This window comes from Rattus norvegicus, chromosome 5 (assembly GCF_021556685.1).
Source record: "Rattus norvegicus strain SHRSP/BbbUtx chromosome 5, alternate assembly SHRSP_T2T, whole genome shotgun sequence".
Taxonomy (NCBI): Eukaryota; Metazoa; Chordata; class Mammalia; order Rodentia; family Muridae; genus Rattus; species Rattus norvegicus.
In genome coordinates this window covers 26,878,930-26,940,376 of record NC_141538.1, presented here as the reverse complement: position 1 = coordinate 26,940,376, position 61,447 = coordinate 26,878,930, and the positions used below count along the sequence as shown (strand labels likewise).

At 42.8% G+C, this 61,447-nt stretch overlaps 1 long non-coding RNA gene and 1 pseudogene across 2 annotated transcripts; one reads left to right on the top strand and one right to left on the bottom strand.

Moving 5' to 3' along the window:
• The first annotated feature begins 9,021 nt into the window (after positions 1-9,021).
• Positions 9,022-45,261, top strand: LOC102551006 (uncharacterized). 2 transcript variants are annotated; one of them, XR_015620641.1, is made up of 4 exons: positions 9,022-9,089; positions 11,036-11,258; positions 13,728-13,896; positions 44,255-45,261. It is a non-coding gene; the product is annotated as an uncharacterized LOC102551006 (long non-coding RNA). The 2 variants fall into 2 exon arrangements; XR_015620640.1 differs by lacking the exon at positions 9,022-9,089 and adding an exon at positions 9,161-9,362.
• LOC120103375 (U4 spliceosomal RNA) lies at positions 35,119-35,193 on the bottom strand (annotated as a pseudogene).
• Positions 45,262-61,447: the final 16,186 nt, after the last annotated feature.

Here is a 61,447-nt window from a genome sequence, read left to right as displayed (position 1 = left end):
ATTTTCTGAGGAACCTCCAGACTGATATCTAGAGTGGTTGTACAGTCTGCAATCCCACCAACAATGGAGGAGTGTTCCTCTTTCTCCACATCGTCGCCAGCATCTGCTGTCACCTGAGTTTTTGATCTTAGCCATTCTCACTGGTGTGAGGTGGAATCTCAGGGTTGTTTTGATTTGCATTTCCCTTATGACTAAAGATGTTGAACATTTCTTTAGGTGCTTACTAGCCATTCGATATTCCTCAGCTGTGAATTCTTTGTTTAGCTCTGTAACCCACTTTTTAAAAATAAGGTTATTTGGCTCTGTGGAGTCTAACTTCATTTTTTATATTAACCCTCTCAGATGTAGGATTGGTAAAGATCTTTTCCCAATCTGTTGGTTGCATTTTGTCCTAACAACAGTTTCCTTTGCCTTACAGAAGCTTTGTAGTTTTATGAGATCCTATTTGTTGATCCTTGATCCTAGAGCATAAACCATTGGTGTTTTGTTCAGGAAATTTTCCCCAGAGCCCATGTGTTCGAGACTCTGCCCCACTTTTTCTTCTACTAGTTTGAGTGTATCTGGTTTTATATGGAGGTGTAAGTTCAAGGACATAGCAAGACACCGTCTTAGAAAACCAAAATTAAGCAAACTTAAACCTAGACTGTTCATTTACTGGAGTTCTGTTTCCCACCCCTACCCTACCCCTTCCCCCTCTTCCTCTTCCCCTGTAGGACCATTGTACAACACTGTTCTGTACTAGTTAGCAGTATTCCATGCTGTTCTGTACTAGTTAGCAGTATACCATGCTGTTCTGTACTAGTTAGCAGTATTCCATGCTGTTCTGTACTAGTTAGCAGTAGCCCTGGCGCTTTCCAGACCGGTGACTTTTCCCCCTGTCATGTTTTGAATGTAAATTGTTTGGCTTGGGAAAAATAGGATCATCACCAATTTTTAAGACTCTTGAAATTACCAGAAATTCTAAAACGACCCATTGATTTCTTAGGAATCAGAGTTTTCTTGCAAAGTGTTTCTTGCCCCAAATCTCTTGAGGACTAAGTAGATGAAACGTCAAGCTTTAAGACCGACCTTATAGATTCTCTGGGATGGAGCTTCAGGAATTTGAATTTTAATGTACCTTGATGTTAATTGTTTCCCACAGACACGGTCTTTAGGGACTTGATTCTCACAGTGCTTTGTCCTACAAACGGAACAATCAGTGATTGGACCCTAAGTTAAATAAAAAATAAATTAAAATAAAAGGCTGAGGTAGAAGGATTGCTTTGTTTTGAGTTCAAGGACAGCCTCTGCTACATAAACCAGGACAGGAAAAAAAGAAGAGAAGCAGACGAGATGGCTGCAGCACTATTACATGCATCATGTGTGTTCACAGAGAAGTCATGAGCCTAATGAAGGCCTTAAAGTGTAGTATTTCTTATCAGCTTGTCAAGTTGGAGCAGTGGGAATCCCTGCCAGGAAGCCTGCTAGCCTGACTCTGAGCCCTGAGCCCTGAGCCCTGAGCCCCTCTGGTGGAATTGGTTAACTTAATTTAGTCCACTTGAACCTAAACTTTGTAAAGGGCAGTAAGCCTGGATCGATTTGTATTCTTCTATATGCTGACCTTGAATTGAACCATCACCATTTGTTGAAAGTGCTGTCCTTTTCCCCATTGGATGGTTTTAGCTCCTTTGTCAAAGATCAACTGACCATAGGTGTGTGGGTTCATTTCTGGGTCTTCAATTCTATTCCACTGGTCTACCTGCCTGTCTCTTACCAATACCACACAGTTTTTACCATGATTGCTCTGTAATACAGCCTGAGGTCAGGGATGGTGATTTCCCTCAGAAGTTCTTTTATTGTGGAGAATACTTTCACCTTTCCTGGGTTTTTTGTTATTCCAAATGAATTTGCAAATTGCTCTTCTACCTCTCTGAAAAATTGAGTTGGAATTTTGATGGGGATTGCATTGAATCTGTTGACTACTTTTGGCAAAATGGCCATTTTTACTATATTAATCTTGCCAATCAATGAGCATGGGAGTTCTTTCCATCTTCTGAGATCTTCTTCAGTTTCTTTCTTCAGAGAGTTGAAATTCTTGTCATACAGATCTTTCACTTTCTTGGTTAGAGTCACACCGAGGTATTTTATGCTATTTGGGACTATTGTGAAGGGTGTCATTTCCCTAATTTCTTTCTCAGTCTGTTTATCCTTTGAGTAGAGGAAGGCTATTGATTTGTTTGAGTTAATTTTATATCAAGTCACTTAGCTGAAGTTGTTTTTCAGGCTTAGTAGCTCTCTAGTGGAACTTTTGGGGTCACTTAATTATATTATCATATCATTTGCAAATAGTAATATTTTGTCTTCTTCCTTTCCAGTTTGTATCCATTTGACCTCTTTTTGTTGTCTGATTTCTCTGGCTAGAACTTCAAGTACCATATTGAATAGGTAGTAATAGTGTCGGCAGCCTTGTCTAGTCCCTGATTTTAGTGGGATTGCTTCAAGTTTCTCTCCATTTAGTTTGATGTTGACCACTAGTTTTGTGTATATTGCTTTTACCATGTTTAGGTATGGACCTTGAATTCCTGATCTTTCCAAGACTTTTAACTTGAAGGGGTGTTGAATTTTGTCAAATGCTTTCTCAGTATCTAATGAGATGATCAAGTGGGTTTTTTCTTTGAGTTTGTTATATAGTGGAGCCATCCTTGCATCCTTGGGATGAAGCCTTCTTGATCATGATAGATGATCATATTGATGTGCTCTTAGATTCAGTTTGCAAGAATTTTATTGAGTGATTTTTGCCTCAATATTCATAATGGAAATTGGTCTGAAGTTTTCTTTCTTTGTAAGGTCATTGTGTGGTTTAGGTATAAGCATAATTGTAGCTTCATAGAAGGAATTGTGTAGTGTTCCTTCTCTTTCTATTTTGTGGAATAGTTTGAAGAGTAATGGTATTAGATCTTCTATAAAGGTCTGATAGAATTCTGCACTAAACCAATCTGTTCCTGGACTTTTTTTGGTTGGGAGAATTTAATGACTGCTTCTATTACTTTAGGAGTTATGGGACTATTTAAATGGTCTGTCTGATCCTGATTTAAGTTTGGTATCTGGTATCTTTCTAGAAAATTGTTTATTTCATCCAGATTTTCCACTTTTGTTGAGTATAGGCTTTTGTAGTAGAGTCTGATGATTTTTTGAATTCTTTCAGTTTCTGTTGTTATGTCTTCCTTTTCATTTCTGATTTTGTTAATTTGCAAACTCTCTCTGTACTCCCTGGTTAGTCTGGCTAAGGGTTTATCTATCTTGTTGATTTTCTCAAAGAACCCAACTCCTGGTTTTGTTGATTCTTTGTGTAGTTCTTTTTGTTTCTACTTGATTGATTTCAGCCCCGAGTTTGATTATTTCCTGCCATATACTCCTTTTGGGTATATTTGTTTCTCTTTGTTCTAGAACTTTTAGGTGTGCTGTCAAGCTGCTAGTGTATGCTCTCTCCAGTTATTTTTTTGGAGGCACTCAAAGCTATGAGTTTTCCTCTTAGCACTGCTTTCATTGTGTCCCATAAGCTTGGATATGTTGTGCCTTCGTTTTCATTAAATTCTAAAAAATCTTTAATTTCTTTCTTTATTTCTTCCTTGACCAAGTTATCATTGAGTAGAGCGTTGTTCAGCTTCCGTGTGTGTGTGGGCTTTCTGTCCTTTTTGTTGTTATTGAAGACCAGCCTTAGTCCAAGGTGATTTGATAGTATGCATGGGGTTATTTCTATCTTCTTGTATCTGTTGAGGCCTCTTTTGTGACCATTCATATGGTCAGTTTTGGAGAAAGTTCCGTAAGGTGCTGAGGAGAAGGTACATTCTTTTGTTTTAGGTTGAAATGTTCTACAGTTATCTGTTGTATCCATTTGGTTCATAAATTCTGTTGGTTTCTATGTGTCTCTGTTTAGTTTCTGTTTCCATGATCTGTCCATTGATGAGAGTGGGGTATTGAAGTCACTCACTATTATTGTGTGAGGTGCAGTGTGTGCTTTGAGATTTAGTAAGTTTTCTTTTATAAATGTAGGTGCCCTTCCTTGCATTTGGAGCATAGATATTCAGAACTGAGAGTTTATCTTGGTGGATTTTTTTCTTTGATGAATATGAAGTGTCCTTTCTTATCTTTTCTGGTATCTTTTGATTGGAAGTTGATTTTATTCGATATTAGAATGGCGACTCCAGCTTTTTCTTGGGACCATTTGCTTGGAAAATTGTTTTCCAGCCTTTTACTCTGAGGTAGTGTCTATCTTTATCACTGAGATATTTTTCTTCTATGAAGGTAAATACTGGGTTCTGTTTACGTATCCAATCTGTTAGCCTATGCTTTTTTATTGGGTAATTGAGTTCATTGGTGTTGAGAGATATTAAGGACCAATGACAGTTGTTTCCTGTTATTTTTGTTTTTAGAGGAGGAAGGAGATTACTTTCTTGCTTTTTCTAGGGTGTAGTTTCCTTCCTTGTGTTGGGGTTTTCCCTCTGTTATCCTTTGTAGGGCTTGATTTGTGGAAAGATATTGCATAATTTTGGTTGTATCATGGAATATCCTGTTTTCTTCATCTATGTTAATTGAGACTTTTGCTGGATATAGTAACCTAGGGTGGCATTTGTGTTCTCTAGGGTCTATATAGCATCTGCCCAAGATTTTCTGGCTTTTAAAGTCTCTGTTGAGAAGTTTGGTGTGATTTTGATAGGTCTGCCTTTATATATTACTTGATCTTTTTCCCTTACTGCTTTTAATATTCTTTCTCTATTTTTGTGCATTTAGCCTTTTGACTATTATGTGATGGAAGTAATTTCTTTTCTGGTTCAATCTATTTGGAATTCTGTAGGCTTCTTGTATGTTTATGGGCATGTTTTTTATGTTAGGGAAGTTTTCTTCCATATTTTTCTTGAAGATATTGACTGGCCCTTTAAGTTGGGAATCTTTGCTCTCTTCTATACCTATTATCCTTAGGTTTGATCTTCTCATGTGTCTTGGATTTCCTGGATGTTTTTGGTTAGGAGCTTTTGTGTTTTGCATTTTCTTTGATGGTTGTGACAATGTTTTCTATGATATCTTCTGCCCCTGAGATTCTCTCTTCTATCTCTTGTAGTCTGTTGGTAATATTTGCGTCCATTAACTCTGATCTCTCTCCTAGGTTTTCTATCTCCAGGGTTCTCTCTCTTTGTGATTTCTTTATTGTTTTTCTTTCCATGTTTAAATCCTGGATGGTTTTGTGTAATTCCTTTACCTGTTTTGTTGAATTTTTTTTGTTTCCTTTTTAAGGGCTTCTATCTGTTTACCCATGTTGTCCTATATATTTTTTAAGGGAGTCTTTCTTAAAGTTCTCTAATCATGAGTTGTGATTTTAAATCAAAATCTTGCTTTTCTGGTGTGTTGTGGTATCCAGGGCTTGCTGCTTTTGGGGAACTGGGTTCTGATGATGACTATTGTCCTTGGTTTCTGTTGCTTAGGCTCTGGCCCTTGCCTCTTGCTCTCTGGTTATCTCTGGTCTTAGCTGGTCTTGCTGTCTCTGACAGTAGCTTAACCCTCCTGTAAGCCTGTGTGTCAGCACTACTGGGAGACCAGCTCTCTTTCCACTAGATCAGGCTACAGAGAGCTGTGGCACAGGGTCAGCTCTGGGTGCAGGCAGAACCTGGAAGAATCCTGCCCCAGAGTGCTCCTCGGTTCTTCTGTCCAGAGGGCTCCCTCAGGGTTCCGCTTGGGCCAGGAATGTGAGCAGAAATGGCGGTCTCGCCTGTGTTCTTGGGTGTGTCTACACTTCTGGGAGACCAGCTTTTTCCCTGTGGGATCTGGGTACAGAGAACTCTGGTACAGGTTCAGTTCCGGACACAGGCAGAAACTGGAAGTAACCAAGGCAACTTTTATAAAGACAAACATTTCATTGCGGCTGCCTTACTTCCTTCGACAAGGTCATAACTGCTAATAATGCCACTTCCCATGTGCCAAGCATATGCAAACCACCACAATGACCTAAGTCTAACCTTCTACTGACAGCCAGTATAAAGGCGATGAAGTAAGGAAGCTTGCTCTCTTTGCCTCATTGCTGTCTCTCTTGCTAGTATGTTCATTCCTTCACTGGTGTTAGTGCCTACTTTGGGATTCTGGCATATACTGAAGACCAGCTGAGACAGTCAACTCTCTTGGACTGAGCAACTACTTGATTCTTGGATTTTCTGTTGGTAGACAGCCATCATTTTACGTGCTGAACCACAGCCTGTAAGACATTCTAGCAAATCATATGTATGTATGTGTGTGTGTATATATATATATATATATATATATATATATATATATATATATATATATCACTGACCAATATCCCTTCTATCCCCTCCTCTCTCCTCCCTTCCCTTCCCATTCTTTCCCCTTCACCTTCCTTTTCCCCCCTTTCCTCTCAGTAAACCCAGCTGCTGGGAGTCTGGAGACAGGATGGTCCCCCAGGGCTTCTTAACAGTAACTGGTAAACTCAGTGAGAGTGGTAGAGTGTGACTGAAGAGGACACCCAACCTCTCACCTCTCACCTCCGTAAGCATATGTGCACACACATACTCACCTACCAGCAGCACACATGGTTCTTCACTCAAACATGTATGCTGTCACGCACAAAAGTGAAGAAAAATGTAGGACTCAGAAGGAGCGCACATTTGTAGCAGAACATGCACATAGCACAAAACAACTTTAGATTCAATCCCAGGCCTGAAATCCAACAGTCCTGGGCAATCAGTAAAGAAAACTTACTTAGTTTGAAAAAGCAATAGTATACTCTAGACATTGGTGGAGCTGTATATTCACAGGCCTATGAATCACATGTCACCTCTGATGTTCAGCCTATGCCCCAACAGTGTCCCATCCACAGATTAATGCCTAGATCATGGGTCTTTGGATTATTCAGTCTGGGTCTGCAGGGCTCATCACCAACCAAGCACAGCCCCAAATATATTCAGTTTGTGGTGCTGTCCTTTGCCCTGTCCTCCTACAGTTTATTTCCTTTAAGGTCCGCTTACTTTTGCTATTTTCTTATGCTCAGTGATCTTTCCTTGCAAGCCTGTGGAAATCATGAGTCATGACCAGCCTTGGAGGCGAGAGCGAACATTCTTAGTTTTATCCTGGTCTGTCTGTTCCAATACTGAGCTGGGGGAAGCACTGTCTCACCTTCACCCTGTCCTACCAAGGTGCCTGACTTTCCTATTAAAACCAGAAGGTGAGTTATGGGTACCAGGTCAGTGTGGAAAAGATTAAGCTCCTGCTCTGTCAAAGCATCCTATTAATCAGCAGAGACAAGCTGCCAGCATGACAAGGCTCTACCCATAATCCCTTAGGGTCTGCTATTACTTCAGCCTCAGCAACCATAAATACCTTCAGATTGTAGGCACTGTCAGCTCGTTTTTAATATCCTTGAAATTTGCCCTGGTTCCTGACAGATGCCATCTATGACTGACTCAGAATCCCCATGGGAGACAGCTGCAGAGCCTGCCTTCAGGTAGAGCCCCAGCCAGCAGTCTGGGCGCTAGCAGAAAGAAAAAGACCTTAATTATCACTGTAATTGTATCTGGGATTTGGTGGCTCATGCCCATCACCCCTACAGTGGAGGTGCTGAGGCAGGATAGTGAGTTCTAGGCCATCTCGGGCTATATAGTGCATTCCAGGCCAGCTGGGGATACAATGTGAGAAGGTGCCTCAAAACAAAATCATACCTCCCTCCTCCAAACTCTTGTAATTTCAATGAATCATTTCACTGTGAGGAAAATACTTCACATTTATTGTTTAAAAGATGTACCCTCTACATTTGGGAAACTTGGGAGAAAGGCTTGATTCTCCAACAATACCCGTGTGCAGTCCAAATCCTCAAAAGTAATGAGAGATGTCTATTCCAACCCCATTTTGGATACTGTCAGTCTCTTTAGATGGTTTCAGTGAAGGATGCTCATCTCTGCCAAGATCACACTTCTATCTCGGAGTGGTAGGTGTCAGCCCCCTGCATTCTCTAGTCTCATCCTGATTCCTTCTCACGGTGTGGTATGACACCCTTCTCATAGTGATAAGGACCCAGATGACCTAACCCACATCGGCCTCAGCACCAAGCTGTACACTTCATACACAAGGAAGCACCATCGAGTGGAGACAAGTAAATCCTTGATCTCCTAATATTTCTCAAGAAAGAGGCACCCACCGCATTTGTAAGCTTTCCACGGCTGTGACAACATTCTTGGGCAAATCAGCCTACAGAAGGAAAGATTGATCTTGGATCAATATTGCAATATTGCCATCCATAGTCACGGAGCTACGAGCTTTTTTTTTTTTTTTTTGAGCCCTGACCCAGAGGACTATAGGACAAAGATACAGAAGTGTAAAGTTGTGTACATCATGACAGCCAGGATGCAGAAGAGGGGAGGGCAGATAATGGAAGTGGGGGGGGGGCAAAGAACATTCTTCAGGGGCACATGCATAAGCACCAACTTCTTCAGACTCCGCATCCTAAAGTTTCCAACCACCTCCCATTAGGCCTATAAGTGATAAATCCAGGGTCAGAGCCCCAAGACCCTAATATTTTCCCCAAGCTCCACCTGTGAAGACTGTTAAACTTGAGACCAAGCCTTCAACAAGCTCTTGGGGGCCATTTAAGAACCAAGTTATGGGGCTGGAGAAAGGGCTCAACAGTCAAGAGCATGTTCTGAAGAGGACCTGAGTTTAGTTCCCAGCACTTAAATCAGCCTGTAACTCCAGCTCGAAGGTATTTAACACCTTTTTCTGGACTCCATAGACATTATTTGTATTCACATACACGTATCTCGCCCGTTGACACATAAACAAAATTTAAAATAAAATGTTTTAAAGAAAGAACCATGGCTGTAGGATTAACTGTGGGGTCCCACGTCTGCTCTGTCACAGGGCTCGGGCTGCTCGGAGAGGCAGCGGGAAGTTGACTGATCGCTTGTCTATGCCCCTGGTCTGGTGTCCGGCTGTGGGTAGTGGGAGATGGGTTCTCAGGTTCTTGGGCATCCAGGCGCCGTTGGAATGCCGAGGAAGAGCTGAAAATGGAGTGGGGGCTGTGGGGTTGGATCTAGTTCCGGGCTGAGGGGGTAAAGAGGGGGTGCTCCGGCTGGTCCCTCGGAGGCGGGGGTGGGGTGGGGGGGGTTGGCTAGTCCGCAGTGGGCCTGAGCTTGGCGGTAGCTGCTGGAAGCTCAGGGAGGCTTTCTTCGGGAGATTAGACTGCGGCCGGCTCTGTAGGCCAAGGCCTTCTCTGTGGCTGCCCAAGGCGGATCCTGATGAAAAGAGGCAGTCCATGGTTTCCAGGCGTTTATTGTCATGGCGGAAAATGGATGAGTAAAGCCGTACCCTACCTACTTCTCAGAGTGGGCCTGAGATTAAGTACTGTTTACAGGGAGGAGTGTCTGGGAAGGGAAATTCATTGGCTAAGCCTCCAGGCCTTTAGATACCTCAATATAATGGCGATCTGTCTTGAGTCTATGTGACTTGTGGTCAGGTCCTCTACCTGTTAAGGGGCTTGGGGCATTGCCCTTACGTGACTGGTGGTCACAAATCTATGGAGGGCTGCGGATAGTGACTAGCCTGGTTTCCTAGGAGTCAGGTTAAACGCCTACCATCCCTCGGGGTCTCCGGAATTTCAAACATCCTCAGCTGGGAACCAGGGTCTTTCACTGTCCCACACATGGCATCATAGTCAACGATAGATTAACATGTGTAGCTTTATCTAAAATCTATTCCCTTCTGGTGACAGAACTCATGCCTTCTTCACTGAAACTGCCCTTACTGCGCATGTATCTGGATGGAATATATCTATTCCAGGATTTTATGAGAGGCTTAGGGCTAGCTAACCTAAGCATTGGATTCATTTTCTCTGGCTATCTTAGCTACTGCCCTTTGGCTGCGAAGGGACAACACGATCAAGGCGACTCTTATAAAAGAAAGCATTTAATTGAGAGCTTGCTCACAGTTTAGTACAGCGGTTTCTCCACCTTCCTTTAATACAGTTCCTCATGTGGTGGTGACTTCCAAGCATACCATTATTCTCATTGCTACTTCAGAACTGTAATTTCCTGCTCTTATGAATAGGTCGTAATATAGCTATCTGTGTTTTCTAATAGTCTTAGGCAATCCCTGTGAAACGGTTGTTTGATGTCTGCCCCACTAAGGGTTGCAACCCACGGGCTGAAAACTGCTGGTTTGGAGGATTAGTCCATGATCTCTGTGGTGGTAAGCAGACAGGAATGATACTGGAGCCACAGCTGAGGGCTTTACATCCTGATTTGCACCAGCAGGCAGAGATGGAGGGAGACGACAGAGACTGAGCCTGGTGTGGGTTTCGAAACCTCAAAGCTCATCCTCGGTGACACATGTGCTCCATCAAGGCCACACCCACTCCAAAATGCCACACCTTCCAATCCTTTCCAAGCAGTTCCACTAACTAGGGAGCAAGCATTCAATGTATGAGCCTATGGGGGGTGGCCAGCCTCATTCACACCACCACACGGACCACACTGATGGACTTGGGGGATGCGCACGTAAGCCGAGGAGGCCTGATGTGTTTTCTAATAGTCTTAGGCAATCCCCGTGAAACGGTTGTTTGACGTCTGCCCCACTAAGGGTTGCAACCCACGGGCTGAAAACTGCTGGTTTGGAGGATTAGTCCATGATCTCTGTGGTGGTAAGCAGACAGGAATGATACTGTTCTAGGAATGATACCCGAGGTTTTGCTTTGAGCTGCAAGGAAGACAAACCGTGAATGCTCTCACTCAGCTATAGAAAGTGAGCTTGCAGGTGCCGAGACAATGGAGAAAAGCGTGCCCAAGACTGAGGACTTAAGCTAAGGCGAAGGGAGACACCCAGTGCCACAGGCATGGTTATAGCCCCTGAAGCTAGTTGAGTTGCCAGTTCCTCACATGGATGGAATTGTTATCATTTCCTTAAGCCAACGTGGAGTTTGCTAACGCTTGTTTTTAAATGAATATTTGTTTACTTATTTAAAGGTTTAGTCATTTTACGTGTTCATGTGCTCCATCTTCAGGATCACCATAGCAGGGCATCGGATTCCATTATCAGATTCTGAACTACCATGTGCTTGCTGGGAATTGAACTTGGGACGTCTGGAAGGGCGGGGTTTCTAACCATTGAGCCATCTCTCCGTATCCATGAAATTTTATTTTTGACACAGACTGTGGTCATATCTCTCAAGCTTGTCTAGAATACCTAATCCTCCCATCTCAGCCTCGTGAGTGCTGCGATTGTAGGTATGTACTGCTACCCTCAGGTTAATCAATGGATGTTAAGTTATCATTTGTTGATCAGTTACTATGTGCTGAACGTTGTTCTTTGTGCTCTGGGTACACTCATTCATTTAATGCTGTGAAAGAGGAACCGTAGTAACCTTTACTTTTCAATCATAAAATCTTTGTTTTGCTTAAAAGGTTTATTTATTTAATGTGTGTGGGGGTTTTGGCTACATATCCATGTGCGTAGAGAAGACGGCACCCAGTCCTGTTATATTGTGAGCTGCCATGTGTGTGTTGGGGATTAAACTCTCAGAAGAATACCTAGTACTCTTAACCACTGACTGAGCCTTGTTCCACCTCATCAGTCACGGAATCCTAAGGCTGTGCAACTTTCATGAGGGCGTGGGATTAGTTAGTACTAATTCTGAAATCCAAATCCAAGCCACTGTACTTTAGGAACAAACACTTAAACAATAAACCTATGAGACCTTTTTAAAAATAACCTGGTAAAAATTCTAAAGTGTTCAATTCTATTTCTTAGGCTGTTAGAGCCTGAGGGAGTCAGCAAAGTGACACTCACTATAGTCCTAGCTCATGGGAGGTGAAGGCAGGAGGCTCAGAGACATTCAGAGTCAGCCTGGGGCCCCTGAGACTCTGTCTCAAATAAATAAGCAAAACCAGAGGAGAGGGGGAAAAAAAACCAGAAAGCAAAGACTTGTGAACAGATAATAAAACAAAACAACCACAAGACACAAATCACAGTTCGTAGGCTTCTCAGGATGTTAGTTGGAAATTGTGTCACACACTGAAACTCTATGCAGCAGTCATTCCCCCTCCTCCCTGTGATATCAGGAATCAAAACAGAGCCTTGCACGTGCATTCGTGCTGCCTTCCCCATACCCTTAGTTAACCCTTCTACTTACAGTTGATGGTTGCCAAGTCCTGCATGGCCCAGCAAGGAACAGAGTGACATGGTTCCCACCCCTGGAATAGAGCCAGCAGGGAGTGGGCTTCCACAAGTGTTGACAGTTGCTGTGGATGTAAGGCTTGCTTGTATAATAATGCATGCATTTACGTGTTCCTCCTTTCAAGGAATGTTCTCTCTGCCAAGGTTAACGACTCCACGATATTCAGAGTCCAGGAGATCTCTGGGGAGTAAAAACAACTCTTTTAGAATATTTTCTAACAGGATTTCTGATTTGGGTTGGAAGAACCATAGGGAGTGAACAGAACTCTTTTAGAAAAAAATTTTTTTCTAGAAAATTCAAGAATTTTTTTTCTAGCAGCGTTTCTGTCTTTGGATGGAAAGCTCATGAGTTTGGGATGTTTATTTAGCGTGAAGAACTGTCTTGAGCAGAAAGCTATCTCTAGCAAGGAGCTATCTCGAGCAGAATGAAGAGCCAAGAGCTATCTACAGACATCAGTCTAGGGAGCAATCTCGAGCAGACTGCAGACTGCCAGCTTGTACCCACGATTAACTTTGAGTCACTCTTCTTGCTGCTCCCAAACACCCCTTCCTCAGAATCCCTCTCCAAGCGGAGGCTGGTCCTCCACAGATGGTGACTTAGTCTCCTCTTCTCTGAGATGTGCACTGTGTCATTTGTCCTAGGTTCTCACTCCTAACCCATTGTCTGTGGTGAGTCTTCTCCCTGAAGACTACTGCTAGAGTTTGGATGATATAAATTAATTATAACTGGGTTCCATTCTGCTTTGTAATGCTGTAATTAAACACCGATAAAGATCAACTGGAGGAGGAAAAGGTTAATTTGGCCGGTCACAACATACCATCAAGTGAAGTCAGGGTAGGAACTCAAGGCAGGAACCTAGAGGCAGGAAGCACAGCATGAACTATGGAAGAATGTGGCTTTTTGGCTTTCTCCCCAGAGGCTTGCTCTGCCTGCTTATTTGCTTGCTTGCTTGCTTCTTCTTCTTCTTCTTCTTCTTCTTCTTCTTCTTCTTCTTCTTCTTCTTCTTCTTCTTCTTCTTCTTCTTCTTCTTCTCTTTTTTAAAGCGAGTAATTTATTTGAAATTTAAAAAGGAACAAAAGCAAATGAGAATTCAATAACTACTAAAATCCTCCATGGTGGTAGCATTTTTCTTTATTTAAAATAGACTTTCCGTATAATGCATCCTGACATACTCACATTATAGTCATTATATTTCATATAGTATATGTCCCCTGTGCCACCCACACAGTTCCCTCTTAGTTTCTCCCCACCTCACCTCCTACCCAGATTCATCCCCTTTCTATCTCGTTTGAAAACACCCAGACTGCTTTCTTATACACTCCTGGACCCCCTGCCCAGGGGTGACACTGCCCATAGTGGGCCGGGGTCTGCCTCATCATTAATTAAGAATGCCCCATGGGTTTACTTGCAAGCCAGTCTGGTAGAGGTGTTTCCTCCCCTGAGGTTTCCTACTGTGACTCTACCCGTGTCAAGTTGACGCAGACCTGACCAGTAAAAACGGTATTTCTATTTTCCCAAGGAGCAGCCTTCAGCCTGTCTACTGTGTTACAAGACAGAAGAGTGCACGTGTAGCTTTCAGCGTGGCACTGTGAACATCTTCCCAGATGTTGGAAGAAGCTGCATAAAAACAGTCTCCTTAGTCACCCGTGCTCCACTCTGACTAGAGTAGATGGCAGGAGCCACCTCAGGTAGGAAGACTGGTTTGCCTCACAGTTTCAAGGGCTCTTTGTAGCAGAAACGTGTGGCAGAGCCCCTCTGTTGTGGCATCGGGAACACAAGACAGAAGTCCTCAAGCACAGTAGAAGCAGAGCGCTAGCTGGAAACAGGGAGCACACTATAACCTTTAACCCCTTCCCTGGCCCTTCTAGTGACCTATTTCTTTCAGTTAGGCCCTAACTAAAGGTTCCATAACCCTTTGAAATAGCAACACTAGCTATCTGGGGAATTAAGCATTCAAAATATGAGTGAGGGGGTGGAGGTGTTATTTTCTGCCTAATTTATAGGAACTCCCAAATCTAACCTTATGGTTTCATTGTATTCCTGTTATCCCATCCATTGGCAACTTGGGGACTATGATGCTTTGATTTTGTGTTGACTAGGCCAGGCTCCATCCCTCACTAGGAGAATGAAGTCAGTGCATCTGAGCCAAGTGACCTACACCCAGACACTGGAACCCAGAAGGGTGATTGGAAATGCTGTCACTGCAAAAGACAGATTTACAGCCTGGCAGGCCTCAAACACCAATGCTTGATACAGTCCTCAGGGCAAGAGTTAGCACTCCAACCATGTCTTCTGCCAAAGTTCGTTGACATTTCATGCAGTTCAAAACATGGTGGCTGCCTAATTTGTTTGCAAAGGTGCTGAGAATAAAAGCACAGGGAAAAAGTTAAGCATAGGGTTGGGGATTTAGCTCAGTGGTAGAGCGCTTGCCTAGCCAGTGCAAGGCCCTGGGTTCGGTCCCCAGCTCCGAAAAAAAGAAAAAAGGAAAAAAAAAAGTTGAGCATAAAGTCACGCAGAAATCCAAAAGAGCTGAGTTGAGAACTTCCTTCTGATACTCATGGGAACTGAGGAAAAGAAAAGAAAGATGCCTTCTGCTGACAGAGTCCTCGAAGGGATGTAATTCAGTTGGTTATGAGCCTGAACACCAAGGCTCGATTTCCTGCATGTAATGACACTTACACCTGCAGTACTGGCACATGGGAGGTAGATCAAAAGTTCAAGGTTATTTTCATATTCATTGAGAGTTTGGAGCCAGCTTGAATGGGGGAGGAGTGGAGGGAGAGAGGGATTGGGAGAGAGAGAGACAGAGAGACAGAGAGAATTAATTCGATACAAACAGTTGAGTTGCTTGGAGAATATATTCTAGCACTGAATCTTGAGAGGGGGGAAAAAAAAACCCACTCCCTCATTCCAGCCTATGATAATGCTGAACATGGAGTGCCTTGGGTTTGGTTCCTAAAATGGAGTCATAGATGGGATTTCCTGCACAGACGATTGAGTGAGGGTGACTTTTTAGAAGGGCTTAAGGAAGGAGCCGGGCAGGCTAGAGGAAGAATCTTAGCAGAGATGTTCTCTACTCAGTGTGGTTCTATAGGTCCTAGAGTTGGAGGTACAGTGATTGTTCTGCCTTGAGGTGAGAGAGGAGGAGTCTGGCCTTCAGTATCTTTGTATACCAGCATGGTGTGTAGCATGTTTCCCAGGCATCTTCAGATGATAACAGCCAGGCCAGTCCAGAGCGATGTTCTAATTTCACAGCTTTGAGCAATTATGCATTGACAGGCAGAGCAGACATAGGCATACGGGCAGAAAGATGGGGTCAGTAGTCTGAAGAGCTGAGGAGAGGGTCTCAACAATATCCTTTAAGGAGAACAACATCTACAATCCAGGAAATAGCTCCAGAACTCTCATTAACAGAGTCTACTGTGCCTCGTTTGAGAGCCCCCAAAGCCCACCAAGGAGCCCACTCCAGTGTGATTGCACTAGGGTCTCATTATTCAAGCTCAAGTTTGGGCCACACCACCATCTTTGACACAGTAGCACTGGAGGGTGAAGACTCCGGGTCTCAGCTGCACACACACACACACACCTGATTTGGGGTGGGGGGTTACTGTGGAATTTTGTTGCGCTTTAAAATAGTTGGCTGTTTTGGGAGCCAAATCATGAACGTAACTTCTGCTTTCCTCCTGATTGGTGGTTGTCGGGAAGTGAAGTGCGTTAGAGAGAGTAACCTGGAGATGCTGGCTTGTTGGTTAACTCGAGTTCAACTTCAGGTTAAGTTTCGTAAAATGGAATCTCAACCCAAGATCTTGTCTCTCAAGCCCAAAGTGGTGACACACGTGTAACCTCAGGACTGAGGAGCAGAGAGGGTGGAATTCTGGTCTTCATGGCCAGACAGCCTAGCCTCGTTGCCAAGTTCCAGGCTAATGAGAGAACTTATCTCAAAAACAAGGTACTGGAACACGGGAAATGGCTGCCGAGGTTGTCCTCTGGCTGTCACACAGGCGTACAGATGTGCACTTACATACATACGAAGGGAACACGAAAGCTGTGTTCCTGACAAGCACATGGTGGAGGTGTGGGCGGCTGCTTCTCTGTGTTTGGTTGCTTTTGAGACAGGACCTGGCTATGTAGCTCAGACTAATCACAGACTAGATCCTCCTGCCTCAGCCTCCTGGTTGCTCTTATCACAGGCAGGCCCCTCCACAGCAAACTGCTTTCTAAAGGGTATCTCAGGCAAGGCGCAGGTCAGACGAGTACATTGGAGCGAAAAGAAAATCTGTGAAGTGCCAAGATGATGGCAAAGTATGAATCCTAATCTAACCCAGAGACGGAATTCAGAACATCCAAGAAGGGAACAGTGGCTTGCTCTTAGGACAAGTAACCATCAACACCAAATGTTATGTCCAACGTTTTCATAAAAGTCAGCTGCTGGAGTTTGTCTAGAACTTCAGACACACTTGTGACACAACACAGACAGTGTAAAGTTACAGTTGTGGACAATGAAGCCACATTTATTTATTGATCTCTTTTACTTCTTTCCTTTAAATTTTTTTTGTGACTGTGAATTAAAGGTTCCCTTCTTCTTAGAAGGGACCTTCCACCACACGTCTGTTAAATATTCTAAAAGACTAGAGCCTTGTGGTATGGAGAATTGTGATGCTGCAGTTCCAAAACAAAATTATCTCGAGCTACCTATCTTTGGCTCCCTTAATTCATTGCCTATCTATGTCTGATCTAACATCCTTATGGCTGTGGGGCAAAACCTTTTCAAACATACTAACTTAGTAGATGGCTAACCTCTCTCAACCTAAAAGCTAACACTGTCACCAGATAGGGCTGGGAAGACTGGTTAAAAGCAGTCATAACTGCTCTTATAGAGGACACAGGTTCCATTTCCAGCACCAACATGGTGGCTCATGATAGTCTGTAACGCCAGTCCTAAGGAACATTAAATACATATGAAAAATACCCAACAAATAGAATGTCTCCTTACTAATGTTAACTTTCAAATCACCGTGTGAAGATGTAAATGGGTCTTTGTGTCACGAAATAGTTGCAATTTGTTTTTTAAAGACCAGAGTTCAAAGACGCCCTACTGGAGTCAGCAGTCATTGCAGTAGCCAGGGAAGGTATCTAGGAACCTAGTTTGGAGACTTGCGAGAGGCTCATATGTGGAAAGCTTTTGGGACTAGAAACTTGGCAAAGTTGACATTGGGCTAGAACACATCATTAGGTTCAGCAGGAATTTGACTTTGGGCTAGGACAGGAAAGAGGCTAGGAAGAATATTTACATTTGGGCTAATAAAAAGCTCAACTTAAACTCAGAAAGGAATGTGTGGCATTCCTTTTATCTTGGTCATCCTGATAAGCCCCTAGAAACAGTGATCACGGGACTTTGATTATTGCCCTGTTTGTTCCTTGACCTAGGATTGACCTTATTATTTGCATGTATTTAAAATGGTATAGAAGTAGACTGGGAACAAACCCGCTTCAGCCTCAGCACTGGCTGCGGTCATGCTATGGTCTTTTCAAATTGTCTTTTTCTTTTTAATCCTCCCTCCCTGCCTGGAGAACCCATTGACTGAGATGGCTTGGTCACCCATAGGGTCAGGTTGGGTTGAGAGATGCTGGATCATTGAGAGAGGTGTGAATTGGTCTATGAAAATGACAGACAGATGGCAGTACGGTAACTCAAGCGTGCTGCATTAAGCATTTGGACCACGCCGAGAGGACCCTGCCTGTTGGCCCTTGGACTGGATAGTTAAGAACAGGTTGATGGGACTGCCATTGTTGTCACCATGGTGGTGTTAGGTTCTTGGTTATGGGGGTCCATGTGAAGCTCTTGAGCTGTTTGCGCCCATAAGTTCTCATGAACTGGTCTCTCTGGCATGGTTTTAATATGACCATGAGCCCATGTATTCCCAACCTTCGGCATAGGTTCCCAGGTTGCACCCTTTTACTTGCACGATGAACACATTGTTTTCCAAAGTGTGTATCATGGTTCATGCTGGACAGGTATCTACATGCACAAGGAAGATTGAAGGTCACCATGGCTCTATGCTTGCCTTCAAAGTGAAGCCAACTGCTGCTTTTAAAATGGACTTACTCAGGGCAAGGCACGGGTAGAAAGCTACTGTCTGTGCAGTCGAGAGAAACTTAGAGCAGGACATAGCTTGATCTTCATAGTAGCTCAGACTGGCCTTGAACATACAGTGGTCTTCCTACGATACCCCTCCCCCCCCACCCAGTGCCAAGATTACAGGCCCGAAGTGCTACCAACCCCTTGTATTGTGCACTTGAATTAGAATAGAAAGAATATTTAAGGGGGCACGGGAGGGGGAGAAACCTCTTTACCTTGATATCTAGGTTGCATTTCCTGCTGGTCAAGAGTCAATAACCTTCATCTATGCTACATGCACCCAGGAAGTCATCCATTTAAAAATATTTTCCAATTTCATGGAATGTAGGTTTTTAAAGTATGTACTTGTCTTAGTTAGGGTTTTACTGCTGTGAACAGACACCATGACCAAGATAACTCTTCTAAGAACAACATTTAATTGGGGCTGGCTTACAGGTTCAGAGATTCAGTCCATTATCATCAAGTCAGGAGCATCCAGGCAGGCACGGTGCAGGAGGAGCTGAGAGTTCTACATCTCCATGTGAAGGCTGCTAGCAGAATGCTGACTTCCAGACAGCTAGGATGAGGGTCTTAAAGCCAACACTCACAGTGACACACCTACCCCAACAAGGCCACACCTTCTAACAGTGCCATTCTCTGGCCCGAGCATATACAAACCATTATCATACTTATGATTTCCTGAGTTTCTGGTTACCGTCTCCCGCTTCATTTCTAATTTTATTACTTTAGATAGCCTTTCTCTCTGAGTTAACTGGTTTAAGTGTTTGTCTATCCTGTTTCTTTTCAAAGAACAGGTTCTGGTTTCAGTGCTTTAGCTGTGACTTTGAACTTTGTATTGCATGAGAAAATGCTTCCTTCCTTCCTATGTTTAGAGCAGATGCTTTTCAATTTCTCTCCATTTAATACTATGCTGGATATAAGTTCATCCTTTTTAGAGTGAGGTATGTTCCTCTGCTCTCTAATTTCCTTAGGGCTTGTATCATCCGGTGATTGTATCATCTAGTTTTGGTACCAGAGCATACTGGCTTCATCCAGTGAATTTGATAGTGAGCTTTTCCTTTTACTCTGAGGGTTGGTTGGAGGAGGATTGACATTTGTTTTTCCTGAAGGCTTGACAGAATCTTGCATCAAATCTGTTCAGTTCTGAGTCTTTTTTTTTTTTTTTTGGTTGGGGGAGTTTTTAATTGTTAATTTCATTTCTGTTTCTATATTCCTGAATTAATTTCAGAAGTTCATATAGTCAAGGAACTCATCCATTGCTGCCTTCTTTCCTGCTGTTTCAAAATGTGTTTCCAAAGGTATTTCCTAAAAATCATTTGGGTTTCACTGGAATCAGTTGTAACTTTCATGTCAAATTTGCAAATTTGATAATTTTCTCACTTTTTGTTAGTCTAGGGATTTGTTTATTTTTTCAAAGATTCAAGTCTTTGTTTTATTGGTCATTTGTATTATTCTTGTAGTCTCCATTTTATACATTCAATTTTAATTTTAATCTTTATTTTTTCTTGCTGTTTCCTGGTTTTGGACTTGATATGTTCTTCTCCCTTTTTTTTAATTTTTGTTTTTATTTATTTATTTATTTAGTTTAGGACTTTGAGGTTCATCATTAGGTTATTTATTTAAATGTGAATTTTAAACATATGTACGTATACCCATGAACTTGCCTCTTAGCAGAGCCTTAGTTATATCCCCAAGTTCTTATAAATCTCTATTTTAATTCAATTCTAAATTTTTTTCCTTCCTGATTTCTTCAGTGATCCACTGGGTCATTCCAAAGTATATATTTCAGTCTCTAGTTATTTGTACAATTTCAATCCTTTTCCTTGCTATCAACTTCTGGTTTATTCCACTATGACCAGATTTTTTTTTTAAAACCAACATGTTATTTTGACTCTTTTGTACTTGCTGATATTTGCTCTGTAGTCCAGCACACCATTTACTTTAGAGGCTGTCCCATGTCCTGATCAAAGAGTCTTCCACATCATTTGAACGGATATTCTGTGGTTGTCTGTTAACATCTATTTGATACCTGCTATAGTTTTTAACTTTAAAGTTTCTTCTTTTTGGTTTGGATGTCATATCTAAACATAAGAGTTGGGTATTGTGTCATGATCTATCTGATTTCTTTTTTATAGATATTTGTGTTAATTTTATCAGATTGGGAGCCCCACCATTTTGTACATATATACTTACAATTGTTGAATTTCTTTTGGGTCCCCTCGGCCTTGTGTGTGTATGTTTGTGTGTGTGTGTGTTTGCATGTGTGTTTGTGCATGTGATCATGTGCATGTGTGTGCGCATGCACATATGTGTGTGTTATAGTATATGTACATATGTGTACAAATGCACTTACCTGTTGTATATGTGTAATCCACAGTGGATGTCAGGTGTCTTCTTTTTACTCTCTACTTTATTCCCTGAGGGACATGGTCTCTCACTGAACTAGGAGCCAAGCAAGTGGACAGCAAGCCCCAGCAACCCTCTAATCCCTTGTCTATTTCCACACAGCAATGGTAAAAGGGCGCACACACACACACACACACACACACACACACACACACACACGGCCATGCTAGGAGATATATATATATATATATATATATATATATATATATATATATATATCTATATATATATATCACATGTATAAATGATCCAAACTCAGGTTTTTATGAGTTTCCTGCGATTTTACCTGCTAAGTCATCTTCTTGGTCCCACTGCTGTTATACCATCCTGATGAGCTATTCCCTTTAATACTGTGTATTGCTTCTTTGTTTCTCTTAACTAAGTTTGGTTTGAAATCTACCTTATCAAGAATCAGAATGGCCATACATACCGGCTTGTTAAAAAAGTATCAGTGTGTTCTCTTTCTGGGTCCTCAAAACTTGGGGACAGCTAATTGCATAGGAGTGGGTGTGAGCTGGACTTTATCCTGCTCTTGATTGAGCATTGGACAACTGTCCTTGTATACTACAGATATCTTCACTTTAGAGCCAGAGGCCTCGGCTGACCTTACTTAGCTTTGCAGTTTGTGAGTGGGTGGGTTGTGGGTCTCCTCAGATCATACTCTGTGAGGTGGCTACCGTACTAGTTGGCAGCTGTGTTGAGAATGTGGGAACACTAAGATCTATATAGGAGAACTGTCTTGTTCTTTAAAGATGTCTTAAGCATTAATCACTTTGCTAGAAGGAGACACTTCAGAGTTCTCAGACTCTTCAGTGAGTGGCAGGTAGGTGGTGCCTTGCCAGATGTTGGTCCACTGGCTGACCTCAGGCTTAGGGCTATGCAACTTCTGAGTTCCTCTCAGTTGACTAGGTAGACTCCTGGTCACTAAAGAGCAGAGCTTCTTGTGACCTGCACTTCTCAGCCTAGAGGGTTTATCCCTCTAGTTCCTCCTGTTTGTCTTCTAGTACTGTCTCTCATGGGGCTGTGGCAGTTTCTAGTACTGTCTCTCATGGGGCTGTGGCAGTTTCTAGTACTGTCTCTCATGGTGGGGCTGTGGCAGTTTGAGTTTAGGCTTTCTGTCTTGTTATTTCCTGTTTTCAGGCCCCAGAGTAACTCACTTTTAAATAACATGAGTTTTTTAAAAGAGAATGTCTGGGTGCTGCCCTCAGAGTCATACATAGAATGACAATTCAGAGTCCTCTACACTTTTGACCTTTCTAGTAAGGACCCACAAAATCCACATCCGGAGCTGAGGCTTGTGAATGCTGTGGGCTCCCTTGAAGGGAGGTTCTCACCAGGGTCACTTGGCTTTCTTTTTGAGTGGGGCTTCTGTCCCACTTCCATTCCACATGCCCCCAACCCCCACCAATGGCCAAGTGGCTGAGCTCCAGTTGGCTCAGCTTTTCTGTGTGTTTCTGGACACTTTAATGGTTCTATCAGCATCTTTATGGATTTCCAAAGCTCTGTTTTGTTTGGAACAGTCTTGGACACACACACACACAAACACACACACACACACACACACACACACACACACACACACACACACACACACACACACAAACACACACAGAGTTTGGCCTACCCCACTGCATATATGTGCACCAAATGCTTGACTGGTGTCCAATGGTGTCAAATCCCCTGGAACTGGAATTACAGACAATTCTTAGCTGCCATGTGGGTGCTGTGATTTGAAGCCAGGTCCACCAGAAGAGCAGCTGGTGCTCTTAATAACTGAGCCATCTCTCCAGTCCCTTTCTTCTTCGGGTTTATTTTTGTAGTGCTGAGGACCAAACCCAGGGCCTTGTTCATACAAACCAAGCATTCTGTTACCTTCCTAGCTCTGAGTCTATTCTTTCTCACGTCAACTGCTCATCTTAACTCGGTCTTCAATCTTAGCACTTGGAGGCAAAGGCAGATGGATCTCTGTGAGTTTGAAGCCAGCTTGGTCTACAAAGGAAGGTTCCAAGCAATGCTACTGTCTTAGTGTTCTATTGTTGTGAAGAGACACCATGACTGCAGAGCTCATATAAAGGGCAGCATTTAACTGGGGCTGGCTTGCAGTTTCAGAGGTTCAGTCCATTCTCATCATGGTGGGGAACATGGCAACACAGGCAGACATGCTGCTAGAGAAGTAGTTGAGAGTTCTACATCTGAATCCACAGCAGCAGGAAGTGAGAGACTTAGAATGGGTTTTTAGAAGCCCCAACCTCAACCTCAATGACATACTTCTTCCAACGAGGCCTAATTCTTTCAAATAATGTCACTTCCTGGTGACTAATCATTCAAAATATGGGTGTATGGGGTCCATTCTTATTCAAGCCACCAAAGCTACCTAGTGAAACCTAGTTTCAAAAACAAAACAAAACAATCCAAAGAACCCCAAATAGGGGGATTTCAAATCCTTGGGTTCTTATTTGCATAGCTGTTCTTCCTACTTGACTGTATTTTTAGAATTGTGATAAAGAGGCACTGTAAGTCCATGCAGAAAGTTTCCAGGGATTCTTAGAAAATTTTAGCAACCCAAGTCACAGGAAGGCCCAATACTAAATAAATGACAACTCTGGACAGATGAATCTAGGCCAGAACGGGGAACCCCATGAGTATCATAGAATTCTTTTTCAAGGGGAATGAGAACAAGGTGAGTTTGCCAGTCCCAGTACATTGAATATTCCAAATTTTTCTTTTTTCTCCTTTTACTCTTTTAGGCACTACAAGCACAGAGATCTCTGTATAAATTAAAAACAAAACAAAACAACTCAATTTATCTTAAATATCTAAGAGTACAGTTGGATTTAACATAATCATGTTTTGTGTTCTTTTAGTTTTTGCCTGTATTTATGATAATTATTGATTTCATGTGATTGTGTGTCTAGCTGTTCATCTGTGTCTATGACTTGACACTTTTGTTTCACATTTGTACTTGTATGTGAGACTTAATATGGAGGTGTTTGCCTCTCTGTAACTATATGGATTTCTTCCCTTTTTCCCCCTCTGAAAATTGATTATTAATTTAATTGTATTTATTTGATTTAATTGATTATTATTATTTTTTTTTTGGTTCTTTTTTTCGGAGCTGGGGACCGAACCCAGGGCCTTGCGCTTCCTAGGTAAGCGCTCTACCACTGAGCTAAATCCCCAGCCCCTTAATTGATTATTTAAGTTTGCTATCTCATTCAAGTCCTAATGAAATTACAGACATATGGCAGTTAGTTGTTAAACTGTCCTGGGACCAAAGAAAATAAGTTCCCTCAAAGAGGTATCTTAAAGTACAACTGATTTACTTAAGAATAAATACATCAACAGTCTCCATCTGTGCCTGGAGCTAAGAATGTCCCACAGCCCTCTGTACCCAAATCCCTCCCAGAGAGAGCTGCTCTCCCAGGAGTGCTCTCACTCCTAAGCCCACAGGTAAGACCCCATAACTTTCGCTCCAATAACTGTCCAAAGACGGATATATTTTGGGCTAAAGTCCTGGTTTGATATGTTGCTTATTGATATTGGAATTGATAGAAGGTATTTAGTTTGTGTTATGAATTACCCCGCTAAAGGCCATATGGCTTGTTGATGCCACTAGTGAGGGTTTGTGGTTATTTTTGATATTTACCACAACAGGAAGCTCGGATTCTCTTAATGTCTCCATGGGAATTCTGGGTTCATTTCCTGTTATCACAGAGTACAAAAGCCTATCAGGCTCATTGTTTAACACTATTGTTTAGCTTACTTCCTTTTTAAAAAATTGTTTAATCTTCATAATGGGTGTGAATTTGAGTATTATTACTCTGGGAGAGAGTGCAAGATACAAGCTTTTCTGGTTACAGACTAAGGAACACTATTTTGGGAGGAAGATTTTGTCTTTGTGTTTTTAAAAAGTGTGATTAGGCTCTCACAGAGTCATACTGATCAGATTTGAGAGAGATAGACGGCCTGAAAAACTAGATTCAGGAGAATAGAACAAAAGGATATATCTATTCTAAACTTTTGTCCTGAGAGTTGTATTTTGCAGAGTGTGCCTATGTGGATTCCTGGTCTCAAGGGCTCTCAGCTGGGTCCAGTCGGAGCACATCCGGCTACAGCATTTGTTTCATTCTTCCTACCCCCTACCCCCAAGGATATCTCACCACCCATGTACAGCTTGAAGAAGTTATGGAGGAGTCATAGCCCCAATTTCCTGGACTTCTGGGGGACTGAAAGTGATTATTCTAAAGTTGTTTTTATGAGGAATTTAGAAATGGTTGTAATATAACAGGGAGGAATTAGCTAGATTGAGTTGTACAGCCATAATCTCATTTGGTAACTAAGCTAAAATCATATCTTTGCTTTGGTATAGAACTTATTTGTCAAAAAAGTTTAAAAGTACAAGGCTTAGAGCCAGTCCTTCTATTGATGTCATTACAAACTTCTGAGTTGATTACGCCTGTGAGTTAAGGGCCAAATAGCAAATTCATGGCTCTGAGTTTGCGGGAATACTTTCAAGATAATATTTAAAATATAAATACAACAGTGCAGATTACCTTATATAGATAGGTTTTCAAAAATGTCAGAAATCCACAAAATTTGAGATTTAAAGTTATTTGTCTTTTGTTGAGACATATCTCTCCTAACAGTTCCCCTTTGGTGGATTTAATGAAGAATTTGAACATCTCTATCTCCAGGTGAGACAATACTTTGGGACTAGGCAGCCGCTGGACAAAACTGTCTGTTTCATCTGCAGACTAAAACTGTCCAGAAAAGGACAAATTATGCAGAATAGTTGACTGATAATCCCTGCCAAGTCAGGGTGATCAGCCCTTCAAAATCTGCGTTGTAAGAGTCTGTCGGTTGATTTTGGGCCAGAAGGTTAAAGCTGCTAACCGGGGACTGCGCTAGTGGAGATTTGTCTCTACAAGCTCTCAGTTCTGGAAGCCGTGTTAGGCTTCCGATGTGTATAGATATTTGGTCATTCTCAGATTTCTGACGGGGTTGAAGACTGATTATAGTCTCATAGTCTATCAGGCTGTTTAACTCCAAAAATACATATTTTATTAGCTAGTTATCAGATAGTATACAAGCTAGCCAGGATATAACATAGATTTTAAGCCCTTCTTAAGCTGGAATGGAGAACTAAATGTTCTGTTTAACTGATAAAGTGTTGGACTGGGTGTCAGATATATTTTATGCTTTTAATTACAAAATGATAATGGCTGTACTCAGGTTATATTTGAGAGGAAAAAAATTTTAAATTAGACAAAAAGGGTGAAATGTGGGATGATGTCACAGGTGAGGCAGGTACAAGATAGAACGAGGCCTGTCATTGGACGAGAAGGAAGGGTGGGTGGGAGAGAAGTTTGAAGGAAGAGGAGGAGACTGCGGAGTAGTTGTGGGACGGAGGCGGAGATTAAGATTCCACGCTGCACCTTCACAGGTTGTTATGAATGTTCTTAAGGGATGGATGTGTACCGGGACTTATATAGAAGGGCAGTTATATCTTATCAATTGAATCAAAGGTTATTGTGTTGTATGTTCTTTCATGTAGCGATTTAAGTGTAAGAAAGTGTGCAGTGGCTAGAGACACTGGGCCGCCGGGGAATTGGGATGTGTGCTTCTGACAAGATATCTACCAGCTATCTTGGGGCACTGCAGTGACGGACCTAGTGGGGAATAAAAGACAGTCTTTTATTTTTTATAATTATACAACAACAGTTCTTTGAGAAAAATCAATAAGATAGATAAACCCTTAGCCAGACTAACCAGAGGACACAGAGGATCCAAATTAACAAAATCAGAAATGAAAAGGGAGACATAACAGAAACTGAGGAAATTAAAAAAAATCATCAGAGCCTACTACAAAAGCCTATACTAAATAAAACTGGAAAATTTGGAGGAAATGGACAATTTTCTATACAGATACCAGGTACCAAAGTTAAATCAGGATCAGATAAAACATCTAAACAGTCCCATAACTCCTAAAGAAATAGAAGCAGTCATTAAAAGTCTCCCGTCCAAAAAAGCCCAGGATCAGATGGGTGTAGTGCAGAATTCTATCAGACCTTCAAAGAAGACCTAATACCAACACTCTTCAAAGTATCCTACAAAGTAGAAACAGAAGGAACACTACCCAATTTGTTCCTTGAAGCCACAATTACACTTATACCTAATCCACACAAAGGCCCTACAAAGAAAGAGAACTCCAGACCAATTTCCCTTATGAGTATCCATGCACAAATGCACAATAAAATTTTTGCAAACTGAATCCAAGACCTCATCAAAATGATGCAGGGATGGTTCAATATATGGAAATCCATCAACGTAATCCCCTATATAAACAGACTAAAAACAAAATCATATGATCATCTCATTGGATGCTGAGAAAGCATTTGACAAAATTCAACAACCCTTCATGATAGAAGTCTTGGAAAGATCAGGAATTCAAGGCCCATACTTAAACATAGTAAATGCAGTATGCAGCAAACCAGTAGCCAACATCAAACTAAATGAAGTTAACTTGAAGCAATCCCACTAAAATCAGGGACTTGACAAAGTTGTCCACTCTCTTCCTACCAATTCAATATAGTACTTGAAGTTCTAGTCAGAGCAATTAAACAACAAATGAGGTCAGAGGGATACAAATTGGAAAGGAAAATTTAAAATATCACTATTGTTAGATGATATGATAGTATACCTAAGTGACCCCAAAAATTCCACCAGAGAACTCTGGTTGAGAAAGAAGTTAGGGAAATGACACCCTTTACAGTTGCCACAAATAATATAAAATACCTCAGTGTGACTCTAACCAAGCAGTGAAAGATCTGTTTATGACAAGAACTTCAAGTCTCTGAAGAAAGAAATTGAAGAAGATCTCAGAAAATAAAAACACCTCCCATGCTCATGGATTGGCAGAATTAATATTTTAAAAATGGCCACCTTGCCAAAAGCAATCTACAGATTCAATGCAATCCCCATTAGAATTCCAATCCAATTCTTCATAGTGCTAGAAAGAGCAATTTGCAAATTCATTTGGAATAATAAAAAACTCAGGATAGAAAAAACGTTTCTCAACAATAAAAGACCCTCTGGGGGAATCATCATCCCTGACTACAGATTACAGAGCAATCTTGACACAAACTGTACAAAGTTATTGGTACAAAGACAGGCAGGTAGATCAATGGAATAGAGTTGAAGACCCAGAAATGAATCCACACAACTATGGTCACTTGATCTTTGACAAAGAAGCTAAAACCATCCAGTGGAAAAAAGAACATTTTCAACAAATGGTGCTGATTCAACTTGAGGTCACCATGTAGAATGCAAACCAATTCATTCTTATCTCCTTGTACAAAGCTCAAGTCTGAGTGGATCTTTGACCTCCACATAAAACCAGATACACTATAACTAATAGAAGAGAAAGTGGGGGAAGAGCTTTGAACACAGAGGCAGAGGGAAAATTTCTGGAACAGAATATCAATGCCTTATGCTCTAAGATCAAGAATTGACAAATGGGACCTCATAAAATTGCAAAGCTTCTGTAAGGCAAAGGACACTGTCATTAGCACAAAACGGCAACCATCAGATTGTGAAAAGATCTTTACTAATCCTACATCCAATAGAGGGCTAATATCAAATATATACAAAGAACTCAAGAAGTTAGATTCCAGAGAATCAAATAACCCTATTAAAAATGGAGTACAGAGCTAAACAAAGAATTCTCAAAGAATGTAGAACAGCCAGGAAACACCTAATGTTCAACATCCTTAGTTATCAGGAAAATGCAAATCAAATAACCCTGAGGTTCTACCTCACACCAGTCAGAATGGCTAAAATCAAGAACTCAGGTGACAACAGGTGATTGCAAGGATGTGGAGAAATAGGAAAACTCCTCCATTGTTAGTGGGATTGCAAACTGGTGCAACCACTCTGGAAATCAGCCTGGTGTGTCTTCAGCAAATTGGACACTGCACTACCTGAGGACCCAGCTATACCTCTCTTGGGCATATACCCAAAAGATGCTCCAATATACAGCAAAGACACGTGCTCCACTATGTTCATCGCAGCCTTATTTATAATAGCCAGAAGCTGGAAAGAACCCAGATGCCCTTCAACAGAGGAATGGATACAGAAAATGTGGTAAATATACAATGAAGTACTACTCAACTATAAAAAACAAACAAACAAACAAACAAACAAAAAACGACTTCATGAAATTCTTAGGCAAATGGATGCAACTAGAAAACATCATCCTGAGTGAGGTAACCCAGTCCTAAGAGAACACCCTTGTATGCACTCATTGATAAGTGGATATTAGCCCCAAAGCTCAGAATACCCAAGATACAATTCACAGACCATATGAAGCTCAAGAAGAAGGAAGACCGAAATGTGGGTGCTTAATATTCATGGGAGGTAAAGGGTGGGAGGGATTTGGGTGAAAGAGAGGAGGGGAAGTGGGAAAGGGGAGGCAGGATTAGGTATGGGAGGAGACAGGGATGATATACAGAGGGTCAGGAATTTGAACAGAGTGTGTAGCAATGGGAGATGGGGAACTGGGGGTAGCCACCAGCAAGTCCCAGGAAAGCAAGAGGCTCCTAAGACCCAACAGGAAGGAGAGTAGCTGAAATTCCCAACAAAGGGGAGGGAGAACCTGTAGAGACCATATCCAGAGGGTAGGCAAGGCCTCTGGTTGGAGGATGAGGCCACCTATTCATCTCCAAAATTTTGACCCAGAATGGCTCCTGTCTAAAGGAGATGCAGGGACAAAGTGTGGAGCAGAGACTGAAGGAAAGGGCATCCAGAGACTGCCCACCTGGGGATCCATTCCATATACAGACACCAAACCAAGTCATTATTGCTGATGCCAAGGGGTGCATGCTGTCTCCTGAGAGACTCTACCAGATCCTGGCAAATACAGAGGCAGATGTATTCTGCCATACCCCACTGGTACAGCCAACCACTGGACTGAGCACCAGGAACTGAGGGGAGGAGTTAGAGAAAGGACTGAAGGAGCTGAAGGAGTTTACAACCCCACAGGAAGAACAAAAATATCCCAGATGCCCTTGAGCTCCCAGGGACTAAACCACCAACCAAAGAGTACACCTGGAGGGACCCATGGCTCCAGATGCAAATGTAGCAGAGGATGGCATTGTCTAGCAGCAACAGGGGGAGAGGCCCTTGGTCCTGTGAAGGCTCAATTCCCCAGTGTAGGGGAATGCCAGGGCAGTGAGGTGAGAGTGGGTAGGTGGGAGGGGGAGCACCCTCACAGAAGCAGTGGGGAGGGGGATTAGGATGGGGGACTCAGAGGGGATCAGGAAAAGGTATAACATTTGAAATGTAAATATATAAAATATCCAATAAAAAAAAAAGTTGCTTGCAGAGTCAATGCCCAATCCTTCTTTCCCTGAAGATGTCTCAGACTAGGATGTTCAAAAGGACGAAGTGTTTAAGTGGGAATCAGAATGTTCGTGGACCTGAGTTTAACTTTGTTAGGACACATCTCCCTTCCCTAAACCCTAACAATGTCCCTCAAAGGAAATCACTATCGGTTCATTTAATTAAGGAGATTAAGATAAGGGGAGTAAATAAACCACCACTTAGTTTTTAAGCTTGAGCTAATTCTAAAGGTATGTCTAATCTTTAAAGTTTGTTCTAAGTTATATATTTTGAAGCACGTGATTTATCAACACACACGCACGCAGGCACGCACCCAGGCACACGAACACACCCACTCATACCTCTACCTCCAATGTAAAGTCACCTGAGTCTGACTGTCTTTGAAGAAGCCTACATCCTTTTCATGGTGGTCACGGACTATCTTTTTCTCAATCAGGTCTTCTCTAAGACCCCTGTGTAAATCCAATGTGTAATGTCTCTTGTTGTCACTTAAAAGACTTGCTTTCTTTCCCTACGATGACTCACCCCCAGATTACTTTCTGCGGTATGGTTAAGCAACCAGTTTTCACCAGAGTGTAGGAGTCCCAAGGCCCTAGTGGGCAGATTCTGAGGGATACTTTTGGCAGAGCTCAGCTGTCTTCCTGCCACCACTGAAGCACTTACTTCATGCCAGCCACTAATCTAAGTGGCTTGTAAATGTGAGTAATCTAATCCTATAACAACTCCGTGGTGAGTTTTGATAAGTTCCCATTTTATAAATGAAGAAACTGAGGTGCAGAGTTCAAGTACAGAGCTCAGGGCACGGAGTAACCAGAGGCTTAGGTCGCTTACACAATCGAATCACACTGTTTAACTCTTAGTTAGAGGCCGATGTGGTGGTGCATGCCCATGCTCTCAGCATTTGGGAGGCTGAGGCTGCAGGATTTTGAGTGAGAAGCTAGCTTAGGCTATACAGTAAAACTCTGCCTTAAAATACCAACCAACCGACCTAAGAAGCTTAATTAGGAGTAAAGTCAATTAAGGCTGAATGACCAGAATTATGTGGAGATATTCGGAAATGTCAAAACATCCCAGATCCCAAGTCTGAAAGGAACGGTACTAAATCCTGGTTAATGCCACATTTTTTTTTTCTTTTATGTTTGTATCAGTTTTCATTTTTTTCCCTCCATCTTTATTAACTTGGGTATTTCTTATTTACATTTCAATTGTTATTCCCTTTCCCGGTTTCCAGGTCAACATCCCCCTAGCCCCTCCCCCTCCCCTTCTATATGGGTGTTCCCCTCCCCATCCTCCCCCCATTGCCGCCCTCCCCCCAACAATCTAGTTCACTGGGGGTTCAGTCTTAGCAGGACCAAGGGCTTCCCCTTCCACTGGTGCCCTTACTAGGCTATTCATTGCTACCTATGCAGTTGGAGCCCAGGATCAGTCCATGTATAGTCTTTGGGTAGTGGCTTAGTCCCTGGAAGCTCTGGTTGCTTGGCATTGTTGTTCATATGGGGTTTCAAACCCCTTCAAGCTCTTTCAGTCCTTTCTCTGATCCCTTCAACGGGGGTCCTATTCTCAGTTCAGTGGTTTGCTGCTGGCATTCGCCTCTGTATTTGCTGTATTCTGGCTGTGTCTCTCAGGAGCGATCTACATCCGGCTCCTGTCTGCCTGCACTTCTTTGCTTCATCCATCTTGTCTAATTGGATGGCTGTATATGTATGGGCCACATGTGGGGCAGGCTCTGAATGGGTGTTCCTTCTGTCTCTGTTTTAATCTTTGCCTCTCTATTCCCTGCAAAGGGTATTCTTTTTCCCCTTTTAAAGAAGGAGTGAAGCATTCACATTTTGATCATCCGTCTTGAGTTTCATGTGTTCTAGGCATCTAGGGTAATTCAAGCATTTGAGCTAATAGCCACTTATCAATGAGTACATACCATGTGTGTTTTTCTGTGATTGGGTTACCTCACTCAGGATGATATTTTCCAGTTCCAACCATTTGTCTATGAATTTCATAAAGTCATTGTTTTTGATAGCTGAGTAATATTCCATTGTGTAGATGTACCACATTTTCTGTATCCATTCCTCTGTTGAAGGGCATCTGGGTTCTTTCCAGCTTCTGGCTATTATAAATAAGGCTGCTATGAACATAGTGGAGCACGTGTCTCTTTTATATGTTGGGGCATCTTTTGGGTATATGCCCAAGAGAGGTATAGCTGGGTCCTCAGGTAGTTCAATGTCCAATTTTCTGAGGAACCTCCAGACTGATTTCCAGAATGGTTTTACCAGTCTGCAATCCCACCAACAATGGAGGAGTGTTCCTCTTTCTCCACATCCTCGCCAGCATCTGCTGTCACCGGAGTTTTTGATCTTAGCCATTCTGACTGGTGTGAGGTGAAATCTCAGGGTTGTTTTGATTTGCATTTCCCTTATGACTAAAGATGTTGAACATTTCTTTAGGTGCTTCTCAGCCATTCCACATTCCTCAGTTGTGAATTCTTTGTTTAGCTCTGAACCCCATTTTTAATAGGGTTATTTGTCTCCCTGCGGTCTAACTTCATGAGTTCTTTGTATATTTTGGATATAAGGCCTCTATCTGTTGTAGGATTGGTAAAGATCTTTTCCCAATCTGTTGGTTGCCGTTTTGTCCTAACCACAGTGTCCTTTGCCTTACAGAAGCTTTGCAGTTTTATGAGATCCCATTTGTCGATTCTTGATCTTAGAGCATAAGCCATTGGTGTTTTGTTCAGGAAATTTTTTCCAGTGCCTATGTGTTCCAGATGCTTCCCTAGTTTTTCTTCTATTAGTTTGAGTGTGTCTGGTTTGATGTGGAGGTCCTTGATCCACTTGGACTTAAGCTTTGTACAGGGTGATAAGCATGGATCGATCTGCATTCTTCTACATGTTGACCTCCAGTTGAACCAGCACCATTTGCTGAAAATGCTATCTTTTTTCCATTGGATGGTTTTGGCTCCTTTGTCAAAAATCAAGTGCCCATAGGTGTGTGGGTTCATTTCTGGGTCTTCAATTCTGTTCCATTGGTCTATCTGTCTGTCTCTGTACCAACACCATGCAGTTTTTTATTACTACTTAATGCCACATCTTTTTTTTTTTTTTTTTTTTGGCTACTGATGCTAGCCACAGTTCTCGGTTAAGGTAAGGACTGAGAAGTCCTGTTCACTTTGACTAGAGTTCAACTCGAACAATCTGTTTAATTTGAGTGTCAGAGTTTATCGGAGTCAAATGGAAGCTGGGGAATCCCTCTGCAGACAGATGTCCCTGAAGATGTGCAACCACTTCCCCAGAGTTCCTAAGGAGTTTTAGCCACATTGCGTGGCTGGAACCTTTGGGAGAGGCCTTAAGACTGAATCACTAGGTGGCTGGTGACCTCTACAACTTCAGAGACAAGGTGTGCGTATCATTCACAGAAACCTTGGGAATACTTGGTGAGTTCATGAGTTTTTCAACCTCTGGGGCTTTGTAGCAATACAGGTGAGTCTGGCTATCTACACAGGACTTCAAATAAGACAACAAAAGCAAGAGCAGTGAACACAGGACCTGGGCACAGGGCAGTGTGGGCAGTATGTGCTCTCAACATTTGCGTGTTGTTTTAGTGGTTGGCTATTCTGTTTTCCTTCATTTAGGGGAGGGGAGATTATTTCCGTGTCTTTAGCATGGAGTTATTTTCAGACATACATGTTATAAATGTCTGTCTATATTACTTTTCTTGTTATTATGACTGAAGATCCCACAAAATCAAAGGGGAGGAAGGATTTCAGCTCATAGTTTCAGAGTCTTCATAGCAAGGAAAGTAGGAGGAAGCACAGAGGAATGGATGCTGGTCTTACATTCACTTTCTCCTTGTTTTCTTAGCCTGAGATTCCAGCTCACATCCAGGGTGTAGCTTCTACCTTAATCAAGCCTCTCTGAAAGAACCCTCACAGACATGCGCAGAGAATTACCTCCTAGGAGATTCTAAGTCTTGACTAGCTGACAGTCTCAAGAGAAACACCATATTGCCTCAGCCTGAGTTACTGACCTTGCTAGAGGTTAGGAGGTACAAGTTACTGATGCCAGCAGATTCAGTTTCTACAGAGGGTCTTTTTCTTAGCTTATAAGCACGCAGAAAGACAGGCACACACAGTTAGATAGATAGATACATAGATAGATAGATAGATAACAGGCACACAGATAGAGAGATAGACACATAGATGATAGACAGATGATAGAGAATAAGTTCTCTCTTTGTAGGAGGACTTTCTAAGTATACAGCTCTCACGAATTTATCTAGACAAAATTGCTTCCCAAAGCACTTCCCTTGAGTTACCATGGCATTAGAGTTTGGGTTTTAGTGTAGAATTGAGGAAGGGAATCCCCTGGGCTTTCCCTTCACTGTCTTATTTGTATCCTTTGATGATAACTATGGAATTTTATTGAAATCTTGTTGAGGTTTGAATATGAAATGTTCTCCACAGATGTTCATGTTTGAACACTTGGTCCCCAGCTCGTGGCACTGTTTGGAAAGACGACAGACTCTTTAGGAGACAGGGTAGTTCCTGGAGGAAGTGGCTTACTGGGGCAGGACTATAAGGCTTGCTTTTCTCTCTCTTTCCTTTCTTCCTTCCTTCTTTCTCTCTTTCTCTCTCTCTCTCTCTTTCTTTCTTTCTTTCTTTCTTTCTTTCTTTCTTTCTTTCTTTCTCTCTCTCTCTCTCTCTTTCTTTCTTTCTTTCTTTCTTTCTTTTATTCCTTCCTTCCCTCCCTCCCTTCTTTCTTTCTTTCTTTCCTTTCTTTTTTTCTCTTTCTCTCTTTCTCTTCCTCTTTCTTCCACTTCCCCCTCTTTCTCTCTCTTTCTTCATGTAACCCTGGCTGTCCTGAGACTCACTATGGAGACATTATATCTTTGGATTTATTTTATTTTCCATTCCTTTCACAATATGTTGCCACTTAGTTGTGTTATTACAGGGTTTGGTGTAGTCCCCACACACCTTTAAGTTTTCAATTAGCAATAATCACTCCTCGGATAAACCTCATTGGCTACGATACTGCCACCGTGCAAAGCTCCCTGCACACCTTTACTGTTCTGTTCTTTTACATTGGATTAGTTGTGTTTCAGGTTGGGCTTTTTTCTGATGATGTCTCACAGCTCCATCTTGTCTTCTGGTTTTGAATGTACAGTGAATTCTTCCTTTCAGACTTTGCATTTTGTACTTGTACTCTCTCTCATTCAGTTCTTTTTCATATTTAACATTTATCACTTAAAACTCTTGAATTAGAGTGCAGAATGCTGACATCTGGCCGTGGCATGGCTGCTGCATTCTTGAATTCAGATTACCTGTACAAGATCTGTATAAGGTTAGGCCGTCAGCACCCTGTCACAGAGAGGGAAGGGCTCATGGTGCTCTGCCTCCCTCTCAGGAGTTCTACATAGCTGATGGTTGATGGAGGATCCAGAGACATTTTATTTAGCTACTAATAAGACACACATACTCTATACTCCTATAAGCAAACTCTCTCCCCAAGCTCCTGTAAGCAACCCTAATGAAGAACCCATTTGGGAACCGTTTGGGATCTCTCTCTCTCTCTCTCTCTCTCTCTCTCTCTCTCTCTCTCTCCCTCCCTCCCTCATGTTTCCCTGCTTGAGAGAGATAGAGATAGAGATAGAGATAGAGATAGAGATAGAGATAGAGATAGCACTGAATATAGAGCATTGTTAGGAAGAGAAAAGGAATCAATTAGCAGGAAGGGAGGCTAACAAGAGAGAATAATAAACTATGATGACTATGATCAAAATTCCTATGTACACACACAAAACCGTATCGTTATGTATATATTACTACTATTATGTATAATATGTAATAATAAAATGTTTGTAAAACAAATAAACACATTAAAAAATGCATGCTATTTTGGCCTAGTGAAATGGCCTAGCAAGTGAAGAGGCTTGCTCCAAGATTGGCGACTGGACATTGAGCTTCCAGACCCACAGGAGAGAGGGAAAGAAGTGACTCTCGCAAACTTTTCTCTGACTTCCATGTGTGCACGCATGTGCCCTTGCCTCTTAAAAACATAATTAAACCTTGCCTTATATTGTCTGTGATTTACTTTTGATTCTTCAATACATTTAAAACAGTTATTTTAAAGTTGTGTCCGTTAACCTCAAAACTTATCACTGTAGGCCCGCTTTTGCCTACTGCTTTGCCCCTGGTGCTGGCTTGGGTTTTTGGCATGCCTCATAACCCCTGTGTAGCAGGTATCGCGCACACAATGACAGTAAGGGTTGACACAGGTGCTCCATAAAGCTTCTTCTCCCATTTAGACTCAGTGTGATCTCTCAGGGAATTAGGAATTTAGTGAGGATATGAGCTACTGTCATGGTCTGAGTATGAAATGTCCGCCAAAGACCAGTCCATGAGTGTTTGACCCCCTGCTGTTTGTGCTATTGTGGCGGCCCATGGGCCTTAGAGGAAGTGAGCCCCAAACGGGGGGAGTGTGCCACTGAGACAGGTGTTTGGTGGCATCTTGTCATTTGATCTGTTTGCTGGCTGCCACACCACGACCTGTTGTATTCTGACATCCCCTCCCCTTTGCCGGGACCGACATCTTTGAAACTGTAAACAGAACAAATCTTCTCTTCCTTGTCAAGAGTTTGATCTCAGTAATGCAAGATTAACTCATACCGCCTCGTTGGCCAGGTTTTGTTTACCTCTGGCTTCTGATATCTTGAAGAGTGTATGCCGATTTACACGGAGAGATTGGACTATAGGTCCTTTAGGATATAGAATTTATTTCTGCTTTGTTTTGGCAAAACCATTACTTACTCAGAGTACAGTGCAAAGGGATCCAGAAGTGAGAAAGATTGTTCGAAATTGACTTTTCCAGATTCAGGGCATCACACTTCTGAGGCATTCTCCTCTCAGCAGCGCCCTCTGCTGGTTGCCTCCTACATGCATATAAGGCTTGGATAGAAGCTTGGTCCTCTAGAACGAAGGCCTGTGGTCTTTGCTCATGGAGGAATGGCCATCCGACCCTACAATTCTGTTATTGCCGTTTTCTGGTTGTAGTGGGAGTGGTGTCTTTTCCCATCCTCATTTCTAATCTTGAACTGAGGCAAAATGTAAGGTTAGCAGACAGGTGCTGGGCTGCTGTTTTATATCTGCACACACATATGAAAATTTATGGGCATACAGTTTGCTCACTAGACCCACAAAATCCTGTGCACATCCATCTCTTAAGAATAATCGTAACGACCTGTAAATGTGCAGAGAGGAATCTTAACATCTGCCTCCACGTTCTCTCGGCTGCTTCTTCCCATTACAGTCTCCTCCCCTTCCCTCAAACTTTTCTCCCGCCCATCCTTCCTTCTCGTCCAACGACAGGCCTCATTCTATCTTGTACCGGCCTTCACCTGCATAATGACATCATCCTACACACATCAGCCTCAGCTTCTGTGTAACCTGCACACATCAGCATAGGCCATACCTGCCCAAGAGCCTTGACATCTCCAGTGGGGACGGATGAGCCAGAGTCTGACTCAGACCATGTTACCACATTTTAATTACGTGTTTTTGCTACTTGTGTTTTGGGTCTATGTACATATTCAAGTTGCTTTCAAATATTCCATTCATATCTTCATCACATGCTTCTAATTCTGGGATTCAGGAGGCTGAGGCAGGAGAATTACAACTTCTAGGCCAGCCTCAGGTCTATAATGATACTAGCTCAAATGATTTGCTTTTACCCACTCACGTAAGCACCAAATGAGCTCATGCTGCATGCCCGACACCTGCCCCTTGCTTCAGAAAGTGGGCTGGGTGTCTGGAGCTAAATGAAAACCAGGGTGGACTCTTTTCCTAATCTTACTGTATACACCTGATTCCATAGTATCATTTTTAAAAAATTAAACCTTGTGCTTTCATTATAAATCCCAACTTTCACCTTAATGTGTTACCTTCATAGCCTGACTGGGAGCGACTTAGAGGTAGAGATTTATAAAATGGACACCCCTGCACTCCAACAGACCAGACCTAAAACCAAAATCAGTCCAGATGAAGTGCCAAGTCACCAAACTGAAACTAAGCTGTCACCCGACCGATCTTTCTGAGAGACCATGCTAAATGCCCACAAGCCTCTGCTTTCATGTTCATACACAAAAAGCTAGGGGATGGGGGAGGGGCTGGATGCTAACCAGGGCCATTGTCAACATCTGCACTCCCACCTTACAAGGAAAGGAAGTGGAAGGGCCAAATTCTCTTTTGTCATGTTTCTGCTCTCCTCAGCTTGTGTCTATCTATGAAGCCAACGTCCTCCTCCTCTCAGCTCATTAGAACATTCATTTTATGGGACCAGTACTGCCTGCTTCTAGAATGCCAAATAACACCAATTAAGATCTGTATGGTAAAAAAAAAATCTCGCTGCAATTTTGTCTTTTGACAGTAGCTGTCCTATAATTTTCATTTGTGTAATTGAAGCCTAGAATGATTGATTACTCTTGGACAGGTAGGAGTGTTTGTTGATCTTACTCAGTCTGTTGCTATGATATGGGAGGGTCATGTATGCTAGCAAACCAGACATCTCCAAGAGTACACCACGTCTTACGATTAGGTATACCTATGGCATTCATGTGCTTGTGTGCCAGGAGGTATCTTGCTGTGCAAGCCACGTCATGTCGTACCAGCACTGCAGTGGAATGCCACTGGGTCATAGTTTACTTATGACAATTCAAGTAGCATTGGGCATATAGTCTTGAGCAATCTTTCTGTCCACTGCCAATCGTGTCAGCTAGTTGTTTTCCATGAATGTTCCATGCATTTTATTTTTGATCTTTTGGTTCCCTATACTAACTACACTATTTTCTGTAATCATACTAACCTTGCTAAGCATGATAAACATCACCTTTTCCAAGCTTCTTATTTCTTATCTTATTCATCTTTCTTTCTTTCTTTCTTTCTTTCTTTCTTTCTTTCTCTCTCTCTCTCTCTCTCTCTCTCTCTCTCTCCTTCCCTCCCTCCCTCCCTCCCTCCCTCCCCCCTCTCTCTCTTTCTTTCTTCCTTTCTCTTTCTTTTTTCCCGGAGCTGGGGACCGAACCCAGGGCCTTGCGCTTGCTAGGCAAGTGCTCTACCACTGAGCTAAATCCCCAACCTTCTTATCTTATTCCACACTTCCGCAACATAATGTTTTGAATGTGGTGGATGTATCCGAGAAATGCCTGACCTTTGTCTGCCTCTACTTGGATAAAATCCATGGGCCCTCTGAATATCCTGTATGAGCTGGAAAATTTGACTTTGGGCTTAACATTCACAACGACAACTTTTGTGCCTGGCCTAGCATCTCTGTCCCCAGAGAGAGTTGGTAGCCTGAGCACTGGTCAGCCACATGGGCAGAATGAGTCCCTATACACACCAGCAGCAGTGGCTCTGATGAGCTTCCCTGCGGGTAAATATTCTGCACGCTGTCGCACGCTGTAGCCAGGAGGAGAGCATGGTCTTTTATGAGAGGACAGCTGAAGGTCGGTACTTGAGTTCTTCTGGGCATGGTCCCATGGCAAAAATGTCTATTTTGTAACTCACCCACGTGTTTACTTATTGCCATTGAAAGTCAGGCAAAATGTTGGGTCCTAGGTAGTCAGTGATGACCAAAAGGTGCCATATCACAGTCCAGAAGTAAGTTCAGACAAGCATGTGGCATGGCATGGCAAATCCAGGGAGCCATGGCCGACTTACAGGAGCCTTGATCATGACAGCATTCGCTGCCACTGTGCAGTTCTTCTGATTCGTTATCTCTTCCCTGTTCTCTACTCTTGTTCTTCTGTGCGGGGTCTCAGTGTCACTTACGGTAGCAATAAACTCATGACAATCACCCTGGCTCCCCGCACCTGTGGTTCCAGACATGGACACGGCGTCTAGTTCCTCTCCTTTCCCATGCTCACTTCTAGAACCTTCTGTTTCTCAGCGTTTCCTTCCCTGTCACTATGCCCTCTCTGGTAAATCTTTGCTCTTGCAGCTGCAGTTCTGCACTGATGTTCTCACATCTGTGTCTTCCACAGAGACAGTTTTCCTGAACTACAAGCTTGAGTCACCAGTTCCCTTCTGGGTGTATTTAATATGACTCAAGGGAACAGCATGCCTCTCCCTCCAAAGCAGCTCTGCCCTTGGGTTTCTCACCTTGATGAATAAATCATGTCGCCCTCCACTCAGACTCACAAGCTGGACGGCTACACGGCTCCCTGTTTATCCTATCTCCCCTTCTCCAGCATGTTTGGTCGTTGTGATTCCCAAACCACTTTTCACTTGCTGGTTCCCCTTCCTATTTGTGGGGAGGTATTCTGCCACTACATGCAGCAGCCTGGCCCTCCACTTTCGTAACTAGGTGTTTACTTTCTCTGTCATTGGCAGCTATGGTTGGTGGCTCAGGCCTATAATCCGAGCTACTTGGGAGGCTGAGGCAGGAGGATGCTAAGTGCAAGGTTTGCCTGTGCTGTCTATTAAACTCACATCCTGACTGGGCAACCTAATAAGACACTGTTTTACAATTGGTGTTGGGGTAGCAGTCAGACAGGCCTGAGGATATAAACCAAGTAGGACTCATCTAGCATGTATGAAGTCCTAGGTTTACTTTTACGCAATGTGCACACACACACACACACACACACACACACACACACACACACACACACACACGGCCACTTCCGGTTCAAAAATTTCTGGTGGATTTCTGTCACATGAAATGTCAAACTTAGTATCTACTGTGGCCCATCAGATCCTACACAGTCAACTCCTTGCTAAGTGTCCCCACTCCTTACTGACTGTCATTCTGCTCTTGTTCACCAGGCTCTAGCTCCTAGGTCCTTACAGTTTGCCTAACACACTTATGACCCAGACTCTGCATGCTGCCCCTTCCGACCAGCCTCCCCACAGTGTCTCACCTATCAGAACATTATTCAAATGTTACTCATGGAGCAGCTTTCTGAGGTATCCTGTGCTAAATAGTCAAGGCCCAGGTCATTCTCCATGTCTTCCTTCATAGCTGTTCAAGTACTTCCTCCTGTCTGAGATTCCACAGTTGAATTAGTTGTATAGTGGCTTCTTTTCTATCCTTAAAAGAGCAGCTAAGCTCCACGTGGCCAAGGGGGGGTACCAGCAGCACCTTGGTCATCTGGCTGAGAGAGCCATGTAAGAACTTTCTACTCTCCCTTGAAGGGAAAGTACCCTGCAGACCCTGAGACCCAGGAAGCACAGGGAGATGTAGCTATATATTTCCATGTTAGCCTGTTCAAATCTTTGTCATCAGATACTGAAGGCCTATGTATTGAGCAGGGGAACACAATATGCGTGTGTGTGTGTGTGTGTGTGTGTGTGTGTGTGTGTGTGTATCTGTGTGTCTCTGTGTGTGTGTGTATGTGAGTGTGTATCTGTGTGTCTCTGTGTGTGTGTGAGTGTGTGTGTATCTGTGTGTCTCTGTGTGTGTGTATGTGTGTGTGTCTGTGTGTGTGTATCTGTATCTGTGTGTCTCTGTGTGTGTATGTGTGTGTGTCTGTGTGTGTGCATGTGTCTGTATGTGTGTATATGTGCGTGTGTGTGAGCGTGTGTGTATGTACATGTGCATATGTCTGTGTCTATGTGTGTATGTCTGTCTGTGTGTGTATGTGTGTGTGTATCTGTGTGTCTCTGTCTGTGCTTGTATGTGTGTGTATGTGTCTGTGTGTGTGTGTATGTGTGTGTGTGTGTATCTGTGTGTCTCTGTCTGTGAGTGTGTATGTGTGTGTGTGTGTGTGTGTGTGTGTGTAAAGTTAGGAGGTTCTCAGAGAGCCACTGGTTCTCAGCCAACAATGAGAGTTGGAAAACACTGACTCTGCGTTGAGGGAAGAAGTCAGGAACTGCAGCAACAGGGCACATCAACTCAGCAACAGGAGGGAAGGCTGGGTAGGCAAAATGTTGTGGGGCAAATGTGACCAAGAAGAATGGGCTTGGAACAAAAGTGAAGTGGAGAACTATCCAAACCCCGAAAATCTTGGGATCACAATCTCACCTTGATGCTGTCAGGAGTAACAGCATACTGTCTTTGCTCCCTCCCCATTTTTGACCTGCATGTCCCCGGGGCACATAATTCACAATCCCCACCTTCATCCTTCTTGGGGAAGTCACTGGAGCCAAATTACTGGTTTAAACACCTGGGATCCTTCTTCATAGGAATAAAGCATGCCCACAGCCCCAGCCAATAATGCACACTTTTCCTGAAAATGTGTACCTGCTCCCTAAGGTTTATATAGCCTTTATCTATCCCCAAATAAAGAGAGCTGCTGTTTTATGATATATCACTGAAAAAAAAAAAACCTCTTGGAAAAGGCCTCCTTGTTCCAACACTCACCAGTGAGTTCACCAGTCTGGGCAAGCTTCATTCTTTTCTTTCTGGCCTACCTCACAATGGTGCCTGAATACCCCAAGGGAAGAAACATAGCCAGACCTACGAAAGGTGAACAGTCTTCCCTCTGCCATTGCTCCTTTTTTATCTGGACTGCTACCAAAGTGGACTGCAGACAATGGAGCTACGTCTTCCAGAAACGGCATTTTCTCACCTGAGTGTTGCTACTCAGCTAGTTCTAATTGTGGCCACTTGATGTTAAAACCAACCGTCTCAGCCTCCTTGAGAGAAGAGGCCGTGGTTTGTCTGAGGGTTTGATCCCATTTAGAGAATATATACGCCCACTTTTTACCTCTGTGAGTCTGCTAAGCCCTCACAGATGTGAAGTTCTTCACCTCTAACCATCGTACGTCCTTAGCAGCGGCAGTAAAATGTAGGAACTTTCCATTTCTAGGTACCTGGGCATCTGTACTTGCCTAGGCCAGCCTTGAGTCCAAGCGACACCGGCCACTCAGGATCTGATTATCTCTACCATCTCCATTTTACAGGGGGGGTGGGGGTGGGGGTGGGGGTGGGGGTGGGGGCAATATCATTCATGTTCTTCTGCAGCTTACCGTGGGATAATTAAGTGGCCCTTGTCACCAAGTCTTTGCCGGTTCCTGTTACAAATAAAGCCCAGTGCTCAGTTCTAAGTCGTGACTTTAATGAAAAGGCTTTCCAGGTAGTGAAAGGGCTGGCCAGAAATGTCATTGTTCGTTGGAGGTGACGGACAGACCTGTGGCTCTCCACTTGTTCCACACCGAGTGAGAAGACTTTTGATTTACAGCAATCGCCGAACTGTCAGCACCTGCTGTCACTTGCCACCAATTTTGCTGCTTTGTCTAGTGAGACCTTATGCAGCCCACTCATTCACCACCCTAATGAATGACATCTTTGGCCCTAGAACTCTTTACCACGAAGCTCCCTTTGTGCTTGGTGTCTTTCTGACTTTGGTGCACATCTTATTTGCTACCTGCGACCTTTGTCAGTCAGTGGTTCTCACCCCTGGCCATTTGATGGATTCACGTCACCCAGAAGACAACTCCACCCCACCCATCTTCTGTTTGCTTTCGAGATGGGGTTTTGCTGTGTGTCCTAGGTTTGCTTCACCTCCCCAAATGGCGCCATGCTCAGAATAAATATGTACTACCTAAGGGCTTCATGCCCATCACTTCTGTCTTATGTGGGTGCAGAGAGGCCTGCAGGTCGCTCACCCTCCCTGTGCCTGGTAAGACAGGCAGTGGGACCTGGGGCTTCTTAGTCTTTTTATCGACCTACACCCTACCACTGCTGTGTAACTGAGGCGTGGAAATAAGAGTCCTTGTCTGTTAGGCCAGAAGCAGGATTGCTGTCCTTCCACAGCAGCCTATTAAACTGCAAAGACCCTCGAACTCATTGAATGGTCCAAAAGTGATAAAAATAAAATAAAATAAAATAAAATAAAACCAAACGCAAAGCAATAGTGCTCACTGGTGAAATGCTTTTGGTTCCGTGCATATGAACGAATTTGTGCAACCATTTGGTGAGCAATCTGAGACTTGTTTACTGTTGAGTTTTGGAGTCCAATAGAGAGGCGCTCTCAGCTCTCAGGTGATGATTATAATGCGACAGACTGCATTCGAAAGATGCTCTACTAACAAATCACTGGACGGAAGGGCTAGGTGTGCAAGTTTTCAAACTTCTTGACTGACGATAATCAGCTCTCTCTATACCTCTCTCTGACAGACACTCCCCTGCTGGTGAGGACAGCTACGTTTCAGCTCCTAGGTCCATCTACAACTGAAATGGTGTCTGGAACTGAGAGGGTCCTCAGCAGATCCTTACACCTGCCATAGCCGACTGGGAAGGTGAGAAATGGAGCCTCTGTCGTCTTCTTCCGTTCTGTTCAGCATACATCTGGCACCTGGTGAAGGCCGCTTGGTGTGTTGATAATGACTCGTGGAAAATACACCATAAGAGTCCAAGTGAGGAAAAGAAAGACTCAGGTGTGGTGAACAGCCAGCCACACACCCAGACTGGCCTTCTCCATAATAGAATGGAGCTCTTTCTCCCTCAGTGCAGTTGAACAAACCAATCCAAGTGAGGAAACCTCAGGGAAGGAGTGGCTTTCACTTCCCTAAGCAGCCTAGCCTATCTCCTCTTAACCCCTGTGACCCTCAAAACCCAGTAAATTCCTTCTTTTATCTATCTCAAATCCTTTCTATTACTCTCTAAGCCAATTTTCTCGTGTACTGTATTCAGTGGGAATTGGAAACAGCTGGTCACCATCTGCTGTAGATTAACTCTTCATGTACTTGAAGCCTATAATTAGGTCATCGCTCAGCCTTCTCTTCTCCAGGCAAAATAGCTCCTTTCCTTTAACCCTTCCCTGAAGGTTTTGTTTTCCAATTATTTAATTGTTCTCTGTAGTGTTGCCCAAGAGTCTGCACTCTTCACACATCTCCAGTCAAGGGCTGGGTCATCGGGAAGGGTCAAGGAGTGTTGAAAGTCACCATTGTCACTTTCCGAGGGTCTTTTTTCCGAGTTTATTTTCAGAGGGCCATTTAGTTTTTAATGATTATAACTTAATTTGTTTGGTTCTTAATTAAAATACAAAACACCATTTCCCCTACCCTCTTCTTTCATGCTCCCCCTGCCCCCACCTAAAATTCATGGTCCCCCGTTTCTTTAATTATTATTGTTTCATACATAGATTATATATGCACATGAATAAATGAACACATGAATGCTGACTCCCTTTACTGTTGTTGTATGCATACGTTTTTAGGGCTGAATAACCAGTTAGGAAGCTTGCCCTTAGAGAAGACTACAGCTGTTTGAAGCTCTTCATCTAGGTGTGGTGCCCGGTGACATTCACCCTTTCACATTGGAATGCCTATTGATTTGGATCAACGCTGTTCGAGTCTTAGATAGGCAGCCATGTTGTTAAGATTTCACAAGGGCAGCTTCCCTGTCATAGAGAGAAGCATGTCAAAGCAAACACCCTTGTTCTCTGCCTCTGGCAATCTTGTTGGCACACTGCTCCTCTTCTCTAATGCTTCAGAAGGCTGTTTAGATAGGGGAGAACATCCTTCAACTCAGCAGGCCTCCACTGTCTTGAAATTGGAGCAAAGAGGTCAAACTGTCCCATTTTACTCTTCTCCTCACATGGGAGGCGCTAGAGCACGCCATGGACTTTGCGGCTTGGTGTCTGTAAGCTCACCAGTGCAGACTGCCGGCACATAATTATCCTCTCAATTATGGATATAGCACTGAGATCACACTTGAAAAGTAGGAAGGTCTTTTGAGAAATTTCACAACATTGTGCACAATTTTGGGTCTCATCATGATATTTTCACACATGCCTGTAACTATCTTGATCATATTTACCATTACTCTCTCTCGTGCATTCTCAATGGTCCCCTTATTCTTCCAAACCTGCGTCCAGGAGAGAGATGCTTAGCTTGACTGGTCTTAGGAAACTAGTCCGGCGGTGAGAAGTCTAAACTTTTCTGTTTGACTATTTACTTGCACACGTGTGTCCGAGTGTGTGTAAGCACATGTCACAGGGCATACAGAGACATCCGAGGATGACTAGAGGGAGCTGATTCTCTCCTCCCATCGTGTGGGTTTTGGGGTTTAACTCGTGTTTTTAGGCCCGGTGGGATGCGCCCTTACCCACCGATCCATCTTATCTTCCCCGCCAATTTCATCTTTTAATTATTTTACTTTTGAGACAAGGTTTTCTTCGAAGTCCACGTTGGCCATGGGTTTAATATACTCTTCGTGCCCCTGTCTCCAGAGTGCTAGGATTACACGTACGTGCGACCATGCTTGGTTCCTTCTCCCTTTTAAGTCCTGGAAATACATACGCTGGTATTTTCCTGGGACCAGCACTTCCTGATGCTCCGTAATAGACTTAGTAGGTTAGCATGCCAGATGCGATGATGGTGGCGGTCCATATCTCTTGCTTCCTTCATGCGGGAATAAGCTTTTGCTGAGAAGAGAGTGGGATGATCCCACCTAGAAAAGCGTGCTGCCTGAGGATGTGGAGGAGGCAGGTATCTCTGAAGAATATACCCTAAACTGAAGGATGAACAGCCAGAATCTGAAATCCAATTACAGCATTGCATTTGATATTGGACATAGAGTGAAGGAGTAACCACTCTTGATGATGTCATAGTGTTGTAGTGTTGTCCTGGCAACATGGCGGGAGACTTACAGTCAAGAGAAACAAGAACAGATGGGCAGGGTGTCATTCCATTGATAACACAGGGGACATTAAAATGTTTTCTGAAAGGAGCAACAGAAAACATATCTATATGACATACTGAGCAGCACAGTGACAGACGCTGAAATCTTGCAGACCTGGTTCTCTGACATTACTTCAAATGTACAAAATATATGTTAACTGTAGCAATAGCAGAAGGCTCACAGATGTCTGAGCGATCTGAATTCTATAGACCTCATTTGCAAGCAGTTCTCTAGCAAATCACACATTGCACCAAATGCTCATAGTGCATGGGGAGAGTAGTATGGTGTAAGGACTTAACAAGTCAAAGCCCACCAACACGACCAAACTGACTGTTGACCTCAACATAACTGATCAGATTCAGCGGCATCATTGACTTGTAAGAGGAAGAAGATAAACGTAACTTTGAAGGTTCATACATTCCTGTAGTTAAGTTTCAAAATTCTATACTATACGTAATTATAGAAGACTTATAAGCAATGTATATATGATTGTTTTCATGCATTTATTTTTGAGATAGGGTCTTCGTGTTTAGCCCTAGCAAGCCTGAAACTTGCTCTGTAGACCAGGCCTGCCTCAAATGCACAGAGATCCACCTACCTCTGCCTCCCAAGTGCTAGGATTAAAGGGGTGCACCGCAAACCCAGCTAGGCAATGTTTTAAAACAGCGCAAATTTTAATTTTGTATTGTAGTTTTACAAATACTTATTCAGTTCATTTTGACTTTTTCTTTTCTAGTCAGGGAAAAAGTGAGGGAACACACTCAAGGCCTTGGAGTGTCCCAGAGAAATGCTCTACCTCTAAACCGCACCCCAGCCTAAGACCCTGCATGCATTCTACTGCTGCAGCCATCTCAGAACTTTGAACTCAGGAAAGGGTAGTGTCCGTAGTGTACTACAGTGTCTGTAGTATTTCCCCAATTTCATGACAACATTTTCAAACCCCCCTCCACCCCTCTTTAGAAGGAATGGATCGCCCAGAAATTTATCTCAAGGAAAAGACCATTGTGAGAGGGGCTTCACTCACACACATACCCAGTGGGGAAACCGACCAAAGCGGGAGTAATTAAGTGAGGCATTCCTGGTCACTGCCCAGATGAGCTCAGCATCAATTTGCTCCCAAGTATGGCAGAAAACACGCGTGATCTCTATAAGCAAAATTATAAATGCTGTGTGTATAAATCTGCGTTTCCTGCTAACTTGTTCTTTTCGCTCTTCAGGGTGGCAGGAAACTTGCACAATTTCTATAAGTAAAGTATAAACACTGTATGTAAAAACATTTCCTGCTAAACTCTCAGTGTTGGATGCATGTAAAGATCTCATGTGCTTCATATTGTTGAACCAGAGAGGGGTTTTGATTAGGTGATCTTCCCGTTCAAATGTCTTCTTTTGCTTCACAGCCTCGAACAACTGAACCCCTTCCAATGCAAGAAATGAGGGCTTCTGTCTGCCCTGCGTGTTTTTTTTGGAGGCATCTGCTGTTTCCTTCTCCTCATGTAGCTGGTAGAGGCTGTGGATCTCTGTGAACCATACTGTCACATATTTATCTCACCAATGAACATTCTGGATGGATGGCTTCCTCTAGGCCCAACTTCCTGAGGAACATCCAGTCTACTGTACTCTAGGTCTGAAGGCTGGTAGTCACTCGGAGGTCACTTAAGAGTTGGATTAAGTCCTGTGCTATGCAGGACCAAAGATGTCCACTTTGGTCATCTGGTCCAAGCCCCACCATTTTCTTTTAGCCACAGACAAGGGTTCCACACACCCACACCCATCCCATTCTCAAGTTAGCATGGGACAAAAACGAGGCTCTACTTTTAGACGGAATTCTATTCCACTATGAGGAAATTCTAACTTCCCGATGGAAATAGAATGTTATAAAACATAGTCACAATGAGCTGGTTGTCTAATGATCCACCTCCTTGCCTTGCTTCTTTAGTCTCTTTAGGTCCTCTGAGGTTACAGCCAACATCAACCTTGCACAGAGGTGAAAGTCTCAAAATGGAGGGCCCCAGACCTGAGCACAACTGACTTCGGAAGTACCATTCAGGCTGCAAAACTCAGCACATAGACAATGCCACTTGTCAAAACAGAAACAAAGACCCAATCCATCCAAGTGCACAGTTTTGGGAAAGTCTCTAAATGTAATAACCTTGCTTTTTTGGTTTCTGTAGTTCTGCTTCTGGCTAACTGTTGTTATTAACTGAAGTATGTCGACCCAGAACATGGTGTTTGTGCTTAAATGCTCGCCCAGAGAAAGGCTCAGTGCTACACTGGGACTCTGAGCACTCAGGGTAGTTGCTGGCTGGCTTCCTATAGGGTAAGCCCATGTCAGGGCAGTCTTCTCTATTGAATACTGCACCACAGAAGGAGTAGGGTATAAAACATACAAATACTTTAAAGAAGATGGTAGGACATACTCAAAATACTTGACGTAGGGAGGTCATAAGAATGAAGTAACTCTGTGGGTAAAGATTAAAAAAGAAACCAAGGAAAAGAAGAAAAAAAAATCCATAGCCTCCAAATTGGTTGTGTGTTTGGGGTTGGGGTGGGTGGGATTAGCTAATGTTGGAGGGGGATAACAATTAAAAGAATGTCTCTGTGTGTGTGTCTGTCTCTCTGTCTCTCTCTGTCTCTCTCTCTCTCTGTATCTGGGGCCTTTGCTCCCCGCTCTTAGCTTTGCATTCTGAGGTATGGGCTGAGTCTCTCACACTTCCAGGACTCCCCCCAGTTGTAGCTTCTGGGGCATTGTTTCAGCTAGAGACTGCCTCTCAAGTGCTCTGGCAGTGTAGAAGAGGAAGCGAGCACAGTAGTGAGATCAGTACAGATGTATAGGCTGCCTTTGTGCTTTGGGGGCTTCCTGTTTAACAATCCCCCATCCCCGCCCCGGCCTGAGAGAGGCCACTGTGGTACCTTACTCTCCTGTATACCCCTAAAACTTCAAGGCCACATAGTGTGAGTGACAAATAGTTTCCTGTTGAGGTAAGATTTAAAAAGCAGCGGAAGCGGTTCCTGTGCGTTCCCACTCCCGCATGGCTCCTCCGGGGCCTCGTGCTTGGCTTTGTTCACATCCTCTGCAGCCTGGTAAGATCAAAACTGTAGAAAGTTGTAGTTTAACAATCAGATGTATATGTTAAATTCTCAACTTCATCCACAGAATAAATTCACTGCCAATTAATAAAGACGGAAACCGCCCACCTAGACAAGATAAAATTGACCTAGACCACCTGGATCAGAATCTTCCTCCTCTGTCTCCATCTTCCTTCCCTCGCTCCTCCTCCTTCCTAGACCTTTTCCCCGCCTACCCTTCCTTCTCATCCAGTGATAGGCTTCGCCTTATCCTGGACCCGCCTTGCTGCATAATGACATCATCCTACAGTTTTCTCCAGAATCTCAACCCCCCAGTGACTTCAGGCTCAGCGCTATCCAATGCCAGGCTGATTCTCAATCAATTAGATCTATTCCAGCCACAGGCCACTGAGGCTATCTTACTATCGTCCAGCCTGAGCCAAACTCCTACTTACCTGCACCTCTGGCCCACAGTGTCTGTTCCTCCTGTTCACTAAATTGCCACTCTGGATGCTCCCTTCCTGAGGGTGAACCCTCAGGCCCCTAGGGTAGTTTAGTGGTTCGCAATAGATTCTGTTTCTGGAAGGCGCCCAGTTGCGACCCTTCAAGTAAGTTATGCTGTGTGGCAAAATGAGATTTGTCTCCTGTGTGCTCCATCTTCTGAGGGAATCCCTCTTTAGCTGCAACTTACAACTGAATTTCAGGCCAATGAGGGCCGCGTGCTTGTCCAGAAAGCAGCATTGCTTAGCGACTATCTGGCTTACATTTTGGGAACAGGTTTTGAGTCCCTCACTCCCACTACCAGGGAATGCATGGTGGGTGGGGGCTGGGTTTGGCTGCTTCTCTGTGTTGCTGTTTGTTCTCCTGGCTTTGTTTTACTTCTTTCATGAATTTCTGAAACTTTTCTCAGTTTCCTCTTTCGCAAACATTTTCTTCTTTCTTTTCTTCCTCTCTTTTTATTCTGACTCTCTTCTTCATGGACTCTCATGGAGGCACTTCTAATACACTACTTTTTTTTTTATTGAAATAATTTTTCACACAATATGCTCTAATCGGTTTCCCCTTCTTTGTCTTCTCTGCAGCTCCCTACCTCCCCACCCATCCAACTCCATGCCTTTGAAAAGACAAGAATAAAAATGAACAAACTGACTGAGAGAAACAAAGAATTTGAGACAGACAGACAGACAGACAGACAGACAGGCACACACACACACACACACACACACACACACACACACACACACACACACACACACACACCATAAAAACATACCAAAAAGAAACCATGACATACAAATTAAAGACTGATAAGGTAAAAATTGACCAAAGTAGTATGAGACAATCTCCTTTGAGTTCCTTTTGTGTTGGCCATCTTCTACTGGGCATGGAACCTGGCCCTAAGTGTGGTTGGTACACCCAAGTGAGACTTCCTCCAAGAAACAAAGCTTCCCTTTGTGAGTAGCTGTTAATTGGGGATAGCTTCCCGGTTGGGGATGCGAGCTCATGTCTTCCCCATCTCAGCACAAGAGCCTGTCTGGAATGGATCTACTCAGGCCCCGTGCATGCTGACACAGTCGCTGTGAGTTCACATGTACGTCAGTCCGGCTGTGTCTGCTAGACACTGTTTTCTTGTGTCATCTCTCCTCCCTGCATAGTTCCCTGAGCCCTGAAGGGAGGGGTTCGATGAAGACATCCTGTTTAGAGCTGAGTGTTCTAAGGTCTCTCACCCTCTACACACTGTCGTCTTGTGGGTCTCTGTATTTTTTCTTATCTTCTGCAGGAGAAAGCTTCTCTGATGAAGGTAGAGGGAGGCACTGATCTATGACTGTGGAAAAATGCCCTTAGGAATAATTTTATTATGTGCCTTTACCACAACAATAGTGTTTGGTTTTCCCCTAAGTCCATGGCCTATTTATTCATATTCTTGGCCACATGAACTGTGTCAGGCATGGGCTCCATGTAATGGAGTGGGCCTTAAACCCAATCAGATAGTTGTTAGTTACTGCCCCAATGTTTGTGTTACTGCTGGGTCAGCGTATCTTGCAAGCAGGTCATCGCTGCAGTTCTAAGGGTTTGTAGTCATGTTGGTATTTGTCTTTCTCCTCTGGTAGTGTGCGGTGTACCTTCCAAAACCACGAACTAGTCAGGAGGGAAGAAAGCACTAGTCAGGAGGGAAGAAAGCACTAGTCAGGAAGGAAGAGAGCACTAGTTAGGCGCCAGTTCAACTGCTCAATGTTCAATGTGTTGTCTTCAGTAATGGGGGCGTTTTAGTCAGGGGTTGTAGGAAAATGGATGGAGCAAGAACAGAACTTGGAGGAGGTTTATTAGAATGGCTTACAGGCTGTGGTCTGACTAGTCTAACAGTAGCTGTATAACAACAGAAGGTCCGGATATCCAGTAGTCATTCAGTCCATAAGGCTGGATGTCTCATCTGGTGTTCAGTACACACCAGAATTCCAAAGAAGTAGGCTCTCATCCCAGTGAAGAAATAGACTTGCCAGAGAGGCGGGGAAGGGCAAAGAGAGCAGTCTTCCTTTTTTCTATGTCATTTATATAGGTTGCCACCAGATGATGTGGCCCAGATTAAAGGTGGATTTTCCACTTCAAAAGATCTGGTCTTCCCAGTTTGAAGGATTTAACTAAGAAAAAATCCCTCACAGAGGTACCCAGCCACTTGATTTTTAGTTCATTCCAGATGTAGTCAAGTTGACAACCAAGAATACGCATCATAATGGCCTTACCACTAACTTGTGCAAAGCAACCAATACCCCTGGCAACAGGGTATTGAGGGTTTCCATGGGGCCTCTTTGGCCAACAACTCAATTGGATGTAACCTATTCCTGGTGCTCAAGGTTTCGCTTGGTAGCTAGATTTCTAGCTGGGGCATAGTTACCCCCATTATTTGGTGATATCATTTATATTTAAAATATGTGTATATATTTTAAGAAGTTTTTACTGTAGTAGGTTTCCATATGACCACTCAAATAGCCCTTAGTGTTAGCTGTCCCTCCCCAAACTCCCTCCATTTCCCCCTCTTTCCTTCCCTTCCTATTTAATCCTCTTGTTCCAGGCTTCCTCCACTGTCTCTCCATAATTATACATTATATTTCATTTTCCCTGGGATATCCTCCTCTCTCCCTACCCTTTTACGCTATCCCTACTCTGTGGTTATTCAGATAGCATGCTTAGCAAAGGCTTAAAAGCTGACGTCCACATAGAAGAGAATACATACCATGTTTGACTCTAGGGTCTGGGTTCCTTCACTCAGGATGATCTTTTTTTCTAGATCTATCCATTTTCCTGCAAATTTCATTTTTTTTAAAAATAGCCATGTGCTAGTCTATTGTATAAATGTACCACACTGATGGACATTTAGGCTGTTTCTGGTTTCTGGCTAGTAAAAGTAGAGTAGCAAAGAACATAGGTGAGTTAAGTGTCATCTGTGGTAGGATGTGGAGTCCCTTGGGTTTATCCGCAAGAGTGATGTAGCTGGATCCTGAGGTAGAACCTATTCCCAGCTTCAGGAGGGACTAACACACTGATTTCCATAGTGACTGTACAAGTTTTCATTCCAACTAGCAATGGATGAGTGCTCCCTTACCAATCCTGGCCATCATGAGCTGTCATTTGTTTTATTGATCTTGACCATGCTGACTGTTGTAAGATGAAATACCAAAGTAGTTTTAATTTACATTGATGTTCAGTATTTTATTATATATTTTAAATATATTAGAAGTGTAATTACTAAAAATCTGTGGCCTGGCACTTTGTTTCAATGGTGATGCCTTCTGCTATACAGAAACCTTTCAGTTTCATGAGGTCCTGTTTGGTATTTAATTATTGATCTTAGTGTCTGTGCTATTGGTGTCCTGTTCAGAAAGTCTTTTCCTATGCCATTCTCTGCTTTCTCTTATATCAGGCTCAGGCTATCTGGGTTTTTGTTGAGGTCCCTTTGGAGTTGGGTTTTGTGCAGGGTGATACATATTGATATATTTGGATTCTTCTACATGCATCCATCCACTTTGATCAGCACCATTTCTTAAAGGTGCTCCTCCACTCACAGTGGTTATTTACTTCTGTTTTCTTTGTCAAAAAGCAGGAATCAGTAGGTGTGTGGAGCCATGTCTGAGGCATAAATTTAATTTCATTGATTAACGTGCCTGTTTTTATGCCAATGCCATGCTGTTTTTATCACTGTAGCTCTACAGTATAATTTGAGGTTTAAGGGTAGTCATACTTCCGGCATTATTATTATTCAGGATTGCTTTAGCTATCGTGTGTGTGTGTGTGTGTGTGTGTGTGTGTGTGTGCATGTGTGTATGTGTGTGTGCGTGTGTATGTGTGTGTATGTGCATGTGTGTATATGTGTATGTGTGTATGTGTATGTGTGTGCCCGTGCGTGTGTGTGTGTGTGTGTGTGTGTGTGTGTGTGTGTTTCCACATGAAACAAGAATTGTCCTTTCAGTTTCTGTGAAGAACTGTATTAGGATTTTGATGGTCGTTGTATTGAATCTGTAGATTGCTTTTGGTAGTTTGGCTGTTTTCACTATGCTGATCCTACTGATCCATGAGCCTGGAAAATCTTCCCATCTTTTGGTGTCTTCTTCTTCAGTTTGTTTTTTCAATGCCTTGCACCTTTTATTATACAAGTCTTTCACTTGTTCATTAGAGTCATTCCAAGATACCTTTCCTTTGAGGTGATTGTGACAAGTATTAATTTCTTCCACAGTCTGTTTGCTGTTGGCGTATACGAAGGCTACGGGTTTTTGTGTCCACCTACTTTTCTGGAAGTGTTTATCAGCTGTAGAAGTTTCTTGGTGGAGGCTTTAGGGTCATTTACATATACAATCATATTATCTACAAATTAAGATGCTCCGATCTCTTTCTTTCCAAATTTGTGTTCCCTTGATTTCCTTCGGGTGTCTTATTGCTTTAGTTAAGACTTTGGGTATTATATTGAAAAGCTAAGGAGGGAGTGGAAAGCCTTGTCTTAGTCCTGATTTTAATGAAAATGCTTTGAATTTTTCTCCACTTAGGCTGATGTTGGCCATAGTTTGATATAAACTGCCTTTATTTTATTGAATTATGTCCTTATGTTCCCTAATCTCTCTGGAACTTTTATCATGAAGGGATGTTGGATTTTGTCAAAGGTCCTTTCTGCATCTAATGAGATGATCATGTGTTTTTTTGTCTTTCACTTTGTTTATACAGTGAATTACATTTATTGAGTTTTGTATTTTGAACCACCTCTGGGCCTACTTGGTCATGGTGGATGTCCTTTTTGATGTGTTCTTGGATTTGTTTGTGAGCATTTTGTTGAGAATTTTTGTAGCCTTGTTCATAAGGGATGTTGGTCTGAAATCCTCTCTCTCTCTCTCTCTCTCTCTCTCTCTCTCTCTCTCCATTGAGTCTTTGTATGGTTTAGTTATCATGGAAATTGTGGCCTTGTAAAAAAGAATTAGGCAATATTCCTTCAGTTTCCGTTTTGCAGAATCATTTTAGAAGTATTGGCGTTAATTCTTCGAAACTCTGGCAGAATTCTTTTCTGAATCTACCTTGCCCTAGGCTATTTTGGTTGAGGAGGTTGGCTTTTAATTTAACTGATCTTAATTTAGCTATGATAGGTGATATATATCAAGGACTTCATCCTTTTCTTTCCAGTTTACTGGCGTAAATACAGGCTTTTAAAAGTATGTTCTTACTGTTATTTTAATTTCCTCAATGTGTTGGAATGATCCCTGTTTCATCTCTAATTTCATTAGTCTGTATCGTCTCTCTCCATCTTTTAGTTAATTTGGTTAAGGGTTTATCAATCTTACTGATTTTCTCAAAGAACCAACTCTTTGTTTCATTGATTCTTTGTAGTTTTGTTTTTGTTTTGTTTGTTCTGTTGTTTGTTCCTATTTTATCAACTTCAGCTCTGAGTTCGATTAGCTCTCTACTATTTTGGGGTATTATTTCTTCTTTTCATTAGGGCCTTCAGGTGTGCCAATGAGTTACTAATATGAAATCTCTCCGTGTTTTAAATATAGGCATGTAGTGTTATGAACTTGCTTCTTAGAACCATTTTCATTGTGTCCTATAAGTTTCAGTATGCTGTGTTTTGATTTTTGTTCAGTTCTAATTTTTTAAAATTTTATTCTTCACTTCTGTCCTGACATGACTTGTTCAGTTTCCCTGAGTTTGCATCCTTTCTGTTGTTGATATCCAGTTTTAATCCATGATAGTCAGGTAGGATGCAGGTGTTATTTCAATTTCATTGTATGTGTTGTCACTTGCTTTGTGTCCAAATATGTGGTAAATTTTGGAGAAAGTTGAACTGCTGAGAAAACAGTATACTCCTTTGTGTTTGGGTGAAATGTTCTATAAATAACTCTTAGGTCCATTTGGTTCATAACGTCAGTTAGCTCCAGCATTTCTGTTTAGCTTTGTCTGGTGAGAGTGGAGTAATGAATTCCCCCACTCTTAGTGCGCAAGGGTCACTTTGTAATTTAAGCTCTAGTAGTATTTCTTTTATGAACCTGGTTGTCTTTTTGTTTGGTGAATAGACATTAAGAATCTCAATGTTCCTCTTGGAGGATTTTTTTTTCTTTGATGAGTATGTAGTGTCCTTCCTTATCTCTTCTGTTTATATTTGGTATGAATTCTGTTTTGTCAGGTATTAAAGTGGCTACACTGGCTTTCTTTTTTAGGTCTATTTTGTTGGGATCCCTTTTCCCATTCTTTTAGCCTGAGGTGATGTCTATCCTTGATGTAAGGTGTATTTCTTAGATACATCACAAGGATGGATCCTGCTTTCTAATCCAATCCATTAGTTTGTGTCTTTTGGGGATGGGAATTGAGATCATTACTATTGAAAGTGCTCATGGAACAATGTTTATTGATTTCTGTTATTTTGTATTACAGTATGAGGTTTTTCTTCCTCTTGATTTGCAGGTCTAGGATTATTTATTCCTTGGTTTCTTGGGTGTAGGTAACCTCTTTAGACTGAAATTTTAATTCTAGTGCCTTGTGTAGTGTGTGATTGGTATAGATACTGCTTAAGTTTGATTTTATTGTGGTATCTTTTTCTTTCTTCGTCTACCATGAATGATAGTTTTGCTGGGTATAGTAGTCTGGGTTGGCATCTGTGGTTTCTCAGAATTTGTAGAACTCTGAGTCTCCATTGCGAAGTAAGGTATTATTCAAATGGGTCTGGGTCTGTCCCCCCCTCCGCCCATGTTGAAGGATACTTCTCCTTCCTCTATTCCTATTATATTCCTAATTATATCCCTATATTTTATTCTTAATCTATTCATCGATTTGATCTTTTCATAGTGTCTTAGGTTTCCTGGATGCCTTGTGTCAGGATTATTTTTAACATTTTCTTTTCTTTTTTTCGGAGCTGGGGACTGAACCCAGGGCCTTGCGCTTTCTAGGCAAGCGCTCTACCACTGAGCTAAATCCCCAACCCCATTTTTAACATTTTCTTTGAGTGAGCTACACATTTCATGAATCTTGCCTTTGACACCTGAGATTCCCTCTTTCATCTCTTGTGTTCTGTTGGTGGTGCTTGCCTGCTTGAGCTTGTAAATTTCTCATTTCCAGTTTTCTTTCAACTTTGGTTATTTTTAGTGGTTTTATTCTACTTTCATTCCCTGAACTGTTTTTATTACTTAATTCCATTGTTTGTTTCTCACAGGCTTCATTAAGATATTTATTCATACCTTTTGAAGAGCTTCGAACATATTCATAATTGCTATTATGAAGCTCTTGCTTCATGCTGCAGCTATGGTGCATTTCTCAGGGCCTACTGTGGTAGGGTTCCTGAATTAAGATGGGAGCATATCATCTTGCCTATTAATTATTGTGTTTTTGTGCCAGCGTCTAGGCATGTAAATTTATGATGCTTGGGTCTGGGTCTGCCTTTGTATGTCACTTGTCTCCCCCGACCCCTGCATTGAAGGTTACTTCTCCTTTCTCTATTCCCATTATTCATAGATCTGATCTCTGATTCTAATTGTTGATATCTGGACAAGATTTTTGGGTGTGTTCTGTTCCTTAGTTTCTTTTGACCTTTCTGGATCGCAGGGACGTGTAGTAGCTATGGGTTGCCTAGTAGAGATCGTTTCTGCAGGTCTGTGCATGGCATAGCTGTGTGATTCTCTCTGCTGCGACTACCTCATAAGCTCCATCAAGGAAGGCTACTTGCTGCTTGCTACACAAAGGTGCATAATTTGTGTTCCCTGAACTCATTTATCCTTGAGAACATGCTGTTTATTTAAACACATTATATCTTGGCAAAAAAATGTAGAAACGTCAAGGGTGGGATTTTTAATTTTTTCATTATGTTGACTAAGGTTATACTACAATAGTAATAATCTAACGACCATCAGTAACACAGGTGCTTCTTTATTTATGGTGCGTTATGTTCAGATAAACCATCATCACTTATGACTATGCTAAGCCAAGAGGGCATTTACTATATCCAACCTACCAAGCACTACAGCTTAGTAACGCTCAGCACTGTGGTGTCAGTGACTCCCCTCTGCCTTACTGGTTAGTGATGGCTGCCTAGCATTATGACGTAAGATCCTATTCACTTCTCAGCCTTTTGGTCCAAATCAAGTGCAGAAATGCCAATTATGTGTCATTAACTATGGGAAATGGTCACAGTGTAAATGTGTGTGTGTGTTTGTGTGTGTGTGTATGTGTGTGTGTGTGTGTGTTTGCGATACAGGTGTACAGGTCAGAGGTCAAACTCAAATGTCATCCTTCAGGTGCTGTTCACCTTGTTTTTGAAGAGAGGGTTGCTCCCCGACCCTTGCCCATCAGGGATCTTTAGGTTTCTACCAGTGCCTCCATTCCAAGCATGTGTCACCACATCTGGCTTGTTCTGCTAAGGATCAGAATCAGGTCCTTGTGCTTGCACAGGAAACGCTCTGCTTACTGAGCCATCTCCGCAGACCATGAGTATGTTTTTCTTCTTTCTTTTCTCAATGATTTACTTACTTTTCTTCTACGTGCACGCTGTTTTGCCTTCATGTATGTCTGCGTGAGGGTGTCAGATCCCTTGGATCTGGATTGCAGATAGTTGTGAACTGACTCGTGGGTGCTGGAAATCGAACTCCTGTCCTCTGGAAGAACAGCTCTCCAGCTCCACCTCTGAGTACTTTCTAATAAAACACTTCCTTCAAGTATCTTTCCAATTGTGATTACATCCTAACTTTGAAAGTTATTTCAGAGAAACCAGAGTCTTTCCTACAGTCTAGTTTGGACCTTCATCTATAATATGTTACATTTCTTGATTCTTCAAATGTCATCATCTGCTGTAGGGTCTTTGATGGTGACCAGAATGCCATCTGAATTTTAGTGCACAGAGTTTTAAGTTGTTAAGAAATGGTGACATTTCAGAAGTATCGTAGAGGGACCCAGAAGTGACTGTTGTCAGGGCTGCATAGAAAACTGAACTTGTTGCAAGGCTCCCATTCCTGAACTTTGCGAGTGTAGCACAGTCTGCTGCCCAATGTAGATTGTATTTGTAGCAGCAGAAACACCCCAAATCCTTTCCTATAGCACAGAACTGGCTTGAGTCAACTGTTTGTTTCAGCTTTCTCGGTTGCATACTGTTTTACAATGTGGGCATTTGAAGTGAGTTGGCACATGGCACTCAATATCGTTATTTTAGAGATGGCCTGTGTCCACAGTGAAGTCTTACCGAGGAAGGTTGGCTCTACCAATGCTCACATAACACAGAGGAGAAGGTTGGCTCTACCAATGCTCACATAACACAGAGGAGAAGGTTGGCTCTACCAATGATCACATAACACAGAGGAGAAGGTTGGCTCTACCAATGCTCACATAACACAGAGGATGGCATTTACCCTCAGGAGAATCAGGTGCTCTGCCTTGGAGTTTTAAACATTTAAAAACACTTGATTATACACAGTGAAAATCCAGTTGGAGCAGCCACCCATCAGCCAAGGCATTGAGATGAAATCAACAATGAAGTCCTAAAAATCCTTTTGACTGAGATTCTGGTCATTAAAGCACACACTTCCTCCCAAAAGCTTCCCCAAGGGTCTGAACGTTGTAGTCCGGTGTCTCCTCAGTGACTCTGACTCAGAGCAAACGGAGTGAGTGGTCTAGTAGAGAGAGTCTCCGTGTGTGTCTGTCCTGGGTCTGTGAGCTCTGCTGCCTCCTCCCTCGTCAGACTGTGGAGAGACACCACACTTTTTGAGGTCTTTAAGTTTACTCTGTCTGAGGTCGTCAGGAACGTTGTATTCAACCATCTTTGCTCTGACTGGATCCAACAGTGCGGATCAGACTACCTGCTTCCTTACTGCAGCCGTCTTCTCTTCATGGCCTTCCTGAAGCAGCTCTCAGGTCCCTTGACTGGCATCTCAGGTGTTTCTGAAACCATTACAACAGCTACTTGGAGGAACCAGACAATTAGGCTCCTGGCCCAGGTGCAGACTCAAGGGTTTAACTCTTCAAGGTCTTGGGTATGCGTGGGTTGTCCCTTTATGTCAGCTCGAAGTGTACGCAGTCCAGAGAAAACTAGGTGTGCTTTGAATGCAGACTGACACCATAGGCTTGTGTGTTTGAGTGCTTTCTCCCCAGTTGATGGTGCTGTTTGGGAAGGTTGTAGAACCATTAGGAGGAAGTGGGTCACTAGAGGAGGCCTTAAGGACTTATAGCCCAGTCCCATTTCCTGTTTGTCCTCTGGTGTCAGACAACCTTCTCATGCAACATGACGAGCCCAGCTGCTGCCTCTGTTGCCATGCTTTCTGACCATGCTGGGGACTATAAGCCCCAGTAAGCCCCTCCCCTTTTAAACTCCTTTTTTGTTGGGCGTTTGACCACAGCAATGATAAAAGAAGCCAATAAGAGTGGTGTGGGTTTCCCTGAGCACCTCCCAAACCTTTTGATTCCCATCAGCTCTCCGTTTGGGGATTTCCTGATTCAGACATGGCCTGCATTTTTTTTTTCTTGGCCAGTGTTGCTTTGCAAACCTGAGGTGCATTTCTTCCTTTGAGAGAGCCCCCCATGAGGCAGAAGCAAAGGGCTGGGGCCCATCTGTGTGCTCTGCCAGCTCCTGCTGCTCCAGCTCAGCAGAGTGTCCGTTACTGCTCCAGACGCAGTGCTTCTGCCTCTCGGGCCACCCTGGTTGTCCCCTTGCCTGGGCCTGGCACTGGCTCCATGCCTGGCTCGTCAGCTCTACCAGCTGCCGTATGATTGATGATGCTTCAGAGCACATGAGCCGTTTGGTCATGTCCAGGACACTCTTGACTAAATCATGAAATAAAACATGCCTGAGGATATAATGCAGCTCTTAGAGGGAAAAGTTAAATACTTTAAGACATTTACCTCAAAAGAACCCTGTTCAGACTATGTCACGATGCTTATCATAGTTATCTAGGACAATACACAAAGTGAAGAAATAGGAAAAGTTAAAAATTATGGAAGTCTCTTTTCAGCACAATGGTAACAAATGCAGCTAATCGTGCGTAAATTTTACTCCCCCAACCCCAAAAATGCCAGTTGTGTCATTGGAACTTTGTTATATTATCAAGAACTTGTGAAACTTATCAAATGCTGTGGCTGGGAAAAAAGACCTTCTTATACAATAAATTAAAT